Here is a 72089-nt window from a genome sequence, read left to right as displayed (position 1 = left end):
GAGTGTCACCTGACTGGCTGTTGTTGCGGGACAGGAGTGCGTCTCAGGTTCATTCCCCCCACACACACAAATTTTCCGATCGGTAACCTCCAGTCCAAACCTGCTTGTCTAACCTTTAACCGTCGCCCGTCCCGCCGTGGTCCGTGGGTTCGGCTGTTTGAGTGATTGGTATCGAGCGTTGTCGGTGCAGCTGAAGTGAGCGTCCCGGTAAAGTCTGTGAAGGTCCTGCCATTTGATACAGGCCCTGATTAGGATCTGGAGTGCTGTCAGCTGAGGGCGTGCGAGTTCCTGGGGAGTCAAACATGCACAATGCACGCACACACACACACACACATTTACTGTTCATGGTGACCTTCAAGCCGTGCACGACACTGAATGAAATTAAATATTCTTTTCTCTCGCACACACTCTCACACACTCTCACTTTCCATCTCTCTCTCTTTTCACTTCTCTTTGTCAGATTGCAAGTAGGGATTCACAGATTTATTGGTGGGATATCGGTATCGCTACGTTGACTGCCACCACCTTGTCGGCCAGTGACATCACATACACCGATAGCAGTGGTCGATATTTATCCCTCGATTTTTGTCGAGGGGGTGGAGGCTGATGGTGTCCCATCGCTGGAAAAAAAATGTGTTTGGGATGGACAAACATCTTTCACAGGATGCCTCTGGGACAAAAGGGGGATTTTCAGGGATTTTATCATCATTATTATTATTATTATGCCTGTCACAAACTGGATCAACTGCACATCTACAGTGACTCCCAGCAGTGTGCTGATGACAATGGGGCGGCTTTTCTCTGTGTTTGTCAGTAATCACTGCCCGTCCTCTTAGTTGACTGAGGAGCAGGACTTGTGGAAAAAATAAAATGGTACTGACCGTTGCCTCAATCAAGCGAGAAAAACATGTTTCATCATTTAGAGAGAATAAATGGAGGCGCTGTCGCAGGTCAAAAGGGACACACAAACAGACCGCCCACGTCAGGGAGTTGCATCTTGCATCTCAACAGGGATCGGGATCAATATCGGATCAATATGAGGAACCAGTGCTCTCTTTTTGTACACTGCAAAAACTCAAAATCTTACCAAGATTATTTGTCTTATTTCAAGTCAAAAATGTCTTATTCCTAGTCAAAATATCTCATTACACTTAAAATAAGACATGATCACCTCAAAAGTAACTTGTTTTTAGACAATTGTCTCTTGTTTCAAGTGAAAATTTGCTTGTTTCATTGGCAAAATTTGTTTCTTGTTTCTAGCTAATTTTCACTTGTTTCAAGTGAATTTTCACTTGAAACAAGTTGAAACAAGTGAAAATTGTCTAAAAACAATTTACTTCTGAGGTGATCATGTCTTATTAAGTGTAATGAGATATTTTGACTAGAAATAAGACAAATATTATTGGTAAGATTTTGGGTTTTTGCAGTGTAGTGTTTAACATTGTCTCTGTGAAATCACTTTGTATAAATTTAATCTTTGGGAAAACAAGCCAGTACAGTTATGGGTTATTAGTCAGAACCTATGAAGAAGATGTGTCGCATGATATATTGTCATTTATTCACCTGATGCTTCTTTTTGCTAATAAATGTGTTTAAAATCGATTGCTAAATGTGGTCCTCCTGTGTTTTTTTTTTTTTTCTGTTTTTATTGTCTGTTTTATTTAAGTTAAATTGATCACTGGGCTTTCTGACGCATTCTTGTGGTGACATGTTGAAGTGAGGGTCTGTGGCTCTGTGTGTCCCCTCCAGCCTACCGTACGGATGACTCCCAGCCCTGGGTGCTGCCGGTGGTGAAGAAGGTGGAGCGGCTGATCGTGGAGGACAGCAGCCTGAACCACGAGTACCTGCCCATCCTGGGTCTGCCCGAGTTTCGCTCGGCCGCCTCCAAGGTCGCCCTGGGAGAGGACAGTGCCGCCATCAAGGACAACAGGGTGGGACGAACACACACACACACACACACACAGATAGCACTCGTTGCATTCACGTAAAGGGATGGAGGTAACAGTCATTTTAATTTTAAGTTAATCTTTTGATTAGTTTAATGGATTATTCAAATAATTATGAAATAATGACTATTATTAATCATTTTGTTTAACAAGTGTCCAAAATAATGATAAATGACCCTCACCAAAGTCTGAAGTGTTGGTATTTTGATATGATAAATCAGTAAAACAGATTCTCGATTATCAGAATTATCAGTTAATTTTTTGTTGATTGACTAATTCAGTTATTCGAGTGAAGCTGTTATAGGTGAATGCTTGTATGTACATTTTAAAATACCTGGATAACATAAAACTCAGTCATGTGATCTTGTTACTAGAGGTGAGGGGAGAAAAATCAATACAGCAGTAGTATCACAGTTTTTGTGCTTGACAATCCCATTGTGCTGCAGTAAACATGATTAGAGTGACATGAACGGATTGAAAACTTTATCTTCACTTTATTTTCCTTTGGGGAGATAATTTGCAGTTGGAAAAAAGGTAATAAATCTTAATATATTGTAATACGCAGCATATCGCAAAATGTTTAAAATCACAATGCTGTCTTACAGTCACTTAGGTATTGTGATAATGTTGTATTGTGGAGTCTCTGGTGATTCATACATTTACATTAGCTGAAAGCTTATAAAAATGCTGTTTTTATTCCATTTTAAATCCCTGTAAGAAGGTAATATCACATTCTGAGGAGTTATAGTTCAGTTCAGTTCAGTTTATTTATTTACAAATCATTTGAGATACAAATACCAGTTATAGTCAGTGTTTAAGTTTTGTAAAATGGGACTCCCCAGAAGCTATCTGTAGCTTATAAACAGGGGCCCAAAACATAAAAAAAACAAACAAAAAAAAAAACGCAACAACCATACATTACATAACAAAACAGTTCCTTATATAACCTACTCTAAAAACTAAGATCCCCTCGGATTCCCTAGATACAGAGATATTCACATAAAATCAGCACATCAGTTATACATGAGAAATACATACATACATATATTCATTCAAGTGAGCGGTTCATAATTTAGATCATAATTTAGAGTTTTTTAACAGTTTCATAATACATATAATTAAACATAATTACATAGCAGCTTTTGTTTTAACCTCTTTTTACAGGTTATACTAAAACTTGTACATTTCAGTTTCCTTTTCTTTCCCTTTAAAAGTTGTTTTCCCCTTGTGTTGTGAGTCATTCATTCACTTATAACATTATCAGTTACGTATTCCTGACTGGGCTCATCTTGAACATGTTTGCTCCTCTGCTCATCCTGTTGCCTCCCTCTCATGTTGGTCGCCCGCTTTTTCCCCCTCGTCTCCCTCTCCTCGTCCAGGTGGGCGGAGTCCAGGCTCTGGGTGGGACGGGTGCACTGAGGATCGGGGCGGAGTTCCTGCGGCGCTGGTACAACGGCGTCAACAACACGGCCACGCCCGTCTACGTGTCAGCGCCCACCTGGGGTCAGTAGACCGCAATAATGCTACATGCTTAGAAAGACCGTCCCGTATCTGGAGGGTCACAAGTACCAAGTTCGGCACCAAGTCAATGCCAGTAGTCCAAAAACACAGCAGACATGCAATTGAAATTGAAATGTTTGAGAGATTTTAGTAAAGGGGTGTATGTTGAGGTACACTGCAAAAACTCAAACTCTTACCAAGATTATTTGTCTTATTTCAAGTCAAAAATGTCTTATTCCTAGTCAAAATATCTCATTACACTTAAAATAAGACATGATCACCTCAGAAGTAACTTGTTTTTAGACATTTGTCTCTTGTTTCAAGTGAAAATTTAATTGAAACAAGTGAAAATTTGCTTGTTTCATTGGCAAAATTTGTTTCTTGTTTCTAGCTAATTTTCACTTATTTCAAGTGAATTTTCACTTTTTCCACTGGCAAATTTTGCCAATGAAACAAGCAAATTTATCACTTGTTTCAAGTGAATTTTCACTTGAAACAGGTGAAAATTGTCTAAAAACAATTTACTTCTGAGGTGATCATGTCTTATTTTAAGTGTAATGAGATATTTTGACTAGAAATAAGAAATTTTTGACTTGAAATAAGACAAATAATCTTGGTAAGATTTTGCGTTTTTGCAGTGTAAATGGGATTTTTCTTGTTCTTTTTGTTCTTTTTTTCGTGGTATCAAATCGGGAATCGAGAATCGTGGAAATTCACTGGTGTTGGTATCGACTGTTGAATTTCTGGGATCGTGACCGCCGTAGCTGTCCCTCAGGGAGAAATGCTAAGAAACAACTTTGGCAGCACTTTATTTGAGTAGCCCAGAGCTGTAGGGATGTGCATTTTCGGTCACGAGTCGACTCATTACCCGATGCACACGCAAGACAACTCTACAATGAAAGTGCTGCCTAAACGAAACACAAAAAAAGCAAGAGCTGACGCGATTGTCCGTCTGCTTTGTGTTTACCGTCCTGTTCTTCCACTGCTGCTGAGCACTGCAGTCCGGGTTTATTGCGTCGGACTCCAAATCTACAAACTCTGATCACAGACGGAAATAAAAACTCAAGTGCAGGTGTTGCACAGGTGTTCCTGTACAGATGTCTGGTTTTTTCCTCCCAGAGCATCACAGGCAGAGTCCGCACACTGAAAAATAAAATGCTCCAAAGATTTTATATAAATCTGGTCCAGATTTCATACAGATCTTCATCAGGATGGGACCAGAAGTGTGAACAGATTTATATTAGATATTATATTTTCTCAGATATTATGTTTCTCTTGTTTTATTTTTCTCTTTTTTTTGTAGCTATTACCTTACCCATCTGGCACCTTGGCATGTAATTTTGGATGAGAATGCCTTTTTTAATCCTTTTACAGTGTCAGATGAGCTTAACCCCACTGTAAGACGATGTTTCCTGCCTATTAACGCTCACTGGAAACAGCCACCTTTTTTTTTTTTTCTCTCTCTCAAAGATTTTGCTCTTACGTACACATATGATACACCAGAACATGCGGCTCATTGTGGAGAGGTGTGCTTTTTACTTTACTTAAGAATCTGCCGCACAGATTTTTTGCAATTACAGTTAGAAAACGTGTGACACACAACCAGAGCAGCCCGGCAACCGCCGAGAGACACAAGCAGTGCCCTGTTAGTCACCCACAATACTCTAGCAACCGCCTAGCAACACATGTTGTAGTTTCTGGCATTAATCGGCATTGAACTGTCCAAACAAAGTGTGACAACAACCTTCTATTTATACTCAATTTAGTGCTTTAAATGTCTTAAAATTCCTCTGGACTTCTGCAGCTGCTTGCAGCACATTATTGCTTCTGTTAAATGGGGGCAAACACTGAAGTATGAGTCAGTCTGTTAACACACACACCTTTATTTTTCCACCTTTTTGTGACACACACTGATGAATTGCGATGAATTGTTAAGGCTGAGACCTGGGTTCCCGGAGCGTCCTGGGTTCAGATCCAACCTCAGGCCATTTGCTGTGAGTCATCTCCTCTTTCTGCAGGTGCCTTTCCTGTCTCACTGCTGCGACTGTCAAATAAAGCAGAAGTGCCCATGAAATAATCTTTAAAAACAAAACAAAATAAACTCGCCACTCACCTCACCATAAAGCTGCTTAAGCCATACTTATCTTGGTTTGGCTCTGTAACACAGTCTTATTGAATGCTCCTAAAAATGAACCCCCCATGTCAGTGCTGCCTTCAGGATGAATAGGACAGTAAGAACAGCAGGGTTACAGTCAGTTCCATGGTTGACCTGAGGTTTTAAAGACTTCCTCTGTGTTTCTGTTCCCAGAGAACCACAATGCTGTGTTCGCTGACGCTGGCTTCAAAGACATCCGGCCTTACCACTACTGGGACGCCGCCAAGAGAGGCCTGGACCTCAGCGGCTTCCTGGACGACCTGGAGGTACGAAGGGAAGGAGGGAGGAGTGTAAAGCTGCATGAACTGTTTAATTTAGGTTCAACTAATTCTGTTGGGCAATTTTTGTGTTTTTGGAGATGTTATTCTGTATCTTTCAACTTGACCACTTGCATGCTAGGAGGATTTGGTGTCACCCAGTTATATTTCCATCAAGGTGGAGAAGCCTCTCAAACAGCATTTAGTGAAACGATGCATTAAAACCCCAGATTAATGAAATTATATCAGGGTTTGGAGACAGATTGACCACTAGAACTAATCGTTGGTCGGAAATCTCTGGAACACATTACCATCCTTGAATACAGAATTATTTTACAAAAGACGTAATCGAGTAAAAATGAGTAAATAATATGTACAATTCAAATTGAAAACAGAACTTTAGGAAGGGAAACTTTCAACTGTTACAATTTTTTTTATAAATAATATAAAATAACAATCTGGTCCACTTCACCAACAAATGTGCGGATTGTGAATGTTGTGTTTGGTCACAGTTGTGTGTGTTAGGAACTGGTGGAAAGAGTGAAATTGAAAGCGTCAAAAGCCAAGAAAGGAGATGGAGAGAAAAGACAAACGGGAAACTAAGAAGGGACTGAAAGGGACAAGCGTAGAGGGATTAGAATTAGAAAAGATTATTGGGATAGGGATTTGAAAACAGTGGTTTCATGTGGTTTGTTCCTGCCTTTCCTCTTCCTCCTCCTCCTCCTCCTCCTCTTCCTCTCTCAGAAAGCTCCAGAACATTCCATCTTCGTCCTGCACGCCTGCGCCCACAACCCCACCGGCACCGACCCCAGCCAGGACGAGTGGAAGAAGATCGCCGAAATCATGAAGGTGAAAGACTCTCGCTTGTTGTGGTGCAGAGTTCATATCCCATCCAGACTCTGGTGCTTCAGTGCAGTGATACACACATTCAACACACCCTCTGTATTGTCTACATCACGTTCAACATAACTGCTGTCCTCACCTTTCGCTTATTATTATTATTTCTCCCTGACATGCCGTATGTTTCTCTCTCTCTTCTCTCCAGAGGAGGAACCTGTTTGTGTTCTTTGACTCCGCCTACCAGGGCTTCGCCTCGGGCAGCCTGGAAAAAGACGCCTGGGCCATCCGCTTCTTCGTCTCTGAGGGCTTCGAGCTCCTTGTCGCCCAGTCCTTCTCCAAGAACTTTGGCCTTTACAGTGAGTCGACACAGCGTCTCCTTTGGATGCAAGATGGGATTATAGCTCAGGAGATAATAATAATAATAATAATAATAATAATAATGATAAAACTTTATTTGTATAGCACCTTTCATACAAGAATTGCAGCTCAAAGTGCTTCACAATAAAAAGAAGAACATTTGAAAATACATTAAATAAAAAACATTAAAAAGAATAAAACACAGCACAGGGTGGAATTAAAAAGAAAAGGCTAAAAATTGAAATAAAATTTGAAATAAAACAAAAGATGCAAATAAAACAATGAAAGACAACAATGTGGAATAAAATAGGATAAATGTGAGATGTCCTGCAGCATTTACATCAAGACTTCAGGCGTTTGCCAGACTTCGTAAAACAGTCAGTTTCTAAAAGTGGTGTGTGATTATCTCCATGTCAGCATTTTGTAATTAGTTGTTACTCTCGTTTTACCAGGTAAACCAAAGTTTAACGAGCAAGGTGTGTTTTGAGATGAGTGGAAGCGATGTGTTGGCACCTGTCACACAGATGAGACTCACTTTGATCAGGGCTTGTGATTGGTGAGATAGTCACATCACTTTCTGAGATGAACGTTTTCAGGGAGCCATTAATTTTGAAAATGACTGAAGTCGTGTATCTGAAGAGTGAGTTCTCACACTCCCGTTCCCTCCGGTATCATCCTCACTGAAGGACTACAGATGGAAATTAGCTGTGCACTCATATTTTTATTCTTTTGAATAGCTAATGAAAGTGCACACTGTCCTTTATAAATTGAATAAAATAAATAAATAAATAAATGTGTTCATTAATGGTGCTTTAGACAAAAAAATAAGCTCCACTGTATGTTAACATGTAATTCTTAATAACAAAAACAATAATACCAATAGTTTATTTATACAGCACCTTTCATTCGGGGGAGTGCCTTGAAGTGCTTTACAATAAAGTGAAAAAACAAAAGAGTAAAATTAAATAGGCAATTTAAAACAAATTCAAATACGGCGCGATATAACCAGGCAATCAAATGAAAAAAACAAAAAAACAACTTAGGCAGCAAAAAACAAATGTCAAAAATGGAGATTAAACAAAGTGAGATGTGGAAACAAAGGAAGACATAAAAATGTGAAACTAAGGAGCACATAAAAACAATTTAATATGTAAAAGATCAGAATAAAACAATAAAACCAGGGAGGCTTGACATTTAGTTCAAAGCAGCGTTGAATTTAAAAAAAAAAAAAAAAAAGTTTTCAGTTGTGGTTTAAAAATGTTCTCAGAGCCTGCATCTCTCACAGCCTTGGGTAGGAAACACAATAATCCCTCCACGCTCCCTCTCTCTCTCTCTCTCTCTCTCTCCCTCTCTCTCTCTCTCTCTCTCTCTCTCTCTGTGTCACTCAGATGAGAGAGTGGGTAACCTGACGGTGGTCGCCCGGGACAACGAGAACCTGACCCGCATCCTGTCCCAGATGGAGAAGATCGTCAGGACGACCTGGTCCAACCCGCCGTCGCAGGGAGCTCGCATCGTCGGCAAGACCCTCAACTGCCCCGAGCTCTTCGCAGAATGGTGCGTCCAAACAACATCTCAGAGGCTTTAGACACTCATTTTTTAAATTCTAACACAAATCACTGAGGCTCGCTGTAGCCAACCTGCCGAGGCATCATTACCAGACCACTTTTATCTGCTAACCAGCACTGAGGGGAAGCAGCTGCACCGCCTGTGCCGCGTCACAGGTGAAGTGAATTGTGGTCGTTGTTGATCACTAACTTGCTCTCAGTGCCGGAAAATATTAAATATTGGTTTTGTGAAAGCTTTTAAGGGAGCCCTACTACTCAAGCCCCCTTGAGGGTTTTTTGGGGTTTCCCTGGCATGACTCAGTCATTTTTTTCTTTTCTTTTCTTTGTTAATCTAATGTGTTACATATACATTTGTTTTTGTTGTGTTTATATGTATTTTTAATATGTGCCTAATAAAAATAGAAAAATAGAATAGAAATACACCAAAAAAATGCCAGATTTTAATAACGGTTTCCTGAATCACAGCATCACATCTCACATAAATGTAAACCAAAATTCTATGTGCTGGTTTTAATTAACCTGTATAACCTGTGTGGGTCGTCCAAATGTTAAAATGATAGGGGTAACACTGGCACACGTGTTGATTTACAGATTGACTGTAGTTGTCAGTTCATATAATCCTGTACATTTACAATACCCCTGATTATGCTGAACGTGGTGAATGTATGATCCAGTGAGTGAATCACTCCGCTGCTTTGTTCTGCTGCAGACGTATTGCAGGGCTGTGCTTTATGTGTTTTATGTGCTGCATTTATTCAGCGTTGTATTGGTTATGCATGCATTAAGCAAATGTTTTACTCAGCTGGCTCTCCATATTTCATGGTGAAGCAATTCCATCAGTGATTAAAGGTTCCAGTGAAACCAAATGAAGGTGAAATATTGCTCTGTAATAATACTCTGTAATATTGTAATATTGTTGTAGAGCTCTGCACACACTTCACAGCAACAGAAATGCATGAGTGTGATAGCGGTGGTCTTGTTTTCCTTCTCTGTGGATTTATAAGGTGGCTGTTTCCACGTTTGTAATAAATGTTGATATTCAGGCCCCCCGGTCCGTCCAGAGCAGTGCTCTCCCAGCTTTTCACAGCTTCCTATAAAATATTTAAGCACCTCTTGATGTTTGGATGTTCTCAAAGTCTGCAAAAGCACGAGCTTGTTTTAGCTCAGCTGAGTCACATCTCAAGTTTTTCTCTTTGCTTCCCCTTTTCTCGCCTACTCTCTCCCCATTTCTCCTTTTTTTTTCTCCTGATTTTGCTCTCTTCATCTTTTGTTTTCGTTCCACTTTTTCCACTCTTTTCTCTGCTCGTTTCCTCTCACTTGTTTTGAACTCCTCATCTCTTATATCCTCCTCGTCTTTCTCTGTGTAGGAAGGACAACGTGAAGACCATGGCTGACCGCGTCCTGCTGATGAGGGACCAGCTGAAGGCCAAGCTGCAGGCTCTGGGCACCCCGGGCACCTGGGACCACATCACCCAGCAGATCGGCATGTTCAGCTTCACCGGCCTCAACCGTGAGTGGACAGCACACACACACACACACACACGCACACACACATGAGAGAGCAGAGTGATAACTGAGCACAAACTTGGGTTGCCTCTGCTAGACATTGAATTCCTAGCACAACCCTGACCTTTCTGGTTATCATCTTTATTATTATTGTTAAACAGGGGATTGCAAATAAACTATCAAATATCACTTTCAGAATTTGCAGAATTGATCCTAAATGGGGGGAAAATAACATGAAGATGTGTGTATGCATCCAGCTGGAGGGTTAGAGCCTAGAAACCTGAGATGGAGCGAAACAAAGTGCTGTAATTGGAATGCGCTTAACCTCTGAGCGTTTGGTAAGCTGATTAGGTTGATTATGTAACTGGAATTTAACTTAATGTACAGCAAAATGGATGATGTAAATATTGGTTTCCATTGTTTGAGCAAATGAGTAGAAAGGCATTCAGTAAGCTTGGGTTTTGTTTAGAAAACTGAGCAGGTCTTAGCTGTTTATCGCCGGAGAGAAAGTGTTGTGGAGCCAGTGGGGTCACTGCAATCACTGAAGGGCGGGAGGAATCAGAAAGAAAATGCTCAGATGATAACAGCACCCGCCTCCTCAGTGATCATGGTGATCATGCTGAAGCTGTAGGCAAAATAAAATAAAAATGATAATAATTCACAGCCTCTTTGGCCTTATTCAGCTTGGTTTTAGAGTCTGTCTCGGTGATGCATTCAGTTGACAGCTGAGACAGATCACCGTTTTTTCCTGGCATCATCAAGGATCTCAAATGCATCTCCAGTGCCTTGTGATCAGATTCATGATTCACCTGAAATCCAACAGAATTACCTCCCATCCCCTCTGTTCTCTCACTGTTATATTAAAGCCATCACCATCTTCCCAGTATTCCCCGACTGCCCTGTTCATCATATCCGGCTGATTCACAAAGCATTTGTGCCCAGCCACTTTATTTAGGGGTTTACCTGACGAAGTCGCCACTATAGCAAAAACAAACTTCATTCAGATTTGCATTTCACATAGTGAGGGGCGATATGGACTAAAAATTTTATCACGATAATTTCTGGCATTTATTGCGATAACGATAAAAGTGACGATAAAAAATATAAAACAATTCAACTCCATCTTTTTGACTACAAATCTATCACCGCATTCAGTCTTGAGAACCCCACAAATACTGCTCAAAAATAATACTTACTGTAGTCAAATACGCTACTAAACTATACCAATTAAGTTTAAGTAGTACACCTGTACTGCATCCTTTGTAATCACCGCTTTTTTGCAAACTTTGCATATGACAGATGTTTGCTCCACGTCAGACTTACTGTAGCCAAACCAGTTCCAGATAATCGAGCTGGAGCCTCGTTTAGCAATGAGCTCTTCGCTATCAGCCCCGCCTTCCGCCATGCTTGTTATTGTGCTACACGTGTGAGCTGCCGGCTGCCAGCGGCGAGTGCGTTGCGCACGTAATTACATCATCAACAGGAGTTTATTGTTATTATCGCGAGATGACATATTCTTACCGTGGGGAATTTTTTTGACGATATATCGCAAACGATAACATATCGCCCATCCCTAATTTCACACCAGCAATCCGCTCTGTGAAATGGTCTGTCCTTTCACAAAGCGACTCGGCCGTTTTCTGACGTTTGGGCATCAGGATGCAGTGATATTCAGACTCTGTTGATCAGATCACAACGTGTCACGTCTCTTTCGGCTCGGCTTTACAAACAAGCCTTCAGAACGTTCACACACAAACTTTTTTAAAACACGCAGCTTCTTCTAAAGTGACCTTCCTTGTGTTTTTTTTTTTTTTTTTTTTTTTTTTGATTTGTCCCACAGCCAAGCAGGTGGAGTTCATGATCAAAGAGAAGCACGTGTACCTGATGGCCAGCGGGCGCATCAACATGTGCGGCCTGACCACCAAGAACATCGACTACGTCGCCCAGTCCATCCACGAAGCCGTCACCAAGGTCCAGTAAGAGGGCCTCCTCCCTCTCTGCCGGCTTCCTGCTTCCTGTCTCAAACAGGAAGTTCTGTCTTATGTGTGCCCCGTTCCGCCCCTGCTCTTGTTTGTGTGTTGATAACGCGCCGCATCCTCTCCTCTGATTGGTTAAACTACAGTCGAGTCTTTGCAGGTTAACCAGTGGGAGGACAGTGGAGATGCGCGATGACGGAGGTGCAATGATTTTAGAAAGACACTTTCGCACACACAGCCGTCTCTCCTCATAGGCAGTGCGCTTTACACCCACAGTACGTAACATGTAGTATTTAACAAGTCCTCTGAAAATTACAGCACAAGTCTTATATTCAGGTTATCTTCCTTTTTAGGTTGTTGTGACATTTATAATCAACCACAAAGCTGCTTTCAAAATCATTTCTGGTCACAAAATTTCCCTTGCCTTTCGTTTTTTTTTTTCCGAGTTGGTCAGCGGCGTGTGTGCCTGTAACAGTTTCAAATCATGTTTTTTTTTTTTCCCCATGTCTTCAGAGCACTTAGTGGGGGGTTGAATGTTCTCTCATGATGGATCTGTCCTATTGAACAAAATGGCAGTGCAGCTGAAAAGGTGTAAATAGATGTATTCACTTTAGAGATCACGCTTGCTGCACCGCTGTTTCTCTTCAGCTCCCGGTCCAAGAGACACTGGAGAAAAGATCAAGTTTTCTTTTTTTTTTTTTTTTCAGCTGTCAAAGTCAGGGTTTGTCTTGGAGTTTGTTCATTCGGTCATACGGTTCAACGCTGGAAGAATCATTTCTGTTACTGTACACAACATAACTGACTTCATGTCGCCTTTTATTTATTGTTTTAAAGCCTTGTCCACATTAGTTGTTGGGATCAAACAACAACTAACGAAGACATCCTTGTGGTTTTAACGTGTCTGGAGAAGGGCATTATGGGTTCAACGGTTGTCTCCGTCATGTGACTGGGCTTGAAGGGTCACCTCGAGGTTCTGCATGTGCCCGGAGGTTAAATGTCTTTGTGTCTTCTGTCTTGCCTTTGTCGATGAAGCAAACCCCGATGTTCCCTTACCCACCGGACAATGTGTTAAAGGTCACTTCTGTTTGCCAACAGTGAACAAAATCACAGCTCTCTCTGGTGTTAGTGGTGTTTATTTTTTTTCTTTCCACCCTGCAGTGCCCATTATTATGTTACTGAAAGTCTGTGCACTTGGCTGTCGTATTGAACTGCTCCGGTCGGACCTCCGAGCCCGACGGGTTTCGCCGCAGAGCCAAACTCCATTATGCGGCAATGTGTCTGTGGAATATAAAAGTATGTGTATTCATACTGAAACTATAAATAAATTATAAACCACGGTAACCAAATCTCTGCTTTTTGTGTCTCACTGCTTCCTCGGTGTAATGTCTGGCACAGATGCATGAACGTTACACGCTCATGAGAAAACGAGAAATTACATATTGCAAGTTGATATGCCCTTGTAATATTTGGGATATAACAATTGAAGCTTTTTCCACTGCTACACTCCATACAAGCAAATACACACCAGCGTTTTAACCAAAGGACTGACTAGTAAATGGGAAAATTAAAAGAAAAAGGAGGCTGGTTTAAAAAAAAAAACAAAAAAAAAAAACATTTAAGTACAGATTGCATCACTTCTTTATTTATTTTACAAATCATCAGTAATCACATTTTTTTTGCACACTGGTGTCCCGTTAGAAAAAAAGCCTACCAGATTTGAAAAGGGAAGTTTCCACTAAGCACCAATCTGGGATTATATTCCCTACGCTCAGCTGGTAGCAGGGGTAATGTTACAGGAAGCTCGAGCTCAAGGACCTCAGGACGTTTCCTGATGTTTGCGTGACGTGCAGCTGCAGGACGTGATCAGCCGCCGGGCCGTGCCCGCCCGCACATCTGCAACCTGACCAACGAAAACCCCCGGGTCACAGTCCACGTTATCGCCCGGTTTTATCAACATGACCTCAAAGGATCGACGTGATTGGCTGCGGCCTGCTCCAGTGCAGCAAAGTGACTCAGCAGGTTTAATGTATTGCACTCTGGGGAGAGAGAGACTGAGAGAGAGAGAAAGAGAGAGAGAGAGAGAGATTTCCCCTCCCTGTTACATGAGCCAATGGGCCGAGTTAGAGAGCACCCCTCCCACTTGTTCATCCCCTGCTAATGTTCGACCGATATGGATTTTTGAGGGCTGATAATTAATTCTAAAATTAATTATCTTTCAGTGTTAAAAAAATTACATCCACTTTGTGTTTTCCACCAGACTTTTATTCGTTAAAGGATGGAAAACCCCCCTGAAACGGTCCAGTCATAATCAAAACTGTTTGTGGTGAGTTATTTATGGGTAAGAGAAACTCTGGGGTAACATCAGGCCTTTGAATTAAAAATTAACCCACAAAAAAAAAATAAAAAAATAAAATAAAATAAACAATTTACAACAATTAATGCTTAAAATGTGCAAGGGAAAGCAAAAGTCATTGCACGTTTTTCAGTCTTTCTATGAGGAAGCCTCCGTCCTGTAAGCGATGGATGGTTGATGTTTTAATCAAAGGCAGCCTTCAACCCTCTATCCACTGCTCCCTCCCTCCCTGCCTCTCCTGTCCTCTCCCATCCTTCGCTACATCCCTCTCTCTCCTCCTCCTCCTCCTCCTCCTGTGGTGCAGTGGCACAAATCTGAACGTGCAGAGCGAGCCACGCCCGGCCGGCGCTCGTCCCCTCGGCACCGTGTGGAGAGGTGCTGTGCAGTGCAGGTTCAGAGTGTAGCTCAGAAACAAACAACCAAATCCCTGCATCCAGTGGCATCTGCCATCAAAATTTACACACCTGTTCATACGGGATTAGGACATTGACAGGATTATCTGGTCAGTGTGATGAATTTATTCAGATGTAAGTCACCACTTTATTAGCTTAGAGGGAGCATTTCATCCTGAACACTCCACTGATGTGATTTTTTTTCTTCTTTTTCAAAAACTAGACTAAAAATATATTATATTGCTCTATTATCATGACAAAAGCAACAACATCAAATTTGGCTGAAACAAACCCCAACCCACGTCCACATCAGCTCTAAGGAGGGTCTAAGGACAGAGGATGTTGTATTTTCCTGTAAAGCCCTTTGAGACAAATTTGTAATTTGTGATTCTGGGCTATATAAATAAATAAAATTGAATTGAATTGAATTGAAATTGAATTAAACATCTGTAAAAGTGACACACTGTTTTGATGATTTGGCTCCAAAGTCAGTGATGGAATCATATTGTGATAAAAAAAAAAATAAATAAATAAAAAAAAAAGGCTGCTAACCTCTGATTTCCAAAAGGTGATCATCACAAAACTAAAGTCTCTAATGTAAAATCTCAAGAAACTATTTTTTTTTTTCCCCAAATAGCAGTGCTTAATTTTCTTGGGATAAAAATGTTTTCATTTATCTGATACAAACATTATTATGGATACTTTTAATCATATCAGAAAGTGATCAGTATACAGAGAAGACTCTTGGATTTACCGTAACCTTAATGAGGATAACTCTAAATTACTAACTATGGGTGGACGATCAGATAGAAATTAGTTATAGATTGTGCTAGATAGGACAGAGCAATATGTGCTAGAAAGTTTAGATAATTGTGCAAAAACTACTGGAAAGTCTGTTTACTTTTGTGTGAGAAGCGATTTAAATCTGTCACTATCAGCCTTATCCTTATAATACCATCCATCTGATGGCCAACTGAAGTTAAACACGAAGCTATTTGATATCTGTCGGGTCAAATCGGGTCCAGTTTACATTTTAAAATGCATAATTCATGCGTTCGTGATGATCTGGACAGGCTTCGGCTGTTGGTCAACTTTGCAGCGAGCACATATTCCCAGATGATTAATGGCATTACACCGTGTGCAGCAGCGGGAGGCAGCCATGAGCCGTGAAAACACCACGTCTGCAGGTTTTCATTCAAACACAAACACCACAGGAGCTGATTTCACCAGTGAGCTCCCTGTCAAATCAGTGAAATCAGTGAAATCAGGTTTCAGCACGAAGGCCTGCTCCTGATCCCCTGCTTCAAATCACAATCATGACCGTCTCATAAATGTTTTTCAATATTGCTCTCGTACAGAAAATGGGTGCTGGAGCTTTATTCAAGTGAGACTTGGAAAGAAAAGAAGTAGAAAATAAAAAAAAAAACACTTCCCACTCCAACCTTCGCTTAACAAAAACACCTCACCAGCCATTTTCAGGGTCTTTTGTTGGCAATTTAAAGTGGAAATCTGATAAATGTTGGTGTTAAATCATGCTGGAGGAGACGGCGTCGCAGCGGAGGCGGTGAGTTTGCATCCAAAGTGTAAAACCTATAAACTCTGTCCCGCCCTCACAGCCTCCATATTCATAATTAATTCATGCAGCCAGGAGGCCTGTTTCATCCCAGCTTAAACAAAGAGACAATATAGTTCAAAGAATAGCATTCATTTATATTTTATACACTTTCATCAAGGCTTCGCAGCTGCATCACAAATCGCCATCATGGAGGCGAAGTGCAAATTAAGATTAGATAATCTGGAGCTAGAGCACGTGGAACAGAAAAGGAGACAGCTGGAAAAATTTGCTGAAATATTGTTGTGGTGTTGTGCTGTCAATATGTCAGTAAAAGTGCGTAGGCTGACACAAAACATTATGTTATGGTTGCTGGCAGCCGTGACTCCAAAGCACTCGACCTGAACAAACTGTTAGGTTGATAACCGGCTAATAGGCTAATTTTAAGAAAGCGATCAATGCTAATGTTTACATGCGACCAATAAAACGCTAACATTTGTTTCTACTAATTACATTAGCTGGTGTGCAAATCAGATGTGTTTACATGAAGACATGGATCAGTGAGAAGCAGCACAAGAGTAAAACATTAATTAATAACATGAAGATAACAAGATGTTCACAGCCTCTGCTGCCCAAGATAAGGACCCTGATATGGCAACTTTATCACCACTTTAAAGGAATACGCCAATGTTTTTGGGGAAAAAACACCCTTTTCACGACTTCCCCAGCCTGAGATAAGATGTTTGATACCGTTTTCTCCTCTGTACATCCAGTAGTTCAGTTCCTATGGGTAGCATTTTGTGTTAGCTTAGCATAAAGACTTGAAGTCTATGGGAGTCGTTAGCCTAGCTCCGTCAAAATTACAAAAATAAACCTTACAGCACATCTGAAGCTGTTTTATTTACACAGTGGATCATGTGGATTTGAAATACACATCTTGGAGTTTTAAAAAAAACAAAAAAAAACAATATTGAGAGTCATTTTTGGAGAAGTTAATTAAATAAATAAATGTGTTGAACGGTTACAGTTCCACCATCAATTTCTCCTAAAACTATTTTTTTTTTTTAAATCCCAAGATGTATACATTACTATTATGATTCACTGTGTAAATAAAACAGCTTAAGTGTTGCTGTAAGGTTTATTTTCTTCACTTTGACAGAGCTAGGCTAACGACTCCCATAGACTTCAACTCTTTATGCTAAGCTAACATGAAATGCTACCCATAGGAACTGAACCACAGGGCGTACAGAGGAAAAAATGGTATCAAACATCTAGTCTCAGCCTGGCGAAGTCAATAAAGGGGTATTTCAACCCAAAACGCTGGAGTATTGCTTTAAAGGATGCAAATATTCCTGAAGGAGGTGGCCTTGAATGTGTGACAATCTACATTTTGGTGAGAAATTGGGTGTTTACTGCCAGGTGGAAACAAACCCAGTGACATTAGATTTTGAAACAACGTGGACACAAAATGCATGTTAAAGGTTATAACAACTAAACATCACTCCACAAAAAAAGCGTCCAAATAAGTTGTAGTGCAGACTGATGAACAGATATCTACTGTGAGTGTCCCGGTGTAATATGACAGTCGAATGATATCAGGTAAGAATGAGCATGAAGACTCATACTGCTGTTTTCTAACCCATTTCCTGCACAGCACATGACTTACATTACCACTGACCATGTGTCACAGCATAACATACTTATCATTATTATTATTGTTATTATTTAGCTCTTTTAAATCTGGCTCAGTTCCTCTTTCTTTAAAATTCACACATTCAGACAATAAACATACCTTAAAATTACAATCTTCTGATTTACCTTTATGCATTTAAGGTTTAAAGTCATGGATGTTTGAGTTTAGTACAAAAAAAACAAACAAACAATCTTTTCTTCCGGGACTATTTTCTGGCGGAGAGGTAAATTCTGTTGTGTGGTGGGTTTCCAGGTGTAACAAAAGAGGACTGTTGCATTCACCTGCGATTTATAAATCTGAAAATACTTAATATAAAAGCAACAAGAAGTCTGTTGTGCATCGTCTAGTCTCAATAAAGATATAGACTTCACCTGTTTATTGTAATTATTCCTGCATGGGCTCTCTCTTTTTTAGTCTCAAACTTAAATATGGATATCTATTTTCCATTTACAATATTTATATTTTCTTGGTGTAATCTCTTGGTGTTTTTCCCCTGTATTGTCATGTCACATATTCTCTAGGTCTGTAGCTCTGGATACGCAGGTTCGCAGGTTCTGACAAAAACTTTTGAAAATTGAATTCAGGTCAGGTTATTTTAGTGCAACAGGATGGATCTACTGTCTGTTCTGGGCAACTTTGTGTGTACTGCTGGAGTTTACGTGATGACACTGAAGGCAACATGCAGGCTGTTTCAGGCGGTAAATTTAACCTGCTGATGGAGGACAAGAAAAAACTCTGGCTTGGACTGAGTTCAGACAAAAATATGCAGCCCGATCCGCACTGTAGTTCTCCAGTGGAGGTTCACGTGCCCCTAGGGGTACATTTGAGTACTGCAGGGGGGTATGTGAAATTTAAAAAAAAATGTAGTCTAAAAAAATATTAGCCATGCATAATTCCTAAACTAAGTAGCCTATGCTATAATAAGTTGTTATATTCCTTATATTCCTGAAGGTGTCAGATGTGTGTGTTTGTGCTTTAAATCTGCTGCCGTGGTCATCGAGCGAGGACGTTCGTTCGCTCTGACCGGGAAGACAAGCGATACAGCTGAAAACAAGGATAAAGAAAAGAAAAAGAAGCAAAAACAGCTGAAAAAAAAATCTCCTCAGTGTCAAGTGGTTGTTTCACACACTAATGGAGCCTGGTTGGACTTCTCTATACAGCCTTTTTGGTTTGTTTTGCTCTGGTCAGGGGATACATGGCTGAAAAAAAAATATATATTTCAAAGGGAGTACATCACTGAAAAACGTTTGGGAGCCACTGCTCTAGGTCATATGATGGCCTCCTGTTGGTTGATGTCGGCTTTTCTTATGATTTAGCCACTACAATAACGGCTTTTTAATATTTCCTCCCTCGTTAAAGTCAGTGCAGGTATAAAGTAGGCTATCATTATCACGTTAATGAAGAAGCACAACGTCCCTTTTCATCGATTCCTTATTGCAAGCATGTTCTCGGTTGATTTTCACATTGTACTGATGTGATGACTGCCTCATCGGGAGGAAAATGACATTTTTGGGATGCGGTCAGTGGTAATGTAAAGGGAAAGCAGCAGTACGGTACATAACACTGTTCATATCAAGAGCTTGCAGACGTTGCAGCAAACAGGCGGGGTTCGCTTCGGTGGGGATTTCTCTGGCGCAGTCGTGAGCGATATGAAAAAATAGCGACATCTTTGGTGTCCTGTGACTGAGTCTTCATCAAACACCTGTTCCTTCAGCTCCACGGGAGAGGTGAGCGCACGTGAGGAGGGTGTGCAGTGTAGAAAAACTCCTATAACTTATTCCACAAACCCGTTACATTCGCAGTCATTCTTTTTTTTTTTATTAGAAGGGCGTCGTCGTAAAAACACCTCCGAGGCTCCACCTTCTCAGATAAAACTCTGATAGTTTGACGTTTTAGCCAACCAGCACATCGTCTTTCCAGTCTAAAGAATCGTCCGCTGACGGTGTGTTAGTCTGTTCTCTGCCTTCCTTGTCTGTATCAAACACACACACACACACAAACACGCCGCTAGGTTTTCACCAGCGGCTGTTCTGAATTGTCCTCCGGAGTTTTCTCTCCCTCGCGAGACTTTTTCCTCTTCTTGTGGCCTGAGGGGACAAAGAGACCAATCAGAAACCAGAAGCAGGCAAATTAAAATCACTGGAGTAATGAATCAAAATATTCTTGAAATGGCATTACGGCTACGTGCAATGTCCAGATTGCAATGTGTGTGACAAATTACCTGCACAAATGAAAGATTGTGGTGCTACACAAATGCCTTGGCTTACAAATTATACTCTCCACACGTTAATAAAAATGTTTATTAATATGATAGATATGGTTTATCATAGCGCACTGATGTTTATGACTGGCTGGAAAGCTGTCATGCACGACTGTACTCTTTATGCCTTCGTAATCTAATGGAGGCTTTCACATTCACTCATTCACTCAAAGGATAAATTATTAAATTATTTTGCTTCATTCAAAGATGGAGTGCCTTACTTTTCTCCGTATTTCTCTGCATCACATAAAGGTTAATAACAAGCAAACGACATACCGAGTGTTTTACAGAACAACATAAAGATCAAGGCATAACAGAGAGAAACAAAGTTGTTTTTTTTTTTTTAAAAAAAAGGGGAAACTGATTTGAAAAATGAGCATCAGGAATAAAACATGAATAAAACATCATGCAGGTTTCAGTGCATTTTAAGAAATAAACCGAAAGATGATGGGGGATCAGACAAACTGAGTTCCACAGGCAGAGAGGGGAAGAAAGGAAGGCCTGCAGGGGAAGCCTCGAGCATGCCAAGGGTGTGTGTGTGTGTGTGTGTGTGTGTGTGTGTGTATGTGTGGATAGAGTGGATGTGGATGTATATTTGCATATTCGTGTGTGAATGTGGTTGTGAATGAAAACCAAGCAGGTTTTTGGCAGAGAGAGAGAGAGAGGACAGAAAGGGTTCAGTGAATGAGTGGTTGCTGGGTTACTCTTCCTTCAGCAGCTAGACGCACACACACACACACACACACACACACACACAGGGCTTCACACATGCTTTTTGATCAGTGTATGTGTGTGAATGTGTGTGTGTGAGAGAGAGAGAGAGAGAGACTAACTGAGTTTAAGCAGGAGTTTCTTGCCCAGTGTGTCCTCTGAGCCGCTGAGCGACATGGTGCTGATGAAGGGAGATGTGTCCGTTTCTATGGGAACAGAGGCTGTGTCTGAGCGAGCGAGGGAGAGAGAGAGAGAGAGAGATTTTCATGAACCTGTCATGTAAAGACAAGTAGAAGTCAGCGCACATTAAAGGCCTTCAAAGCTACAAGGTAAGCTTTGAATGAGAAGTCCACGTGTCTTATCGGCCGAAAACACAAAGCGGGGCAGCAGCAGGAAAAGAAAAGGAAAAGAAGAGCGCTCCATCCCCACTAACTGCAAGGCTGTGAATTCTTCCTGTTTGTTCAAATAAAGCTCTGGTGTCGGGTGCGATTCCTTCTCCACCCGCAGGAATTAAAATTTAACAGCAAAGTGGATCTTAAACAGCAGCAAGAGTGCACTCTGTCCACAGAGAGCACTCTGCATGTCGACGCATCCCATTATCAACTTTAACAGACGAACCGCATCCATGTGCTTGGAGAAATGAATCATTCTGAGTTTAAATGCTTCGAATCAATTCACAATTCACACCTTTTTCGTTATTTGCAACTTTTTTTTAAGGAAAATAAATAATGTCCAAGTAAATCTGTTGTTTGATTAAAGTAATAATAATAATAATAATAATACATTTTATTTGTTATGGTGCCTTTCATGGCACTCAAGGTCGCCTTACAGTAAAAATAAATACAAAATACAGCAACAACAGAAAAAAACACCGCATAAAAACATCACAGAAAACAAAGCATAAGAAAAACATCATAGAAAATAGCATAAAAAAAATCATAGAAAAATACTTAATTAGACATTGTGACACCAACCCCACAATATAAACTACACCAACTATTAATTCACACTTACAGACCCATGTTTGATCACTACCACTGATAATAAAGGATTCTGTAGTGGAAGTAGCCTGTTGGTCATATTTTTTACATTATCTTAAAAAAAAATAAAAAATTCACACTCACATATACAAAAGTCTCACACTATTCCACAGAATCATTGTTTGAATGAATAATAATAATAATAATAAAAAAAAAAAACACTCTTAATTTGAATCGACAACTAGTGAATTGGGAATTGGATTTAATCTATTTTTTTTGCCAAAGATTTACACCTTTAACAGTAATCGCTACAACACAGGGAGCGGTGCATTGTGGGTATTATCGGTGCAGTTTGAATGGATGTTTTTAACCAGTCAGCAAACCAGTCGGCCTACCGGTGTTTCCGTCACTCTCCGAGCGGTCCTCCCTGATGTAGGGGATCTCATCCATCCTGAGGAACACCGAGTCACTGGGACTCTTCTGGCCGTCCGACTTACTGCCTGCACACACACACACACACACACACACACACACACACACACACACACACACACACACACACACACACCAACCAGAGTAAAACAGAGTATGAATGTACCTTCCACTAACCACACTCAAACCCTAACCCTGAAATCTCAACATTACAAGCTTATGTTAAACTGAACTTACCTGAACCCAAACCCTCCTACCTTTACCTGAAAACTAATCCCAAACCTAATCCCAGTGTTAACCCTAATCCCAAAACCAAACCTGTAACAAAGACCATGTAGAAGTGAAGACCAAATGGCCTTAGGAAATCAAACACACACACATAAATGCAAAAAATGTCACTACTCACTAAAAAACAAAGTCTCCCTCCACTTTCCTCACGTTGAACTTCTTGTCCTCTCTTTGGTGTTGCCTCACTCTGTCATTAATCTGCCTGGCTGAGGTGACTGAACTCTGTTTGTCCTGCTGTGCATCCCTTAATGTCTGAAAAACCCATTTCAGGAAATCAGGATTGTTTAATGGCCTCTGATTGGTCGGAGGCAATTTCGGACTTAATTATAAATCAAGTGAAATGTCATACAATAGAGATAGGAATGGTTTTATTACTAGAAGGAAATAGAGATCCAGTACTGACACTGACTATAATAATAATAATAATAATAATAAAAAATGCATTAGTAATGGTACAAGTAATAGAAATAGTTAAGGTGAAATGGAAGTACTCATACAGTAATATTCGCAGTACAGTGCTAAAGAGTAATAGCACTACTGATATAAAAAGCAATAGTAGATGTAATAACAATGGAAATATACAGTGGTAATGGTGATAGTGAATCAATAGTCATATAGATAGTACTAGCAACGGTAAAACTAATATGAACATGGACAAACACCAACAGTATTAGTAACAGTAGTGTTATGAGTGGTAGTCATGGAAACAGAAATAGCAACAAGGTAACAGAATCTGAAATGTTTTCCTCTTAATACTCTACCTTTTATTCTGGGATTTCATTCACATGAATACATGTCATCTCTTTTAACATTGTGCACTCTTGACCATTCCTTTACTTTATATCTAATTTTGGAGTTTTTATTTATTTATTTATTTAGTGAGTGAGTGAGTGTGACTGAGTTAGTTAGTTAGTCAGTTCATTTATTTTCTCATTTTTCTTACTTTACTCATTTTATTACTACTTTTCTTTTGCTGTTTTGAGTTTTATCTATTTCTTATTGGTCGCAATCCTAGCATTTCCTCAGTTCCTGTTTGTTTGTTTGTTTTGGGGGGGGGGGGGGGGGGGGGGGGGGGGGGATGGAAATAGTAATAGCATTTGTAATAGAAATCATGATGCACTGGTTATAGTACAGAGATGGAAACAAGCCCATTGTCTTTATTCTTCTCAGACAAAAAAAAAACTTTCTTGGAAAAAAAACCTCAGGAACTGTCTCAGAATCAGTTTCATGATTTGGTCAGACGTTTCCTTGCAGTCCAGTAAACTTACGGACGATGCGGTTCTTCTCGTTGAGCAGCGACGTGCTGTGCGGGACGCTGGCCTGCTGGGCCCGGCTGCGGGCCGAGCCGGGCCGGCCGGGCTCCCTGGGGGGCATCAGGGTGGCGGTGTGCTCCGGGATGGGCGGCTCCGGGGTCGGGGTGTTGCCCTCGGTGGGGCGGCCATCGGCGTCAGGTGTCTGCGGCGAGCTGTCCATCCTGGTGGCCGTCAGGGCGTTTTGGTAGTGGCTGCGCGTGATCTGACACACAGAGGCAGAGGATTGTGGGTAACATAAAATGCGTACACTCTGCTGAAAGCTACAATAAGCTTTAGACTCAGCGTTGGATATGTAATTCAGTAGCGAGTCGGGACAGCCATGAGCTCAAACATTAAATTATATGGTAACACTTTACAATAAGAGTACAACAATTAACGTTAGTTAACGTTAGTTAATACCGTAATGGTTAATTAACTGTTAGTTAATAATTATTATGGCATTTACTAATGTTGATAATATCTACAATAACCCTTAAATAACATATAAATTAATACCTTAGAATGAACAGCATTAGTAAATGATTCTTAGACACATTAGTTAACGGTTAGTTAACTGTTACTTAATGTTTATTACCTGTTACTTCATGTTTATTACGGCATTAACTAACGTTAATTGTTGTACTCTTATTGTAAAGTGTTACCAATTATATTCTTGTTCCACGTTTTTGTTGATTGACTCTCAGCGGTCCACATCTCAAAGATCACATCACTGATTTAATTATTGTAGTAAAAAGTAAAAGTGTAAAACAAAGAAGGGCTCCCAAATTGGTCTAAATGTCAAGTAAAATAATGAGATGAGTGAAATCACTTGTAAAGCAGAAAGTAAGAAAATGTATTTTACCTTAAAATTTCAAAATAAATGCACGACTTAAACACACTGACCACCAGTGTTCCAAGGTTTTCTGGTGACATTTTTTGTGATGTCTTACTTTCTGCATGACAAGAGCGTTCAATCCATCATTTCACCCCAGTGATGTAATACTACAGGAGAAAAAAAATTGACTTAAATGAACCTAAAAGCGCTTGTGAATACGTTACTGAAAATTTTCAAAAGGTGGGGAAGGATTTTGTATTTTTCTGAAACAGGAAATTCGTCTTTGAAAGCTAGAAATCTCAACATTTGGTGGAGGAATCAATGAGTTATTAGAAATGATCAACAACTCCATCAAGCCACCACATAATCAGTATATGCTGATGACTCTGTGCTGAGGGTCGAGGTCCTCATGGTCCTTCCAAACTCTAGCACCTGAGACCCGAACCGATACCTGTACAGGTTCAGATCTACGTTTTATACAGCCAATCAGGGTCACGTCGGGTCCCATTCGACTGCTGTGGGTCCTGGGACGGTTTAACATTATGTGTAATACCCAAGTGAATCCGAGAAGACCTGAAGAAATCGTTCTTATAGCTCAAAGGGGCAAACAGTCAACGTTATCTTTAATGTGCTGGATGCAACAAAACTGACAGGCTGATTCCAGACGAGTCGCATTTGTCATCCGTCACCGTGACAGCGAGAGGACCTTTAAGCTGAAAGTGGATTAGCCATGCTGTTTCAAGCAGCGGGAGAGGAATAACAGAAAACCTGCATGTCTTTTCCCAACTTCCCTGGCCAGGAGGATGGATTGTGTGTATCACGGCCAGGCTCAAGGGAGAAAACTCCTACTGTTACGTGAGGTAAGATATTAGCAATCAGCAATCATCTGAGAAATTGCATCCAGCTGGGTTTGGGTCTCACATTGCTATAATAATTGGTTCCAGGTTGTGCATTTCTGTGTCTTTTTCGGTTTAGGCATGGATTTCTGCTAAAAATCGTATTTATTGCCCCTTTGAGTGTTTGAGCAACACTCTTCAGATGGCGTGCCGCCCTCGCTGGGGGCTGATGCGGCACGTGGGTGTTACCTTGATGACCTGCAGGTGTGTGAGCTGTCTGACGGAGTAGTCGGGCAGGTAGATGCTCCCCCCTCCGTTGAGCTGGCCCATGCTTCCCCCGTACAGCATGGAGTCGCTGCGGTCCAAGCCGCTGCTGCGGGAAGGCGATCTGTACACTGGGACACAGCGTGGCATTTAAATGGGATTTGTGATATGAAACTGTGAAAATGTCATGATGGAGTATTTCTGTGGACTCCTGATCTGCTTTCCTGCCCATGACTCATGTGCACTTAGCGAGCGATACCTCTGAGTTCACGTTTTAAACCAAACCCTGAAACATCTCCCACAGATGAATCATTGCAATCATAAAATGAATGACAAAGGAGTGAAGACAGCTCCGCCACGGTCAAAGCTGGAAGCTGCAGCCCTGTGTGTGTTAGGCCACACCCATTTGTCGTCCCGGGACACGCCCCTTTTCCTCCAGTAAGCGTGGACAGGTGACGAACATACACCAAGGTTTCTGCTCAGCCGTGCTACCATGCATTCCATTTATATACTTCAGTTCCATCTGTATATTTCATATTCATTATTCATTACCATCTGTATATTTCACATCTCATATCTCTTTTTCTTAGGTTAGCCCTTATTGTATATTTTTAGTTTTGAGCCTTTATAGTCTTTATTGTATATATTTAGCTTTTATTCTATTTTATTTAACTTTATTATATGTTTCTACTGTTGCTGCTGGAACACCACCAGAATTTCCCTGGTTGGGATCAATAAAGTATATCTATCTATCTATCTATCTATCTATCTATACACCCTAGTCTGATATCACTGAGTTTTTCGGTAACACTTTACAATAAGAGTACAACAATTAACATTAGTTTATGCCGTAATAAACATGAAGTAACAGGTAATAAACATTAAGTAACAGTTAACTAACCGTTAACTAATGTGTCTAAGAATCATGTACTAATGCTGTTCATGCTAAGGTATTAATTTATATGTTATTTAAGGGTTATTGTAGATATTATTAACATTAGTAAATGCCATAATAATCATTAACTAACAGTTAATTAACCATTATGGCATTAACTAACGTTAACTAACGTTAATTGTTGTACTCTTATTGTAAAGTGTTACCAGTTTTTCAAATATCAATGTTTTATTCATTTATTTATGTAATTATTTATTTGAATTTTATTCGACAAGGACGATGAAATTTCACAAAGCTCCGATACAGAGCATGAAACTGATGCTGCACATCATTTTCAAGGCTTTTACATTTACAGCATAATCATAAGTATACTGATTTCATAATCATAACACCACAATACCCTACAGATATGGAAATGTCTGTGGATAACACTCACAATGTAAGACGCCTCATGGTCTTATAGGCTATAAATATAAAAAACCTGACAATAATATTCTTTTTTTTTCTTTAAGTGAACTTGAAATAGCCGTCGCTTCATCTCATGGTGTCACTTGTAATCTGATTAACGAGCCGACCTATCAGATGAGGCCATGAGAGGCCAAGTTATTGGTGGGAATCGCATTAATTCAAATAATGTAAAGGCTTTCATCCGACTATCACAGGACCCGTGGATTTGTGTGCGTTTACAGCGAACGTACGCAGTGATCCTGGCATGTGTTCACATCCGCCCCCGCACACAAGCATACATAATGTGCTTAAGCCTGCAGTTCACCCACACACACACACACACAGATACTTACTCACGAGCAATAATACGTTATGACATCTGCTGTCTCTTTATGTCTTCTTTCATTTGTTTTTGCTGATTTCTTGGAGTTGAATTGCTTTAATATCTCTTTTCTTTGTTTTTGTTTTTTTTTCATGTGCAGTGTTTCTGTAAAGCGCCTCGTGAGAACGTCATAAATAGTGAAACTGACTTGATTTGGGTTTGTGCATGCTTTTGTACTACATGCATCCTTATGTGCATGTGTGTGTGAGTATGTGTGTGTGCACACCAGGTATTACTAATGTTGTGGGGATGTAAATTTGTTATACAGTCATGTTATGGGGGCAAAAAGCACGTCCCCTTAGCAAAAACCATTAATTTTAGGGTGAAGACTTGATTTAAAGGTAAGTCAAGTTTAAGGTTAGGTTAAGGGACTTCTTGGTTAGGGTTAAGGTAAGGATAAGTCTCCAGGAAATGAATGTAGGTCAAGGTAATGTCCTCTGAAGTGATGGAAACATGACTCTGTGTGTGTGTATGTGTGTGTGTGTGTGTGTGTGTGTGTGTGTGTGTGTGTGTGTGTGTGTGTGTACCTGTTGGCATGATGGCAGGCACCCCGTAGTATGCAAACGCTCCATTCTCAAACTTCAGGGCCTCCTTACCAAACTCCACCTCAACTCGGCCCTGGAAACACACACACACACACACACACACACACACACACACACACACACACACGTAAAGTTTCCTTTCCTGCTGCCTATAATGCTCAGCTTGTCTTGTTGTCACAGTAACAGAGGTGTTCATTCACTTCTATGTTTGGCATTGAGCTCATAGTTAGTGCTGCTGTTGGACTGGACTGCATTTTACTGACAGCTGTTTCCACTATTCTGTCCCCCCCTCATTGTATACAAACAGAGAGGACAAAAAATAAGAAACACCTCTCAATATAATGCAGTCCAGTACAAGACCTCTGCAAAATACAACCTCAATGATAAACACAGAATTAAACTGACACTCTCCAAACATTTTCTGAACATGATAAACTTTGTTAAAAGGTAGAATTTATGGCTGAACTGTTGACCTGAGCTGCATTAGACTGGACAGGTGGAGCTGATAAAGTGAGCACTGAGTGTGTGTGTGTGTGTGATTTGTATCTTACATCAGATACATATCTGCTGCCTGATGATGTGACGGCTTTTTAATGCGCCACTTCAGATGACCCCCGGCAATTTTGCATAATGCGCCTTTAAGGGGACAATGCACCTGACCACTGCATTCTCTTTCTTAAAACATTGGTGACGACATTGACACGCACAAAATATTCAGTTTGTTGCCCTTATGAAAAAAAAAAAAAAAACCAATATTCCTACAAAACTATTTACACGGCTAATAAAGATAAATATTTCACTAGTTCCATTTACATGCAGTCGTGCAGACTCTGCATATTTGCATGTATGTCCATGCAAATTTCATTTTTTTTTTTTTTTTTTTTTTTTTTTATGTTTCAGATTTTTTAAAATCCAGCCGCATTGCACCCAGATCGAAACTGAAACTCTGCACAGAAACCACGAGGATCCAAATTTCTTGAACCTCCAGGCTGGGGGAGCTTCACTGCACTGATTCTACTAAATAAAAGCCAATAGAACCAAGAATGTAGAGGCTTGTTTTGCATCAAGATTACAGATACATAACAAGAAGTGTGGTTTTTTGTCAACCACGACCCAACACTCTGGCCTGCAGGTGGCGCTAGATGAGACCACCAAAGCTGACAAGTATCATCCTTCAGCCATCATTAAAGGGTTTGGGACATAAAGTTGAGTGTTTTGTGTTTTCAGGCTGACAGCTGTGCAGCGGTGCCGTACCTGCAGCACCAGGATGAAATAGTCCACGGGTTTGTTGCGCTGGAACAGGAAGTGCTGCGGCGCTCGCTTGTTCTTCTCATCGAACTTGAGCTCCTGGACCACGCTGGGATGTTTGATCAGCCTCAGCAGGATCTTCTCGGACAGGTGGGCCGGCTTGAACGGCTCCACCTCTGACAGCAGGAGGAAGACATTTTGATTAATCAACATTTAATTTAGTCGATAAAGAGACATGAACGATGAAGCTGAACTGATCCGAGTCCAAAGTGATGGGGAAACAGAGTAAGCTATTTCATTTGATAATGATATGAAAAGTAATATGATCTTAGCATTATCTTAGTGAAGCTAGAAACAGCGAATGTTTGGCATTTTTATTTGATAAAAGACTAAAACAATTAATTATCAAAATGATCATCAATGGTTTACTTTAACCTTAATCTAATCCTATACTGGGCCTTTAACTTTGAAACCCAGGAGCCCACAGGAAGGCTTTTATTTTGCTATCTTTTTAATACTATTATTATTTTATTTACTGTTGTTGTTGTTGTTATTACTTATGCAATACATTACAATACTTTGTTTTTAAACCCACAAAATTCTCTATATTTCTTTTCAAAAATAGTTTTAAAAAACAATTTGACCGATGACGGTGCAGTGCATGTCCAAAAAATATAAATGACTAAATAAATAAATACATAAAAGCACTAGCCCTAAAATAACATATATGTATGTAAAATAAACAAATAAATTAAACAAAAATATGCTTTTTTTTCCAAGTCAAAAGTATTATTTTTTTAAGTAAAAAAATTAATAACACAATAAAAACAAATTTCAAAATTACAGAAAATGTTTAAACACTGGTAGGCGGTTTAAAAATGTTGAGTTTTTGGTCAAAAATTCATTGGCCAATGTGTCAGTTTGGATTTAATATTTACAAAAGAAATAAAATTAATTTGATTCAGGGTTCAAAGTGTGACAGAGGGAGGATTTTCCTCAGACCTCTCTTCTTACATCTCTGGTTTGTTTGCTCTACATACAGCGCATATGCAATTTCAAATATCCAGTCACACACACACACACACACACACACACACACACACACACACCCCTGCGTGCTGATTGGCTCGTACCTGTGGACAGGAAGCGATGCGTGGCCAGCAGCAGCTGAGGAGAAATCTTCACTTTCATCTCGTTCTCTGACAGCTTGAAGATGGAGAAGTCCTGCTGCTTCCGCTCGTGATGGGAAACCCGCCGCTTCGTACGGTTATCAGCTGACAAAACACACACACACACACACACACACACACACAGACAAAGTGAGGGTGTCTGAGTCACACAGCTCCTAAAAAAGATCATTAGCTGAAGCCCTAAAGAAAAATCTCGACGCTGAGTTGATGACAGAACAAAATCTGTGTAATTACAAAAACAAAAGTACATTCATGTTTGTGTTTCAGTTTTGAGTGTGTGTGTGTTTGTGTGTGTGTGTGTGTGTGTGTGTGTGTGTGTGTGTGTGTGTGAGTGTGCGTACTGTAGAGGTCGGTCTCGTCCAGGATCTCTGACTTGATGATCTCCTCGATGACGTCCTCCAGGGTGACGATGCCCATCACCTCGTAGAACGGGTCGCCCTCGCCCTCGTTGTTCACCCGCTGCACGATGGCGAGGTGGGACTTCCCTGCACACGAGGGGCGACACGGAGCTCAACATTTTACCCAGCATGCATTTATGGTGCCGCGAACCATATGCGAACCTCTATTTATCTACTCTAATGGTTCATTTGGATGAAGGCAGTTGTAATATCACACGACAAGGTGGCAGATTCACATTAGTACCATATTTTCTCATTTGAACTATTCTTTATTATGAAATGCAAAGTCTCATTGGTTCTGAACCAATCAGAGGAATATTTAAACACAAATAATACGTCACTTAACCCTTTGAAACCCAGGAACCCGTGCACAGGCTTTTAGAGGCTTTTAATTGGTCATTTAATTGTAATTTCACTTTAAATATATAGTATAATAATTCTAAATATAGTTTTCTTAGTTGTTTTTGTTTTTTTTTGCTAATTTTTGTCATTTTCTATTAATTTTTTTGGCTTGTTTTCTATTTTCTGGTGATTTTTTTTTTTTTAATTTAGTATTTTTGCGGGGTAATATTTTGATTAGGCTATTTGTAGGTATTTCCCCATTGTGGGATAAATAAAGACATATCTTATAGGTAACTGGTAGTTGTTGTTTTTTTTTTAAAAGGGTATAATTTTCTGATCATTCACAAACAAGTTTTTTGTTCTCTCTTTTTTACATTGTGTGTTAATTTTATGGCAATTTTTTTGTTTGGTAATTTGATGGTAATTTTGTTGTATTTTCATGTTAATTATGTAATGTTTTTGAAGGAATCATGTGAATTTAGTCAGGTTTCAAAGGGTTAAACACTTGAATTCGTCATAAATGGAGCTTAATAAATACGTGGCATAATTGAACTGAGAAACGATAAATGATAAGTTGCTTTCATTCACACGACACCCAGCTCAGGGGACACAGGTGTGTTTGGTGTAAGACTCCTCTCAGAGCTCAGCGAGGTCGTGACAGACACGGAAGACTTTCAACATTTTCACCGCAGCTTTAATTCCCTGTGGAACCATTTTTCATCACAGAAAGACCCTGAAAAAGGAAAGTAAGGCATTAAAATACATTACAAGTGTGATCCAGGCCCTGGAGAGCCGCTGCACTCGATGGGAGGCACTTGATTAATCCAACGAGGAGTTCAACGAGGCGACGCGTGTAATTAGAAAAATCCTCTTTGCGCTGTAGAAATCTTATCACATCTTCTTTTTTTTCTCGGTTAAATAATGAACCGGTTTCAGCCCCGTGGCCTCGGCTAATGACAAAATAGTGAAATAACCTGGAAAATGGCGGGGGGAGAAATAGAGCGGCTGGCTGGCGCCACACTTCGCTGCAACGCGGGGTCACCAGCAGCAATTACTCCATTTATGAGTCACGGGCCAGAAAAAGCCTGAGGACCACTGACTTAGAAAATGAGCTGGCGGCTTGCCAGGGTGGCACGGTGTTCCCATGCTTTCCGCCTAAATGCATGCTGGGATAGGCTCCAGCGCCCCTGTGAACCTGAATAGAAACAAGCGGGTGCAGAAAATGCACAGTTGGACAGATGGAGCGTGGAAGTGGAAGGTCGCAGGTTCAAATCCTGCAACATGAACGTGTCAGGCATTTAGATGACGTTTCCATCCAGGGAAGAGCTTACACTGAACACCTCAGTAGGATAAGTTGTAATTCCTAGATTACTGCAAGAACTGCAAGCCACCAGTGGGAAGCATGGACTCAGAGTTAAAGTGCAAACTGATGATATCCAAGCGATCCCAGAAAAGTCATGTAACTGAAGTTAAAGGCAATGAAAATAAGAACTAAGAGGATTTTGGAGGCTGTCCTCCGGCAAAAAAAATGACTCAGGTCGTTTGAACAGCAGCTTATTACGACTTGTAGTTACGTTTTAAAGTTAAGCGCCCTCTAGTGGTCTCGTAAAGAACAACACTGTCTGTGTAAGGAGGCCGGTGGGCTGACGGACGGTCAGTGAACACACCTCTCACTCAGCCGAGTCGAGATTAGGGGTGTCGAGATATACCGGTTTGACGGTAATCGCGGTACAGCTGTCCCTCGCAATAACGCGATTCACCTTTCGCGGCCTTGCAATTTCGCGGGTTTTTTTAGTGCAATTTTGCATGTTTTTTTTTTTTTTTTTTACTGGACTTATTTTTCTACGAAGGTTTGAACTTTGAGAGTGTTTAAACAAGAGAGAAAAGAGAGAAAATGTTAATGCCTGTCTGAGAAAAATGTATAAAGTGTGTAGTGAGGGGTTTTACAGCCTTAAAACATCTAGAATAATTGTAAAAAATAAAGCTGACTACTTCGCGGATTTCGCCTATTGCGGGTTATTTTTAGAATGTAACTCCCGCGATTAACGAGGGACGACTGTATTTAAAACATGAAAATAGTGATATCGTGCAAATCATCCAACCATGATACACCGTGGAATAACAGTTGGTTCAGTTTTTTCTCTTTTGTGTTCTCCGGTTCATTTACTCTCGTTCCCTCGCCTCACACAACGTTCCCGCCTCCTCCCTCGCGCAGTAAACAAAAGTGTTGCGAGCCCTTTTTTTTCCCTTGTCGCAGACGCGGAACTCATATGGGGCGCATTCAAATTCAGCGAACACAGCGAAGGTTCACAACGATTGTAAACACAGAAGTAAACAGTACAACCAACCTACTCACTCATCTTCACATTCATCACCCTAAACACGGTAGAACGAGTAAGTTGTTGGCAGGCAGAGCCTAAACTAACGAAACATGTTTGTTGAAATGTGTTTAATTCAGTTACAGTGAGACACCCTCAACTTTTGTTGACTGATTTCTTGTGAAGACACAGCCACTGAACCTCATTAATGGAACTGCTGAGTCCAAAATTGCTAAGAAATGTTTGACTAAATTAAGTTTAAGATATATTTTGCGTTGTTGCATTTTCCTTGAATAATATCGTGATATTTTTTGCCATGATAATCATATTGTGGAAAATTAATAGCGTGACAGCCCTACTCGACATCTAATCCAAGTTAGAGCAGCGTTTGTGTTTCCCTCAGCCAAGTCATTAAAACCGCCTACTAATTTCCTATTCACACTATGGGCCCTATCTTGCGCCACACTCCCTAAACCCGCTATTTGCGGATTTAGGATTTAGGAAGAGGCGTTCCCCCGTAAAAGTTGCTATCTTGTGCACCTCCCGCTATCCGCAAAACACCTGCGCTACCCGCTATATTATGGATAGGCGTGTTTTGGGCGTTACGCCAGTTAAACCAATCAGTGTGCCAGGTGCCATTGCCTTTAAGGGCAGGATGCGCTATCCTAAATCCTAAATCCTAAACCCGCGATGGAGAGAGGGAGGTAGATTTTCTCAGGGCTTCTACTGAGGCTAAAGCAAGTTGGCTTTATATACATATTATATATTATATTATAGGCGAGTTAATTCGGGAGTTGGAGCCACATGTGTCCAAGTGGACGTGTCACAAGGTTGTACTGATTGAGTAAAATCCCCGGGTCACACACCACACACAAGAGGCAGAGGTGGAACTATGTGTAAACTAATTCATTGACAAGGTAGATTGGGCAAATAAAATATTAAAAATAAAAATATAGCACAGCTGCTGGCTTATGATAAAACAATAAAACGTGCTGGCGTAAGTGTCCAATTAAAACAGTCTTTCCTCTAAACAGTCTGTATGAGTAATATACTCAGTCCATTCCGGCGGCGTCCCGGTATCAGTCCGACCGTGTGCGTGGCGAGGCTCCGTCGGGGCACGCATTGAAGCCGCCTGGGCGCGCTCTCCTAACAGCCCAAACTTTAGGGAAAGTGTGTGCGCAAGATAGCAACTTTAGGGATAGCGCATGAAACACGCCCACGGACACACCTCCAGGCGCAAATGACGAGTCGGCATAAGGATAGCGGGTAGCGGGTGGCGCAAGATACCGTTTAGGGATAGCGGAAGCTCCTAAATCCGCAATTTGCGGGTAGCGGGTAGTGGCAGCGGATAGCGGGTGGCACAAGATAGGGCCCTGAGTGTGACGTCAAACTGAGTGTGTAGTGCGTTCCAACTGCATATATAGGATGTGGATTTTGTGCACGCGAGGTCCTGTGGGTCGTATTAAAGGGAACTGTCTGGTCGTATGAAATGGATGGGAATGGTGGCATTTTAAGTATTATTATTATTGTTAGTTTTTTTTTTTTTTTTTTTTTTTTTTTTTAGCAAATTGCTATACAGTATGTGATAAATGTGTGTGTGTCAGAGCTGTACAGTGATTTTAATGGTGGCCCACAAGGTCAATGCAAATGCCACAACACATGCGATAACACTGAATAGTCCAAATAAAGTGAGCCTCGACTACTGCTGCTACTCTTACTACTACTTCTACCATAAAAAGTGGTTAAAAAGTGCTTCACAAAACAAACAAACAAACAAACAAACAGTTAATAAATCAAGCAATAAAAGATGACAAATGAAAAAAAAATCACTGCAGAATAAGACAAACTGAAACACACAGTTTAAACAAGGGGATAGATTGATCGATTCTGGATTTTTTCTTTTTCTTTTAATGTATTATGTTGCGCTCACATGTGAGGTGCAGTTGACCTTGCAGGCCACCGTACCAAAGCTCCAGCGGTCAAAGATCTATTTCACTACAAGGAGGAGACAAAATGGCAAAATGAGATCCTGCAAATCGATCAGTTATTTGCCTCTAATCTCTAAAATATATACACTGCACATCCTGTTGCCGCACTGCAGCAGGGATACATACTGTACACTGACTCTTTGCATTTCCACAATGCTTGGAAAAAAAAAAAAAACAAAAAAAACAACAACAACTCAAAATGAAATCAGGTTTCCCAGCACACACGCTCATCTCTCCAGCGCACAGTCAGATTGGATCTGAGAGCCACAGTTTCCCTCTCGGCTGTGACTCACAGCATCAGAGCGGGACTGCGGCGCTGCACTCTGATGCTTTCTAAACGCAGCAGCAGGAGGCAAGCGGCCCGGGGGGCGGGCGGCTCCAGAAGGCGGGCGGCTCCAGGAGGCGAGCGGCTCCAGGAGGCGGGCGGCCCGGGGGGCGGGCGGCTCCAGAAGGCGGGCGGCTCCAGGAGGCGAGCGGCCCGGGGGGCGGGCGGCCCGGGGGGCGGGCGGCTCCAGGAGGCAAGCGGCCCGGGGGGCGGGCGGCTCCAGAAGGCGGGCGGCTCCAGGAGGCGAGCGGCTCCAGGAGGCGAGCGGCTCCAGGAGGCGGGCGGCCCGGGGGGCGGGCGGCCCGGGAGGCGAGCGGCGGCGTTACAGAGATGCACTCGTCTCCACAAAGCGACATGCTGCATTTACTCCGAGGGTTTTTTCTGGAGGCCAAAACGGAGAATAAGCCCTGACTGCAGTCCGCAGATCGAGGAGTGGCTCAACGTGGGTGGAGCTAAACGTTTGACTCCGCCCACTTGCTCAATAGCAAGCAGCTGGAAGAGGTTGCTAACCCTAACCCTAACCCTGTTTTTATATTATTTTATGTTTTACCTTATTCTTATTTATGAAGTATTTATACTGTTTTGTTTGCATATATGTTTGTGCGGATTTTATGGGTTGTTTTTAGCACTGACCTTGTGGAGCACTTACCTTTTTACAGCACTTATTTATCTCGGACCGGCCCCCCCCTCTCTCTATCCCCTCTTCTTTCATGGACCTACATAGATAACCTTTTAATTCAGGACCTACAAGCCACCCACAGATGTGTTTCTGAAGGCCCTCTGGAGCAGGAGGCCCTTGGTAAAAAATAAATACTCCTGCCTCTGGATCTGCTCATTGGTCCAATTTCCTTTACATTATATTATATTATATTTTATATTATTTCATGGGGCTTTTAAGGACCACTTTTTATTTTAATTTCTTAGAATTATTTTAAGACCCCTGAGAGCCCGTGCCCCCCGGAGAGTCCTTTTCCAGGACACTGCGTCCTTCACTTAACCTAACCCTAACCTTAACCCTAACCAGATGGCGCCTGGGCGGAGTCAAATGTTTAGCTCCGCCCACATTTAGCCCAACCCCGATCTGCGGACTGCAGTCAGGTGCAGTCGAAAACGGAGGCGGTTTTAAAGATAAATGGAATAATGAATAATCCACGCACCGCTCGCTGCAAAGCTCCCACCAGCAGGAGGAGATCTGACACAAGAGGGAAAACAAACAGGCCACAGTGCAAAATAAATAAATAAATAAATAAACAAATAAATAAATAAATAAATAAATAAATCTCCATCTGAACAAGTCTTTCTGTCTTGTGTTGAGTCGTAAAAATGTGTTTTTTTCTGCCCGTGGGAGGAAATAATCCCACTTGTTTACAATGCAGTCCAACTTGTTTCAGGGATTTTTTTTTTTCTTTTTTTTTTTTTTCAGGCGAGTCAGGATCAGGAACATGACACTCGATGCAAGAAAATTCTGGGAACGAGTTGATCAGCGTTGGAAAACAAGTGGGATTATCTCATCCCGAGAGCAGATGGAAGAAAAATAAGACGTCAGCGCTGCAGATCAGACTAAATCAGCTGAGGTTTTTTTTACAGCGTCTTCACTAAATGCAAGTTTGACACCAAGATTGAGAAGCAAATGTACCTGTGTGTGTGTGTGTGTGTGTGTGTGTGTGTGTGTGTGTGTGTGTCCCAATATGCCCCTGACTGACTAACTTACTGGGTGAGAGAGAGAGAGAGAGAGAGAGAGAGAGAGAGAGAGAGAGAGAGCCTGCACTGCAGTCACCAGCAGTTGTACATTGCATCATCTAGCCGTTACATAATTCACAGCCCGTTTAGCTCGTGTACAGTTAGATAGTGCATATGTGTACACATAAACACACACACACACACACACACACACTCACTCACTCACACACACACACACACACACACACACACACACACACACACACACAGAGGGAGAGAGGGAAAAAAAACAGTGAATCCTTGTCTGTAGCGTTCACTCCTCCTCACCAGTTTGGTTCAGATTCAACTTTCCTCTCTCTCTCTCTCTCTCTCTCTCTCTCTCTCTCTCTCCTCCTACCCCCTCTGCCTGCCAAATACTACCTCAGAGACACTGCCACACACCACACACACACACACACACACAAAGACTCACAAACAAACAAATACACAGTCCTGGCAGGGATGCAGATGGCTAAATGTGCTGGCCGTCCATACAGAGCAGAGAGAGAGAGAGAGAGAGAGAGAGAGAGAGAGAGAGAGAGAGAGAGAGAGAGAGAGAGAGAGAGAGAGAGAGAGAGAGAGAGAGAGAGAGAGAGAGAGAGAGAGAGAGAGAGAGAGAGAGAGAGAGAGAGAGAGAGAGAGAGAGAGGGAGCTTTCACATGGCCGCTGTTAAACACTGTCAGCTTCAAGAAACACACTCTCTGCGCCTCTTTCCCTCCCTAAGACGCTAAAACCAAGAATTCACACTATTTTTTATCTGCATTTGCCCACGATGACAACTTCATTTTGCTTTCCACAGATCTCAGGTTATTCACCTGTGTGTCTGTGAAACGGTGCCGTTTTCCCAAAGATAAGAGAAAGAGATTACGCTCCCTTGTAATGTGCAACAATGAATCCCTCAGTCAGTGTGGGTGGTGCGTGTTGATTTGCGGAATAAATGTTTTTGCATTTGAAGGAAGCCGTTGCGTCGTGCAGCTTTAAAAGCAATAAATCCTTGAAAGTGCTGACCGGCGGGGCGTGTCTCCGAGGCCGGGGGGGGGGAGCCGCACACGACCTAGAAATGATGCTCTGTTTCTGCTCGGGCTTGGAAAAGGAGTGAGCTCAGCACTGCAGAAAAAAACCGAGAGGCTTCCATAAATCAATGTGCCGTGATGGCATCTCCAACGCAGGCCGGATCAACACGCGAGGGACACACAGCATCTTCCTCCTTCCTCTTGATTTCTACACAAAAACCACGAGCTTGCAAAGAGTCAGCAGCCTCATAGTCCAGTAGTTTTAGGCCAAAATTGGGGTCAACCTAGGACAAACTGCAAGAGAAGCAAACTCAACTGATTCTGTATCCTCAGTTTGTCCTGAGTGAGGGAAAAAAGTCCCAAGAAATCCCATTGGTGGAAAGTTTTGAAAATCACCTATTTATGACCATATAATACCAAAAAACACTGTTTTTAACACACAGGGGAAAGGGGTTCAAAAGGTTACTATATACATAGTAACCTTTTAATTCAAGGTTACTATGTATATAGTAACCTTTTTATTCACTGTTTAAATGTCTCTTCTGTCATTTATTCCCTATATTCCTTATTAGCGCATATCAAATCAGATAATGTGTGATATGCATGTGTAAACTGAATAATTCAAAGAACTTGTAATTGACTTTTTTCTTGTCTTTGTGTGTGTAATCAACTTGTGAATTTTTATAGTGATATCTGAAAGTAAAATTTTGAACCCCTTTCCCCTGTGTGTTAAAAACAGTGTTTTTTGGTAATATGTGGTCATAAATAGGTGATTTTCAAAACTTTCCACCAATGGGATTCCTTGGGACTTTTTTTTCCCCTCACTCAGGACAAACTGAGGATACAAATCAGTTGAGTTTTTTTCTCTTGCAATTTGTCCTAGGTTTTTTCATAAAATGACTGGACTATGAACTTCAGCCCAGCTTTTAACTTATTTGGCTGCTGCTTCCGTCAGCAGACTGTAAAAATCAGAACAAAACAGAAGCAAAGAGAGGCCGGCGGTGCTGCTCAGTCATGTGCAGAGCACCGGGGGCACCTGGCAGGGCGACATCACCTGCACATGACACCTGAGATGAGCTCCACGCTGCCGTTTTGGAGGCCCTGCAGCCGAGGGGATCCTCCCGCAGCCACACTCTGATTTCATTTCTGTTGTAAACGTCATGAAATCCGGCCCGTGGGCTGTGGCGCTCAGACCGCTTCACATTCACAAAAACGCAGCGGCGGTAACTGGATCATCTGTCTGTGATTAGCTAAGTCGCCCAAACAGCGTTGTGAATTATTCATTCAATCACTGCCTGGCATCTCAATCCACTGACACGCATTTCATTACGTTGCGCTGCAGCATCGCATTGTTCGGCTGTCTGCGTCTTGTCTGCTGCATTGATTAGAATTAGGAGAGCATCCGCTGTGATTAATCTTAAGGTTGGGATTGCATTAGATTAGGCCTGTTACATTATATCCTCTTAGTTGTATTAGATTATGTTATATACAGATACATTTTAACACTCGTTTCAGTGCAGAACAGGTGAAATGTCTCTCTTTCTTATATCTGATGTGCTGCTTTTTCCTGCTTTTTGATCATAATAACTTTAGCTTTGTTTTTTTTTTTAAGTGAATAAGATTATGAGGTTAACTGTAAATCTTATTACGCTGAATTCATTTGTTCTATCTGTGATGCCGAGGCTTTTTCCTCTGCTGCATTCACTGTACCGTCACTTTGGAGCGAACCTGCGACCCTCCGATTCAGCTAAATGCCTGTAAACGAATGTAAAAAGAGAAGTAACCTCCGAGCTAAAAGGCTGGCACTTTATCTGCTGATCCCTACAACAGAGACGAGACACGGCCCGCTCGCTCGCTGCAAAGCTGCTGCGGACGGTGCCGTGCGGTTTGGACTCACCCGGAGTGTGTGTGTGTGTGTGTGTGTGTTCACTGTAAGTCACTCAGGGTAAGAGCTAAGCGGTAACATGAACACAAAGGGCAGATGGTGGGGAGACAGAAACTGTGAAAGTACAGTACACTGAATATTTTATACCCTGCCTCCTGGCAGACTGGATGGGGACAAGTGCAGTGAGGGAACGAGGGAGCGAGGGAGGGAGGGATGGAGGTGGAGAAGAGGACGGTTATGGCCAGCAGAGGCCCTCTCCTGCAGCCGTCCACTGTAACTCTATCCTGTTAATTGAGGCTTTGCTGCTGCATCACGAATCTCTCAGAAACCACGGCTGGCGCCACCGGTGGAGAACTGGCTGCGTGTAAATAATCTCAAGCTCTTGCCACAGATTTTCAGTGATGAACGGATGAAGATATGTTTTTTTTTTGTTTGTTTTCTTGCCACATTAATGCTGGAGCGCCCTGATATCTCATATGGTAAAGCGTATACCACGTATCAGTGCATGTCATCCCCTCTCCCTCCCCTGTGCCTTTCCTGTCTCTCTCTACTGTCACTGAAAAAAAAAGAAAAAAACACATTACAGCTCCACCTCTTTTATTTTTCAACTATATATCACTGTATCTGCTGTTTCATACTGTGTCATAATGCCAATTGAGTGTAATTATTTTGTTCTAGGTCTGTTTTCCTGTTAGTTGTATCCATTAAAGTCGGTCTGCGTTGTTGTTTTTGTGTTGAAAATGGAGCAATTTTAAAAAGGCTCACTGGGATTGGACTTCCTACACATAAATACATTCATATATATTATATATGTTCTCTTTGTTTGTTTTTTTTTCTTTTAACTGTAAATGTGAATGTAAAAATCTAAAATCTAGGAATCGCATCTAAATCTGGCTCTTCCACGGTGCTCTGCCTCTCAAATGTCAAACCTCCCTCTCAGCTGGAGCTTTTTGACAGCATGCGGCAGGTTTTTGTCCAGGGACTGTCCATAACAGGCACCGTTCATCTTCCTGTCACAAGACGGGCCGTCCACCGCCCCACAGGACCTCCAGCCTCGCTGCCAGAGGATGTACACCATCACATTACAGCAGCGGCGAGCGGTGACGTTTTTGTGTAGTCGTGCCGTGGTCCCAATTTCATGCGAGCACCTGCGAGGGCGTGAGCTCGAAAATTTTTGGGCATTTATTTATTAATAAAAACGCATAATATGGTTTTTAACTATATCAACTTGACAACTCGATTCTGATAGACACGCGTGCACATTTTGCCCCAATGTTACCAACAACAATGTGTTGCAATTTACGGTGTAAATGAAAGCGGAAATTATTAGAACGGACAGATGATGCAGTAATAACCAGTTACAGAGTCGAGCAAATGACACATGAACATACTCACAGTGTTACGCACAAACATGCCCAGTTGCCCATCAGGCTACGCACCAAAGTGATAAACGTCAGAGAACACCTCTTTTTCATAACACCTGCAACAGCCTAAATCGATGAAACATGCCAGGTTACTCAAATGAAGTTGTATTTTCACCCATTTTGATTGGCACGATGCAGATGAAAGAACAAACTAATGTTAATGTTCCCGTACTAGCTAGCCAGCGAACGACGTTAACGGTAGCTAGCTGTCAAGTGAATGACTTGCAGTTGCTGCTGAACATTTCAAGCGAGCTGCTCCGTAGCTACTCGTGTTGCGCATGCGTCTTCTGAAAAGCTGATTGGCAGACAGCTTATTTTCCATTCAAAACGCCACGTACAGGAAACACCAGCTACAAAACTACTGTAAACACTCGTATCACAGAGCGCATGGGCGTCAAGCTGTCAACTTTCCAGCATTTCACTAGCAAATTGAGATAGATACGTGTATATAGGCAGCGGTTTGCAACCAAAATGATAGAAATAAGGTATATTATAAAAGGACACAGTAGGAGACCAACATTTTAAAGATTTTAATTGAAGGGCTTGGGCATGCGCTGCATTTATAGCTTATTATGACCGCTCGCCCCTGCATTACAGTGATAGTCCTGTTTCTCACCCATGTAGTCATGTTTGCTGCTTCATATGAGCGTAACACATGTTTGACCTGTCAACTCTTTCCCTCTACTTATTTGTACTTTTTGTATATCGTTGTATATTGTATACAGGTTGTTCATTGTATATAGGAATGTCATATATTCTTTCTATTTTATCTTTATTTTTATTTATTTATTTATTTATTTATTTGTTATTACTATCGTTATTATTATTATTTTTTATTTTTTATTTTTATTTTTTACTTGCACAGTGCTGGAGTTGTCGCAATTACATTTCACTGCTGCTGTAGTACCTGTACATTCATGCATGTGACGAATAAATCTTGAATCTTGAATCTGTCATGAGAAAAATCACTTCTCCGGGACTGATCATCTCCAAAATGAACGAGCACAGACGAGCTGATGTTGAGCGGCGACCCAAAGCTGAAAAAATGTTTTGAAGCATTCACAACAGCACGTTTGTTTAGGATTCATTATCGATGCTCTTTGCCAGCCCTGTTGCTTGCTAACTGGTGGAACCACTTTATGTCTGTATCACGACGCAACAGCTTCACCATGCCAGGTGTGTTAGCGAACACACAGCGCTGATGGGAGGATCTGTTAAACAAAGCAAATAGCACCATATGGGCAACAACCTGAACCATCACTTTGAAGCCGTCTGCATGGCCAGCTCTGCCAGGAGGGAGGCATCTAAACCAACCCCAATATTGGTATCGATGCATCCAGGGGTATTGATCCCAGGTTAAAATGGACTTTGGGAATCCAATACCAAAAGGGTGTGTCGGAAATAAAAACAACCTGCCTTGATTTTCTCCATTTTTGGCACACGGAAGCCTGTGTTTCTTCAATGCTGGGAAAGATAGTAAATCATCATAGCATTTTCATTTTTTCTTTTGGTTTAATGATGCTTTTATTATTGGCCCGAGCCTACACTGTTCGGTGCGAGTCAGTGATGGTATTGATGCCCGGTCGATAACTTAAAGAACTGAATGAGACGGGCCGAGGGAGAGCGCGCGCGAGAGGGCGAGTCCTCGTTTTTAATCCTCTGCTCAGTGTGGATTATCAGCTCCAGATCCCAGTGAGCCGCAGACGCACCATGACAGTGTTTGTTTTCATCCCACGGCTCCGACAGCATCTGGCATTTGGCAGGGACATGAAAAAAAATGAAGAAAAAAAAAATCACTGTTGTCACACAAAAACCTTGTAAGACCAATTTTGGTCTGTTTCCTGCTTCAGATAAGGGACCGTATGGGAACGCTCTGCTCAGTTAAATCCCATTGGATCATTTTTTTGTGCAGAGTTAATTTCCTACAAATTTATGATCCTACATTAAAGTGAAAACACAATATCAGCATAGTCTGCACTCCAGTAACTTTGTACAACTACCAGTTCTCAATTCTCACACTGAGATGGGTTAAAAAAAAAAATGTTAATAGTGTCGGTCTGTGCAACGTACAGCCAGCAAAATGATCTAAAAATGTCAACCGTCATCCCACTGCGGCAGCCCAAAGCCTGTGTCAAAGATTTGGTTGCTTTGTCAGTCGGACCCTGCTCTTGCTTTTTGTGAGCTGCTTCTCTCTTTAAAGCACTTTGGTTGATTTTATAATGTATTTACACTGCACAAATCTCCATCTTTACAAGTCATTATCTCTCATATTGAGGCTTAAAAGCTTGTTTTGCTTAAATCATGTGGAAAAAGTCTGCCAGAGGGTTTTTTTTTTTCGTGTAATTGTATCTCTGTGTTGTACCGCTCTCAGTTCCAATCCCTCTCCAAACCCCCCCTCCTCCTTCACAAATGAGATTCTGACTCTCAATTGGATTTCCTGCTTTTAATAAAAAGGTTAAATGAATGAATAAATGAATGAAAAACAAACGAGCCGAGCTGAAAATGAAGCTGCTTTCAGCGGAAACCTGAAAACGCAGAGACAAAATGAGAACGTGTGTCCCAGTAAATGCACATAAATGTCGCCGGTGACCGAAGCCGCCCTGCTCAAGGTGTCCTTCCCTGCTCCCCCTCTCTGCCCGTCCTCACCACAAACCCAGTAGAAAAAAAAAAAGAAGAAACAAACAAAACGCTGACTCGGCACTCTCCCTAGACACGCAGCAAGGCAGAGACAAGGAGCGAGATCTGTGATTGGCTGGCGAGAACCTCACCCATTTTAACACTTGATTAAACCAGGAATGTCAGCTGGAATGCATACAGTAGATTGGAAAAAAAAAACAAAAAAACTCTTTTTTTATTTGACACTGCAGCACCACAATACCGCAGCTCTAAACCTTTTTTCTGCAGACCGTGCATGCTCTTTTTCAAGTTTGCCACGCTTCTCTTCCATAATGCCTTGCTCAGGGGCAGCAACAGTAGATACTGAAGGATTGGAGATTCACTTCACCCAGAATAATAACAGTAACGAGGGTAATTTATGGCTCAGTGTGCCTTCCACTACCATGGTAATGTGTATTGTCTGAAAACCTCTCTCCAAAATAGTATATTTACATAAGGACAAAAAACGGGGAAAAAAGCAGGGCAGGTCACTAACTATTTCCCAGGCTACCAGAAGAGCTGGCATAGCAACCATCAAGGAGGTCAGCCTGTGCATTATTGAGAGGCACAGCCTGACCTAACTGGGGGGATTTAAGCGATTCTCTAACAAGTGCAGCCTCTAAAACGCCACTTCACAATGTTAAAACCCAGCTTCAACAGGAAACGTATCCAAAAAGATGAAAATCTGGGATCTCTTTTTGCTCTCATCTTGCGTGTTTACATCCTAAACAGATTCGCATACAGGTCTGCAGACTCCACCAGCGCTGACCAACACACACAGAGACGAGCTTTTATTAAGTCTCTCCATCCCAAGAACCTAATAAAACGCGATTACCTGTGCTTTATGGGAATCATCAGCAAGGCTGGAAAGCATCTCTGAGCAATCAGATTTGTTGGTTTAAGTTATATGAAGTGCATCTCTGTGCAGATCTGGTCTGATCTCATGTCGCATTATTGTTTACTTGGGCATTATTATATTACACATCATTGCTGCAGGGGGAAAACCGTGCGCCTGCAAAATGTCAAGTTTTCAAGTTCTAAGAAATGCAGCCTTGGTTTTCAGCTTGGCTCTCCTGCATTTTTGTGTTTATTCTATGGGTTTTGATGGTTTCATCAGTTTTCTCAACTCATAAAGGAGCTTAATTGGAATTAGGAGGAATTAGGAGCCACTTCCATGTAGTTTAGTTGTCTGGGTGACTGTCCTTCAGCTGAAATGTCACAGGTTCGACCCCGGCAGCAGCAGTGACCTGTCTCAGTGTCCTTGGCCACAACACTGACTCCCTACCTGCTTAGGTTATACATAAATAAACAGTGCCAGCAAAATTCCTGGGAGGTTTTACAGTGAAGAACAGAAGCAGGAAACATCCACTCTCATCACTCTTTAGAGCCGGTTTCACCTTACAGCAAAACTCTGGAAATGAATTATGATAATGAAAGAGGAGATCAATAATGTCTGATGTGGTCATTATTATTAATATTACCAGTTCAATGGATATGGGATAATTTGTCAGGACTCATTATAATAAATACCCACAGCATGCCACTTCTCAATATGTGTTTGACCCAGGGGGTTAGTTAACCATGTGCCATCTGAAAAATAAGATTAACCATATTGATCCCTGAGGGAGGAGTGGGGCATTACAGCAGCAGAGAGCACAGCTGCATCAAAGATAGTATCTCCTGATTGAAAATGTTCAAATGTTTATCCATGATTGCTACTTTACAATAAACACAGGGATGGCAGTTTCTGATTAGCGATGAAGTTTAGAGATATATAAACTTTTTATATGATCATATTTGAAGGAGGCTACTGATTTGACAAAACAAACTGTATGCGAAAGTATATTCACTCGTCACACACCCAGGTACATGCACCCATCCACTGTGAGCAAGCCCTCCTCACCTTTCTTGAACTCCTCCAGCATGGCGTCCAGTTTGGTGTCGTTGAAAACGCAGTGCAGCGGGTGCTTGTAGAACTGGGTGATGGTCTTCAGCGGGGTGCAGTCGTCCGGATCCACAAACGCCAGATCCTTGACGAACAGGATGTCCACGATGTTGGACCGCTCGTTCTCGAACACCGGAATCCGCGTGTATCCGCTCTGCATGATCTCTGTCATGGTGTTGAAGTCCAGCACCGCGTCCGAGGCCAGCATGAAGCAGTCGGTCAGCGGCGTCAGCACGTCCTCCACCGTCTTGGTGCGCAGCTCCAGCGCTCCCTGGATGATGTTGAGCTCCTCTTTGACCAGGTCGTGGTACGGGTCGGTGACGCGCAGCATCTCCAGGAGCTTCTCCCTGGTGTAGAAGTTGGAGATCTCCTGGTGGAGGATGAGGTCCAGCAGTTTGCTGATGGGGTAGGAGATGGGGAAAGAGAGCACCATCAGCAGCCGCGTTAACCAGATGGTTTTGGAGGCGATGGCCAGGCCGTGGCGCGACGCCACCGAGTGCGGAAGGATCTCCCCGATGAAGAAGATGCCGAAGGCGCAGATGACCGTAGAGAGCCAGGTCATGCCCAGAATCTGGCACACCCACACGGCCAGCGAGGCGTTGATCAGCGCGTTCCCCAGGAGCAAAGTGCAGAGGACATAGTTACCGTGCCGACGCACAGACTCGATTTTCCGCGCGTAGTTCTGCTCCTTGTCCGTGCCGCTGTTCTGGAGGACCTGCAGCTCCACCGGGTCCAGCGCCAGCAGGCTCAGGTTCAGCCCGCTGAACAGAGCCGACAGGCCGAGTAACAAGACGGACACCAGAACCTGCAGCCAGAGGTCCGGGACTGCTGAGCGCTCCACCACGGCCACCCAGAAATCCCGGGTCCGGTAGTGTTCCCATTTGGATCCGTCGAAAGCGCACATGGAGTAGTATTTGATCTTCTCTCCCCTCCGCAGGTCCTTGGCCAGCAGTTCCACCAGCACCGAGTTTTGGCTGGACGCCGACTTGAAAGAGCCTAAAACCTCGATATCGGACGTCCTGGCGTTCTTGTCCATGCACAGGTTCCGCTTCGGGTGAACTTGTCCCTCTCTCCCGGGAGTTGGCTCCTCGATGAAGGCGATCCAGGGCGCTGCGTTGTTGGCCCGACTCCCCGCGGTGCGGTTGAGCCTCTGCGGGGAGGTGGAGTAGTAGACCCGCAGCATGAAGCGGGTGCCCTCGGTGGCTTTCAGCACCCCGTCCTCCACGGACAGCTCCGCGCCGGTCTCCTCCGGTCGAAAGCCGAGCAGACCGAGAGCCGGGGCGGGGAAGAGGGAGCAGGCGGAGAGGGAGAGGAGCAGCAGGCGGGGTGGAGACAGCGGAGCCCAGTGGGAGAGGACGGCTCCGGTTCGGGACCGGGCGGCCGCATCGTCCGCAGCCATGATGCGGTGTGAGGCGCTCGCTCAGTCCAGAGATCCCGCGTCACGTGTCTCTGGGCGGTTCCGGTCCATGTGGTACCGGAGAGGGAGGGACCAGCAGTTGTCCGTCGCCGGCTGTGATGATGATGTTATTCTGCCTTACCGAGGGAGAGATGCGCACTCCGCCGTACCGTGACGTCGCTTTCTAATAATAGCAACCATGCAGCTCCCTCTCCTTACCGCGAAAAATCACTGTAATAATCACTGTATTACTCCCAGAATAATCCTGCAGAGGCTTAAAGTGTATTTATGGTAGTCAGTATTGGATTTGTAGTCACCTCATATTACTTCATGGTGTCTTTTTTATTGCTGGTTGTATCACAATAATAATCTCATAATAATCCAGTAGTGTGGCACTGCAACCCAGGGAAGGGTTTTTAATTCAGCTGCCTTACTGTAGGACACTGTGGGACATCATCATCACACTGTAAACTCCAAATTGAATACCACTGATATGATCAAAGTAGCCTGATGATAAGGATGACACTAAGTTATTATATAGGAGCCTGTCATCCCCTATGAACAATTTTTGGTAAGGTCAAATAATAGTTGAAATTACAATTGTGCAGGCTATAGTAATATTTTCTGCTGGGGTTTCTATCCCAAATAAAATATTCCTCCTCCTCAGAGTTGAGATCTTAATACGGATGACTAAACCTGCTAACCTGCTGGCCTACATACAGTAGCAGCCAAGCTAATCCCTCCTGCGGCTCTGATCTGTTATTCTCAAAACAATATGGGAACAGTGTTTCCTCCGCACTGAGTCTGACCTTGAGCATCAGAGGGGATTGGGAAGACTCTCTCTCTCTCTCTCTCTCTCTCTCTCTCTCTCTCTCTCTCTCTCTCTCAGCAGTCCACAAGTTTCTCCTCCTGGCTTGCAGCCAGGATGGGAATGGAGACATGATGCTGCCTGCAGGCTGTGCTCAGATTCCTCCCCACTAACACAGAGCAGCAAAGAAAAGAAGCGCACAGGGAAATGCCCTAAATGTCGACTAAATGCAGAGGTGAACACTTTGAATGGAGCGTTGGCCTCACGCTGTCACCGTATTAATGCCTGCAGGTGACAGTGTTGCTGAAAAGCTGCAGTACATAAAGCTTTGTCAAAACAACATGTGGAAGCTGAACTACTGGGGAAAGGGGAAGTGACCAAGACACAATGGAAACAGCCACTCAATATAACAACTATTAGTTATGCTAGCATGTATTTTAACCCTAGACATTAAAGGAAAAGACAGCATGAAGTGTTTACTGAGGTGACAGTTAATCATCTGTCAAAGGCAACATGGACAATATTGCACAGTCAGCACTTTATCTGTGAGTTGATGATGGTGTGTGTTTGTATGGCATTCTGTTACTTTAGTTTATTTATTTATTTTATCTTGTTTTTAATCTTAATATTTTAGATTTTTAACTTATTTTACTGACTTTTTAATGCAGAAACGTTTTTTCAAAACAGTTTTTCGTTTTTCTCGGTGTATGCAGGTACTCAGTGAAAATGACAATAAATAAATCTTGAATCTTGAATACTGAATGTCTTGAATCTTGAATCTTGGCCCACCACGAGCTGGCAGACCAGCTTCCGTGCTCCCTGGAACAGATTCTCCAAGTTTCCGGACGTCTACTGGAGGGATGGAGCTCCACTCTTCTGAAAGATATTCCTTCATTTGGTGTTTTGATGATGATGGTGGAGAGCACTGCCTGAGATGCCGCTCCAAAATCTCCCAGAGGTGTTCAATTAGGTTGAGATGTGGTGAATGTGAAGGCCATAGCATCATGATTTACACCATTTTCATCCTCATCAAACCATCCAGTCTTGCAAAATATCCTGTACACAGAGAGGGATGCTGCATGAGGACATATCTTTTGGAAAATGCAGCTCCATCCCTGCAGGGGAGTTTCAGAGGAGGAGAATCTCAGCCGAGGAGCTTTGAAGCTGCTCTGCTGGCTCATGTTAGTGCAACACCTTCCTAAGACACTTTATCTTTTTCCTTTGTCAGCTGTCTGTATATCTGATACTTCAAATGCCTAATTTTAGAACAAAACCCTTTTTGTTCTGTAGGTCTGCTTCACCGCTGTAGGTTCATGTGCCAGGCATGACTTGAAAGTTATCTGACATGTCTACAAACACCACAGTAATTCTTTTTGCAAATGGTCTCTTTGAAATAAGGATCAAGATGAGCAGGTGTTCTTCATGTTCCCGATAACACAGCTAACCTTGGAGAATTAATTTCTCATCAAAAAAATCATATTCAAGTTGTTCTTGGTTTGTTCTCTAACCATCCAGTCTCTGATCAACAGCAGCATCATATTCAGCTTATATTACCAAACTCATGAATATTCATTAGAAAACTGTGTACTAGCTTCAAACATTTTTTTTTATTGGCTCCCGACCTTCAGATGCAACAGACTGTCACACTGCCATTTCATCAACAAACCAAAAGCTGTTTGCTGTTGACTTTTTATTTTGCAACTCTACAAGAAACTGAGAAATGACAGCTCTGAGAAGTCTGAAAAAATCTTTCTTTTGCAGATCATACAGTAAAACTGATCTATCTGTCTAGCCATAGGTTAGTTAGATAGATAGGTCTGTAAGTATTTGGACAGTGACACAATATTCATCATTTTGCCCTTGTGCAGCACCACAGTGGAATTGAAATGGAGTAATCAAGACGTGACTGAAGTGAAGACTTTCACCTTTAATTTAAGGGGTTGAACAAAAATATGGCATTAACTTTTTAGGAATTACAGTGAGTTTTATAGACTGTCACCCCATTTTCAGAGGCTCAAAAGTTAATGGACACTTGACTAAAAAGCAGTTTCATGGCCAGGTGTGCCCTGTTAGATAGATAGATAGATAGATAGATAGGTAGATAGATAGACAGATAGACAGACAGACAGACAGACAGACAGACAGACAGACAGATAGATAGATAGATAGATAGATAGATAGCAAATAGATGTTGTTGCCGTGCAGCCTGTAATGTAAAATAAATGTAATTACACATGAATCCACATGAGGGCAGTACTGTATTGGCTATTAAAGGCTGTCATAGCTTCCAGCATACCTGACATCATCACATAATATAACAATAATAAATCTATCTATCTGCCTGTCTGTCTGCCTGTGTGTCTGTCTGTCAGGCTTTCGGTACATCTTAATGCATGTCAGTCATTTCTAATTGCATGAGTTTCCACCTTAATTAAATATCTGTCTAATCAATGTCACTCTGTCTCGCTGGCTAAATGAGTTACCAAACCACCCAAATATGCGGTGTACTTCACTGTACTTCAGTCAGAGGACCAAGGACACTGCTGTCCAACTTTATTGTCTCGTTAAAATAAAGGAGGCAAGCAGTGGGTCCTGTAACACACTGAACGTCCTCAGTCAGAAACCTGCTGAAATGATGACACTGAAACTCCTATCAGCCGAGTCTCTATGGGTCTCTGGTTAAAAATGAACGCATATTATTTATGCTGATACTGTCGCTGCTACTTAGCACACACGTGTTTATCACGGCAGGCAGATCTGTGGTGACTGTAACACTGCATTCCAATTAGATGCCATCCACATGTCCCCATATAGACACTGCATTTGTCAGTGCCGACAGGCTGTTTTGTCAGAAAATGATCATATTTAACTAAATAGGTCACATTCTATTAAATCTATCATAAGTCTAGCTGTTCACTAATACACATAAAAAGTATGAGCGTGATTTATACTACAGTTCGTTTCAACATTGAGTCAGTATGTACTGGAAATGGCCTGGTGGTCCAGCAATAAACACCCATAAAAACATCTGACTCATGAACTGGTCTAAACATTTGTGCAATTATATATATTGTGTTACAAAACTAAAATAGAAGTGCTACTAAAAAAAAAATCAGAAAATAGCCCACTGCTCTGAATACACACTATAAAAGTATAAACCATACAATACAAACTACTCTTTATATAGTAAAAAAAAAAATAAAAAAATCTTTTGTAACATTATTAAATACTGTAGTGGTGATGTGACTGCTATGAGGTGTGTTTTTTCATGGGTGCAAGTGACTGAGTCTTCTTCCTAATTATTATCATTTTCATATATAATTAGTTAGTGCTTATGTAGATGTTTCTTCTATCAAAAGTTGAATGATGTATATCAGTTACTCTCTGAGCTGTAGAGGAAAAGGTTCAAATATATATCTATATATATCTATATCTACACTCAGTATCCACTTTATCAGCCCCACCTGTACAGTCTAATGCAGTTCAGGTCAGCAGCTCTGCCATAAATTCTACCTTTTATCAAAGTTTATAATGTTCAGTTTGTGTTAACATTATGGAGAATGTGAACATTTAATTCTGTTTACTACTGAGGTTGCAGTTTGCAGAGGTCTTGTACTGGACTACATTATATTGAGGTGTTTCTGATTTTTTGTCCTCCCTATGTATAAGCATGAGGGGGGACAGAATAGTGGAAACAGCTGTCAGTAAAATGCAGTCCAGTCCAACAGCAGCACTAACTATGATCTCAGTGCCAAACATAGAAGTGAATGAACACCTCTATTACTGTGACAACAAGACAAGCTGAGCATTATGGGCAGCAGAGAAAGAAACTTTATGGCTGAACAGTTGGGCTGGATTGTATTAGATTGTGAAGATGGACGTAAAAAAGTGACAACTAAGTGTGTATCTATATCTGTATCTGTAAGTGTTAATTCTGATCTCAGCCTCCCCTACCTGGGGCCTCCACTGACTCCCAGACATGCTCTTGGCCGATGAGCCCTACTGCGATAGTGGGCGGAGCTCCGGAAGTCCCTGCACATTGTCAACTATTCCACCACCTTTACTTTGCAACACCTTGTCTATCTGTCATTTCAAACACTATTTTGTCAACTCGTTAACATTTTGGCAATGCATGTACCGGGGTGAAATGTACAGGAAGAGACGCGCATTTTGACGGGCCATTTTTGCGCGCAGCCCGCCGAGCAGAGAGAAACGCGGCTGATATAACCGGGTCATTCGTGTCCTCACTAGGTTAACTTGAGCAAGAGTTGGAAGTTGCTGAAAACACAAATTTTGGTCAATATTTACAGAGAGAGGTTAGTGATTAACCGGCGGGCTTGCAGCAGCTGTGAGGTCTCCCTGCGCACCGGAGAACTCACTGCGCGTCCAACATGCTGAGCGTCCGGGCTTGGAGAGCTCTGGCTCCCCTGTACCAAGGAGGTCACCTCGCAGTGTGGAGACGAGCCCAAAGCCAGGCTGCGGCGTCAAGACTGGACCTCAGCGGCATCTACCCGCCCATCGCCACGCCGTTCACCGCAAAAGAAGAGGTGGACTATCAGAAACTAGAGGAAAACCTGCAGAAATATGCGCAGATCCCGTTTAAAGGTAACAGGCCTGAACTCGGTGCCTCCACAAAGTTTCACAGAACAGAAATCAAAATAAACTGTCTGTTTGCTGTTTTGCATGACATCTTGCAAGTCCTGAATAGTTTAGATCAGAGAGTGGTTCCTAAAGTTGGGTCCGGGGACCTCCAGGAGTCCAGGAGAGGGGGGTCCCAGCAAAGGAATAGTTGAATTCAAGAATTAGTTTATTTCTAAGGATTTGAACAATGAGAGATCCAGTGAGAAGGACTGTTTTGATCTTACTTGTCCCTACTCCCATGCATTGCAGTAAACATTTTTATAATTTTAAGCAGGCCTGTCCACAAATAAAAATCCTCTCAAATTAACTACCAGGACAAAGGCTGATCAGTCGCTGTTTGGGGGATCCTTGATTTGAGAAACTCAGATCTACTGACGCTCTCCGTTCTCCTGTCAGTGACACTCATGATCCAAAAAGTTATTAAATCACTTTTAGGTGAATGGTTGATGGGGTTTGATGGGGTGTGTGTGTGGGGGGGGTGCTTGTGGTTGTGAGATGAACCCTGTCTCTCTCTCCCTCTCAGTGTCACATGGAGGCCAGTCAGGCAGCTCATTAGCTCAGGGATCTGGTCCAGAGGACAAAGTTCACTACCAGGCAAAAAACGCAGACTTCCTTCCTCCCAGGCACAGTTCTGTCCAGCAGGTCGACAGTGTTTTGGTGGGTGTCTGTCGCCCCCTGGTGAATTCTCACCATAACTGCAGCATAACCAGAGCATGGCCTCTGCAGAATGAGGCACCGTCCACCTTGAACATCCACCCAGTCAGCACACAACCACCATTATCACTACCACTACTATTACTATTACTGTTACTCTGACCAGTACTAATGATAAAAAACACAGTTATCATTACATTACTTGTTCTGTTGCACCTAATATCACTTTATTTGAACTGCTCGGTGTTAATATTCAACCAGTGTCAATATGGTATCAACTGATTATTAATCTACACTTAACCCTAACTGATACAGAATAGATCAATGAGTATTTGCATTGGACCGATCAATAGGAAGTGAAGCATCAACACTGACTTGACTGTGAAGCTCAACTGATGCACAGTTGGATATTAACACTGAATAGTCCAAATAAAGTGAGACTCTTTATGTTGCACCTTTCTCTACGGGGGTTAAAAAGTGCTTCACCAAACAAACAAACAAACTGTTAATAAATCAAACAATAATAGCCCAAACAAACAAACAAACAAACAAACAAACAAACAAACAGTTAATAAATCAAACAATAATAGCCCAAACAAAACAAAAAAAAAAAACACTTCAGAATAAGACAAATTGTGCCAGATAGAAGAGAGACACAGCTTTTAAACAAGGGGGTAGATAGATATTAGCACTACTCCTACTATTACATTAAAAACGATGGCAGAAATGTGAAGGACAATAATAAAATGGTGTTTTCTGCAGCTGGCCAGTGAGCTGCACCCATGAGTGCCTTGCTCAAGGGCACCACAGTGACAGCTACTGAGAGAGAGGGAAAAAATGCTGTTGGTGATGTTAACCATGGTTTTGTGTGTGTGTGTGTGTGTGTGTGTGTGTGTGTGTGTGTGTGTGTGTGTGTGTTCGTGCGCTGCAGGCCTGGTGGTGCAGGGCTCTAACGGTGAGTACCCCTTCCTGACGGAGGAGGAGCGAGTGGAGGTGGTGAGGAGGGTGAGACGTTCACTGCCCGCTGGGAAAGTGCTCATGGCTGGATCAGGCTGTGAATGTAAGTGTGTTTAAGTGTATGTGTGTGTGTGTGTGTGTGTGTGTGTGTGTGTGTGTGTGTGTGTGTAACCTCCAGATACCAGACATAAGTGTCAGACACTTTGGCTTTGAAATAGACTTGCAAGAATCTCCGAACAAAGACCCATCAGAAAAATATTTAACTGAAAATCTGAGAGTGAATCCATATTTTATTTGAAGGGGTTGCATTGTGATGTTGAAGATATCAGGAACAAATTATTGCTGGTCTGTTAATATTTGGCACAAACCAAAATTACAAACACATCGTCTTGTCTTATAGAAAAAAAAACAAAACAACAACAATATAAAACCTTATGTGCAGTATGATTTAAAAAAGAGAGCGAGGCATTGTTTATGTTGTGTTGTTTGTGACAAATTAAGGAATATATCTTCTAGTGAAATGTCTTCCGTCTTTCTTTTTCATTGCACGATCATGACAAACCTGTGTTTTGGGAGGGGAACCTTTTTTTGTGTCAGATTTTATTCATCAGTCTTCAGAGAGAAGACTTGTTGACTTGTCATAAATTAGCAGAATTTGTGCAATAATCTGTTGTTTTGAGATTAACTTTTGTTTCGCCGTTGCAGTTCTGTATTTGCTGTCTAATAATCTTAATTAATCTGCGCCTGAAAACACACCACAATCCTCAGTAAGTTCTTAATTTCATGTTGCAATCCTGTCAGATAATTGGAAGAGAAAGGACTTTCCAAAATTAACATATATTTAAGGACTAATTAAGGGGCAGTTAAGGCTTGCATGGATTAAAAATGCCACAAAATGCACCTAAAAAGTTCCATTAATGCAATTTTAATGGTTCTTTTACTTAATTCCCAAAACAGTAAATCAAAAATTATCAATTCCTCCTCGGTTTTTACCTTAATTTGATTCATTTTATAACATTATTCCCTGAAACGTAAAACATAAAAACCTGAATTTACACCTTAAATGGAAGATTTTCAGCACAAAATGCAATTTTTATTATCTCCAAAATGATGTATTATTTCTTTTTTTTGTCTGGATCCAGACATTATGATTATTTTCAGGTGCCACAATTAAGGGATCTTGTTTTGTAGTACGACGAATGTAATATCGCTACGACCATCACGGTTGCCGCTGCTTTTGAAGTTGAGGGTTCCAAATAGCAAATAAACAAGTTATTAATTCTCTAATGAGTTTAGCTTCATGTCAGTAATTGTGTTCGACGGCGCAGGTTTCAGCTGGCAGATGTCTCGTCGAGCAGGTAAACAGACTCCAACATGGTAATTGCTGTCAGCCTGTCATTAATAAATAAAAAAAAAACTCATTAGGAGACCTATCAAAACACATAAGGAGTCATCAGCTACTTCAGGAACTTTGACTGTGAAACGGAGGGACTTTTGAGGATGAAATCATCGAGTTAAATACCGAGCGATGAACTTTATAAAAACGGATGATCTTGCGTTGTGGAGTTAATGTAGCTTCGCCAAACGCCAGAGGAAATGAAGTTTTTATCACAGTTAGGAATTAGTTTGTTGAGACTCCACCTGGATCTGTGCTGAACTTTTATCGATCCAATTATCGAGGGGAAACCCGGTTGTCACAACACAGCGGGATTGAGTTGCAGGTTAGACTGTGGAGTTTCAAAGGTAACAAAAGGGATAAAAAAACAAACAAAAAAACCCATCTCATTTTAGTTTTTCTAAGACGACGTGGATATAAAACCGTCTCTTGGATTGATATTGCACACACTGACGGATGGACAGAATTACGAGGTTTTCCAGGTTTGCAGTGCAGCAAACATGCATCATTAACTCGCCATGTGTTTCTAATATGGATTTTTAGTGGCCTTGGTTTTAAGCCTATTTGGAGCTTATGGTGTCATTCATTTTTATGGACTGATAATTGAAATCAAATAGGGCCTGTAACGTTTTTTATTGGCTTGTAGGGCCGTTCACTTTCGCGGCTTCACAGTTAATTAACACCCCGAGTGAGCGAGGAGGGGAGTTAATTCGGCAAGCTAACAAGCCCTACCTTCCTCCTCCTTCTCCTGCACGTGCTGAGAAATCTCCAGGGCTTTTACTTTGTAAATGATTTTCTAGATATTTACTGAATGCATATTCCAGACACACAGGAGTATTTGGACTGCTCAGTGCTGATATTTGCTCTCGTTGCAAGAGAACATCAGATAAATGCGTGAAAATTAAAATGTAAATGCTCCTCTACACGGAGGAGTGGCCGTGAGTGAAATCAGAATTCAAATCCAGAGTTTATCTTTCTGTCTTTTTTCCTCTTGTTTTTTTTTTTTATCTTCACTGTTTTATATTCAAACTGTATTTCCCTGCCCCACTGATCCTCTCTGTCCTTCCTCTCCTCTCCTCTTTTAAATGTGCCGTGGGTATAAAATAGTTCCCAAGGTTTTCTTTAGTGTGAATGCAGCCAAATATGTGTGTGTGTGTGTGTGTGTGTGTGTGTGTGTGTGATCGAGTGCAGTGTAGAAATAGAATATAGGAATATAGGACTTAGAAGGACACAACAACACATGTAAGTAAACATATGGCCACACACTCCTCCATTACACACGTGGTGTATTAAGAGGTGTGTGTGTTTGTGCTCATGTCGTGTACAAATACACAAAACTGATCTGAATAAGTAAACCGCCCATATTCCTATTATCTGTATATTAATATGACATAAAAGAACATTTTAAGCACCAACAGCAAAACTAATATCACACACACCTGAATGACGTTATCATCATAATTATCAGAAGGGGAAATAAAGGGAAAAGCTCTTTGTAAAGGTTAGGAAAGCGTTAAGTTTAAAAAAAAAAAAAAAAAAAAAAGGGAAATGGTTAAGGTTAGGAAACTTAATGCAGTGTTTGCTAACATATGTTAACGTTAAGTAGCTAACGTTCGCTAACATTAAATACGTAACAACGAACACAAAATTGACTCTGGAGTCCGTGTGTCCACTTAAACTTAATCAGCTTTAGCCACTTTTATTAGTTTTGGTTAGTTAGGAAAAGGTGATGGCTAAAGTTAGAAAAGTTAACACAGTGTTCGCTAACGGCATCGAGCTAAAAACAAACAGGTTCTTGGTTCCGCGTGTCCACTCAAATGTTCGCTTTAGCCACTTTCATTAGCTTTTATTACTATTGTGAAAGGGTCTTTGTTAAGGTTAAGGAAGGATTTGTTGTGATGGTTAAGGTTAGGAAAAGGTAATGTCTAACGTTAGCAAACTTAACGCAACGTTTGCTAACGTTATGTAGCTAATGTTAACGAAACGTTAGCTACTTAACTAAAAACCAACACAAAATCGATCCCTGGTCTCTGGAGTGGAGGTCCATATGTCCACTCACTTGTTAGTTTAAGCCACTTTCTTTAGCATTTGTTAAGAATTGGTTAGGGCTAGGAAAAGGTGTTTGTTAAGGTTAGGAAAAGGTAACGGTATAAGGTCAGGTTTAGCACAGCGTTCGTTAACAGTAGCGAGCTAAAAACGAACACGGTTCTTGCTTCAGTCGGGATTCGATCCTTGATCTGTGTGTCCACTCAAACGTTAGCGATAGATAGATAGATAGATAGATAGATAGATAGATAGATAGATAGATACTTTATTCATCCCGAAGGAAATTCACAGTTTTCAGCAGTATCCACAGAGTACAAGATTAAGTAAATCAAAAATAAAGAATAGTAAATCAAAAATAAAGAATAAAAGATGACCCTCGAGATCTAAAGATCTAAGTACCCAATGTGCAAAAAAAAAACAATGTGCAAAAAACCAATAAAACCAGTGTGCATCGATGTATACAATGTGCATAGATGAGGGCAATGTGCAAATTTACAGTATAAAGCCACTTTCATTAGCTTTAACTAGCATTAGGAAAGGCTCTTTGTGAAGGTTTGTCATGATGGTTAAGTTTATGATGATGGTTAACGGCTAAAGTTAGGAAAAGGTGCTGGCTGAGGTTAGCAGACTTAACATAACTTTCCCACTGTTCAAAAGGTTTAACGGTTAAACGTTAAAAACAAAGACGGTTCTTGCTTCAGTCGGGACTCGAGCCGCCGGTCTCCGGAGTTCGTTACGAGTGTTTCAGCACCAGATCCCGGTGTCACACGATGTCATTTGGAGTTGTGTTTTCCTCTTTCAAGTGCGAAAACGGTTTGATTGTGAATAAGGTTTTGATGTGTACATAATAGAGCGCCTATTAAAGCTCGAGGAAAGTAGATATGTTCATGAATGAGTTTTGCACTCGAGAATAAGGTCGGCTTAACCTAACCAACCTAACCCATCGCTTCGAGTGGCTCTTAGATTTTGCTAACCGGGAGAGGAATGTGCGGGTCGGAGCGAGGCCAAGGTGAAGTGAGCCGCAGAGAAAAGCCTTCGCTCGGCGCCGCAGACGAGGCACGGGAACGCTGTGAAGAGCCGTCACGCTCCTCTGTCAGCGCTGACCTGGGAAGACGTCTTTCAACATCACAAAGACCCCCGAAACTTCGCGCACACACACACACACACACACACACACACACACACACACACATCATCCCTGCGCTCTGTTCAGCCACCAGGGCCACAGTGAGCATGACGGAGAGGATGGCCGGAGCCGGAGCCGACGCCGTCCTGGTCGTAACGCCCTGCTTCTACAAGGGCAAGATGGACAGCCGCGCCCTGATCCAGCACTTTACCAAGGTCAGACTGAAGCTCACACACACACACACACACACACACACATAAAGGGTCTGTCTCATTTGCAAGGGAGGAAGCTTCGTAACCCTTAGGTCACATAGTCAGAGCCTATTTTGCTCAAAAGGTGAAAGGTCGTGAAAGGTGTGGTTAAGGCGAAACAAGTGGTATCAGGCAGTATTAGTAGCACAAACTCTGAAAAATATAAAACTTACTGATTTAGGTTATTTCTGGTACAGTGACTAGCGGCTGAGCTATGTTATAGTACAAGAAAAAAAAAAAACACATTTCCAGACAGTGAAGAAACAGTCCTTAACCAACCCAACTCAGTGCCTGTTGAGGAATTAAACCGAATTTAAAATAAACCATTCACGTCTCATATTTAAATTTAATCATCCTAATTTCCGAACTCCCTGAACAGGATGTAAGGGGTTCCCGGCATAGTCTTATGGGATGCCCAACGCAGCAAAGGTGTTTTTTTTTTTTTTTTTTTTTTTTTTTTTTTTTTTTTTTTTTTTATTTCTTCGAATCAAGAAGCCAAACTAGGACGTGCCTTAATGCGACTGTCCCGACTCTGAAAACGCTGCGCAGGAACCTCCCCTGCAAATGAGACAGCAACTGAAATGCAGATTATATGTTATTGAGACATTCTGGTTAGTCTCTAAAATAGGATTTGACAATACACAGCGTTTTAGAATATAGATCCATATCTATAGTCCACATAAGAACATCCACCTTTGTCAAATTTCATGACTGATTAGATTAAACACATTTTTTTGTACGGTGTGATGTGATTAGCTGTGCATGTGGAGAATAGCTGCTGGAGGGAGATAAAGCTTTACTTTATTAGACTATTATTAATGTTATTATTTTAAGTTATAGGCCTTCTGCAATAAGAAAAAATGCATTGTCACAATTTTCAGTAGATGATCAAACAGCTTAGACCTACATAAGCCTAAATTTATAGCACTTTTCCCTAGATACAATTGAGTTACTATAGGACTATTACAGAATATTACAGAATATTACAGACTATTACAGAATATTACAGACTATTACAGAATATTACAGGCGAAAGGCATAGTTGGTATAGTTTGCACGCTGCTCAGGCTCATGCATTCGGATTGGAAATCTCTTTCTTTCCATATGAATGCAATTCAAATTTTGGGATGGCAAACCCAGTTAAAAGTTTTATTTATTTTTTTTTAATTTAGTGTTATTCTTGAGTTCCAGCAAGATGAGAGAGTACAAGTAACTGCAAATAAGTTGTAGTTTTAGTGTCTGCATGTTCATCAGTAATCCATTCCAGCAGGGATCTAGATTACCGGGGGTCGTGGTTGTGGTTCTGACCCCATGGGCGTCTCTCTCTGCCGCCCCCTGCAGGTGGCGGACAGCAGCCCGGTGCCGGTGGTTCTGTACAGCGTGCCGGCCAACACGGGCCTGGAGCTGCCTCTGGACGCCGTGGCCCAGCTGGCCCAGCACCCCAACATCCTGGGCTTCAAAGACAGCGGAGGAGATGTAAGACGCCCACTCAGAATCTCTTACTTCTCCTCATACATTAACCAAAGTTGGAATTTGCATAGTGAAATAAACTGTGAGGCTGTTCCCACCTGGTGCTAATGTCCATCCTGAGGAATCTGAACACAAGCTGACACCTCTAGGCACAGGTGTAAACAGCAGCAGTGCGTCCTGAGTGATTGGATCTCAGGACGCATTCAGAGGTGGTTTGGGACGCTTGTGTCCACATTGCATTAGAGGTGTAAACAGACAAGTGTCCCAGGACGCATTGAAGGACCTGACGTCCTCTGTCTTGTCCAGCCCCACACCCACAACACCGGCCAGACTTGCCACTTTTCCAATAGAGAACACATCTCACCTGACTTGAGATGACCTGACAGCTGATGGATCAAATGCAAACTGAAGTGCAGGTCGGCTCTAAAGCAGCTGGTTAATGAATAAAAACACAAACTGTCTACCTGCAGGGTGGAAACTACAGGAGGGCCAGGAGGAGCTCAGTTCCCCTTAATAAGACATGAGCTCCCCTGAAGACACGATGCAAGAAATGTTGGGAGGTCTCTAAAATATGTATCGACAACATGCAGATTGTTTTCTTCCATATGAAGTTCAGAGGCAGTGGCAGTTCTCAAATTTCGACATACTCTTTCTAACCCTAGACACAACAGGAATACCACAGAGATATTACAGGTGGGCCCCGCCCCTTCCGGTGGACCCCCATGGGACCTTTCGGAGCGAAAAAAATGAATGGTGTTCAACAAACAGAAAATAATTATTTTCTGATCCCCCCGTTGTTATGCCTTGGATTACACAAATGTTGTTTATAGGCTTAAATGATCATTTTTCATGTCAAGAGTTTGACTGTTTATTGTGCCATTGTTCAGTTAAATGCTGTTGAGAAAACACAATTAGAAAGACTACATGCTGTGTCGCGTGTGTGACGTCACGTCCTCGCCCTTTCCCTCCCCTTCTTCTCCATCCAGATTCAAGTCAAGATGCTGGTGTGTTTTGTTCCCGATTATCCACATTCCAGCAGGAACGGCTGTAATTTCTATCATTTCCCGTCTGATAAGAGGACTAGGAATCGCTGGCTCCAGCTGACCAGTGCGGGTGGTGACGTGTATCATTCGCGTCGAGAGCAGCGAAGAAAAACCTAGTATTATCAAAATTCTTTGCGCTAAATTGTAGTCTTCTTTGCGTCAAAAAGTATCTTTAAATATCACAAACAACATTTGTGAAATCCGTGGCACAATTCAAACGGGACCAGAAAATAATTTTTATCTACCCGTTGAATCGCACTGATCATTTTTTGCTTTTGAGGACCCATGCACTGGAAGTGGAAGGGCGGGACTTCACCACTCTATAATTAAATAATCTGAGCCTGAACATGATCAGGTTGAGCTGTAAGAGATGTGAATTGCGTCCTCAGTGATTGACAGCCGCATTATAATGAGGCTGGAGTGAGCGAGGATGTCCCCTTTTGTTAAAGACCTGCTGTTTTGTTTTTATTTTTTGTGTGGAAGGAGGACTAGCTATTTTACCGTCTCTCTCTCTCTCTCTCTCTCTCTCTCTCTGTCTGAAATGATACGTGTTTATTTGCATATAGAGCAGGAAAGTGAGATCCAAACACAAGTGGGCAGGTGAGACGCATGTGGAGACGCAGGTTAATGCCAGGTGTGTACAGACAGACTGACAGCTGTCCACTTGTGTTCGGATTTCTCCGGATGGTTGTTAACACCGGGTGGGAACAGCCCCTTAGTTTTGTCAGTTTTGGAGACATCTGAGGTGCCGACATGATAAATCCTGTCGTATGTGGCAGAGAGACGACAGGACTTCTGACTTTACAACCAGAAAGGAAACAAGACTGAATTTTGTTTTGCTTTTGTGACTTTTATTGACTGACTTTGGCGATAAACAGGGAGTTGGCGTGACAACGTGCATCACTTGACACACAGGGTCTTACGCTTTAATGAGACTAAATGGAAACTAAACTGGTCATGAAAACGCATTTCAGTAAAGTAAAAGAAAAATAAAAACTAAACCTGATTAAAAAGAACCTCAATTTGCCTTTGCCAGTTGTCCTACTGTGAGTCGTGATTGGGAATATCATCTATCAATACATTATCAATACACTATACATATCAAAGACAAGTTTTCTGCCAGTATGTGCACAAAACAGATAAAAACAGATAGACAAAACAGATACTAACACTCCACAAAGGCGTGGCCACTACAAAACTAAAGCTTCAATTAAAACTCAACAAAAGCTATAATAAATGCTAAACAAAATTTTGTCATTTGTCAAATGTCATTTGAAAACCGAGATAAACTAAACTGAAACTGCAATCAAATTTCACCATCAAATAAAATAATGATTAATGAAAACTGTAAAACTTTAATAATCAGCAGGGTCAGGGGCGCAAATCCGACTCCACCACTGGGGGGGTCAAGTCCTCAATTTCTCTAAAGAGGGGGGTACACCAATATTAACCAATGTACAATATAAAATGCACACGCTGGAATAGTCGTACACTATACACCACACGTCACCAGTCTGCGCCCTCTGTGGCCGCTGTGCCTACATAAGCAGCCTATTAATTATTTTGGCAGGCTCCAGGGCAGGGATACTCAAATACCTGAACCTGGGGGCCACTTTAGGAAAATGGCAAGGGGCCAGGGGCCAGTTGACAAAATGACAACATTAATGATACTTGATTAGCCTACTTCTCTCTTTCATTTGTTTTATTTTCACAAAACGTATCAAAAGGCAAGTGCAATGATAGTCTTTTATGGTTTGGCTTTTCATTTCTATTATGTCCATGACACAGTTTGTAATCAAATGAATTTGCCACATTTTTCCACAATATTGAATAATTCTGTAAGTGCAATTTGCACATTCAACTGCACATGAGTAGCTTTCTGTCCATCTGTCTGCTGTCAGGTGGGTTAACACTGAAGATACCTGAGCACATCTCCTTCAGCTGCTTCACATGTATGACTTGGCCACATTCAACACAAATCATTTCTGAGTGAGGGCAGTTGTGCCTGTTTAGATGAGTTATTAATTATATACAAGCCCAAACAGAATCTGCAAACTTTTTTCTGGTTTTCTGTGGTGATTCAGGAGGAAAATCTGTGGGATTCTGTGGAGTGATTTTTTTTTTTTTCCATTTTAAGGTTTTAGACAGTTATCCAGTACTATAATCAATGTGTTTGGAGCAAAAATAAAACATTTTAACATGCGCGCGCGAGACACCATTGCACACTACGGAGTTTAACTTTGGGAGTCAGCTGTCAGCATGACAGAAACTAGATCAGCAGTGACGACAACACATTTCAAATGATTTCAGACTGTTAACCAGCTGGTAGGCAGTAGATGTTACTGACCCAAACCACGTCAAGTCAGAAAAGGGGTGTTTTGCCCAAAACGTTGGAGTATTCCTTTAAAAAGTACTGTTACGTTACAAAATAAGGTCAAAACTTAATAAAGGTAAGTCAGTAGATTACATTTGGGTTCCCCATTTCAAAAACAAGTCTTACCAATCCTGGCTTCAGCTGCCAGGTTTGTAGAAAATGCAATGCAAGACGGTTGCTCTGTTGTTCAAACCTGCAAATCTCATTTATTAGCTGTGAGCAGAGGCTGTTATAATTCACGTTAGACATTAGTTGGACATCAGAAAAATGAAAAAAAGGCCCTCTTGTTCTGCAGGATGGAGTCTACAGTACCTTTACACTTGTCAGGCAGCCACATTGGTGCAAAACCTTTGTGTGTCATGTGTCATATGTTACGTTTAATTATGTGACATAAAGGATAACACTTTTTGTACAAGACACCAAGAACAAAGTCACAACCTGCTTTGAAATGAATGTTTAAGTCTGATGACAAGCTGCACAGCAGGTCCAGAACAGGTCTAAGTAACACATCATTCATTAGGCCAATTAGGCTCGAACCACGTATGGTCACATTGTGTGTGTGTGTTTTTTTTTTTTTTTTTTCAATTAGCGTGCTGTCTGGCCTATCTCGTTGAGTTCTTGATGCGGCTGAAGCTCCTGGCTGAAGTGCCTGCAGCTGCTCGAAAATGTCACCATCGGCTGCGTCGCCTGGTGGAAAAGTGCCAGCGTTTCCTTCCCCGGTGTCTCTTTCTGAGTGTCGTAAATATAAAAGACTTTTACACTCTGGCTCTTAATTGGTGCTTCGCTTCACCCATTCCACCGCACGAGATCGAGAAGCAGAACGGTTACATTTTATTTATTCCATCACAGAGCCCACACAGTACTGTATTTTTGATATTTGGCAATAACAATACATTATCCGATTTGTGTCATGCATCAAAACAGATCCTCAAACTTGGTAATTAAATAGTTGTAAAGCAGCTCCATCTGCTCTGCTGTGATTCGCTGCCAGCTCTCTGACAAACTTAAACAATAACTAAATTCTCTGAATGATCGAGTGCTTTTCACTGCAATATGTGCTGCCTTTTTTTGTGTGATATCTGTGTCTCTGCTAATAATACCGACCAGCAGGGCCGGGTCTATGCAGGGGCAAGAGGGGGCCTGGCCCCCTCAAATAAATGTTGTGCCCCCTCAAACTAAATCCCCCAAAATATATTCAGTTAGACATGGTAAAAGGTGCTGGAGCACAATGCCCCCTCAACATTTGTGGCTGCCCCCTCATACATGCCTGGCTAGACCCGGCCCTGCCGACCAGCCAACGCGTCATCAGGCTCTACTTTGAAGCATAATCAGATACTGTGATACTGCGGCAGAGAACAGCAGCAGCCAGATGTGGCAGATGTGGGACTGGCGACTAGCGGTGGAAAACCGAACTGAAAAAAACAAAAAAAAAAAAAAAAAGACCCGTTCAATCCACAACTCACCCGACGAAGTGCAACGTTACACACACACACACACATCCATTGTATGAGAGCCGTCTAACCACCACACACTGAGCTGATGAATTTATGAATATATTGAAATTATTAATTATAATTATTAAGTTTTTTTCCCCCCAAAGTAGTGTTGTGACATATTAAGGAAATAAATAAAACTAAAAGTAAACAAACAGACAAAACAGAACAAAAAAGGGGTAAATAAAACAAAAATAAAATAATACACAACAGGGCATGTAATTTAAGACAATGAGCACGTTTACATGCACACCTTATTCCTGTATTAACCGGAATATTCGCAATATTCCGGTTGCGCACGTGTCATGTAAACACGCACCGAACCCGATTAAGGTCATATTCCGGTTGGAGAGAATTCCGAATTAGCCCCCTGGCATGTGCCTGTTCCAACCGGAATATTGGGGCATGTAACCACCTTAGTCGGAAAACTCCCCGAACCGGAATATTCAGTCAAGACTGCGCATGCTCGACTCACAAGGAATTCTGTGGCGTCTTTGTTGCTATGGTTACCTGCAAGCGGGGAAAACGGCATGGTGAACAGCAGCACGAGCCAGGAGACTGCAGTCTGCCTTCAGCTAATGAAAGACTTAAATATCATGGAGGATATCGATGGGAGAAAACACAGAAACAGCGACAGAAGAAGAAGAAAAAGAAGAAGACGACGAGGAAGAAGACTTCTTCGTCTGTATTTCCGGCAGACCAGACGCCTATACGCGTGCTGCTGCCCCCCGCGGCTGAGTGTCGCATTACATCAGAGAGTGGAATACGCCGAAACACGGGGGCATGCCAAGTAACATGTAAACGGAATATTCCAGTTGCCGCGGCGCAGTTACCTTAACCGGAATATTGAGCCGAACCGGAATATGGTGTGCATGTAAACGTACTCAATGAAATACACCGCTGCATCACAAGCAGACTGAATTTAAACAAACAAAAAGGAGGTGGGTGGTCAAGTGTGGGTCCAGTTTTATGTGTCTTTTAAATAGTCTGTGCAGCACTTTTGACTTTGAAGCATTTGTTGATTTCATGTTGTTAATCTTAAATGAATCCTCTGAATGGAAAAAATAGTTTGTGAATGAGACAATAAATTTAACTGAAACTGAAATCGTGACCCAAAAACCGCAGTACAAACCGAACCGTGCGTTTTCTTGAACCTGCTACCGGTGATGTAAGCGAAAAAACATTTGCAGATTAAAACAGGCACAGTCACAAGTTCGAATCCCACTCAGGCCCGCCGTCATCCACCTCGCTGTTTCCTTAACCTCTCTGCTGAACACACACACACACACAAAAAAAAAAAAAAACATCAAAAAATTAATATTTACAAAACAAGACGTGCCGCTCACCGTGTTGAGTGCCTTTGTACTCACTTTAGTTCTCACCGTGTTCTCGTACTTTAGATAATGTGCCGCCGCCGAAGCCCAGTTTCCCATCAGGGATCATTAAAGTGTCATATTTATCCTCCTGTCGCCACGGCGCCGCACTTCCAGCAGCTGTCCAAACACTCGGTGACGGTGCCCGACACATGAATCCAGAGGACATCATGTGAAGGCATCGTCTTTTCTGCCTGACTGATTTAAAGCCGCCTGTTCAATCCAAACGATTATCCTCCGTTACTGCAATAATTACAACGCCTACTGTTGTTTATCCCCGCAGACAGACTCAAACAGCCAAACAGCTCCTATTAACTCTATTTTTTTTTTTTATCACAAAAAAAAATGACATAATTGATTAAAATGAGTTTAATGAAGTTAAAGATGTTGCCTCTCGCTTTAATACTTTCTGGCAGATTAATAACAGATTTCTTAACATTTCAGCAAATTTCCTCAGACAGGCTGATCAAAGCTGAGCAGCCGGTGTGACGTGGAAAATTAAAGATTAAGAATTAAAGATTTTCCCATGTGTTACCCCAGGCGATCAGGTTGACGATAATGAGGCTAATAAGAAAGGCTAATAGTGAGTATTTTCTCTCACCAGGGTGGACAGTGGCCTCCGCATCGAGTTATGCGGCTAAAATATCAGACTTTGTCGAGCTATCAGGAGAGAGCAGCAGGAGCCGTTCTAATAACCTAATTGACTGACTGATCAATTACAGCGCCGCGTGTTTTGAAATGACTGATAGGAGGAGACTGACTGACACCCGGCGGCTAAAAATAGGCCCTTCCTCGGGAGCGGTGACGGAGATGGAAACCGGAGGCTGCAGGTTTTCCCTGCGGAGTTTCACCTTCATGTGGGAGATACTTGAGAAGGAGAGGAGGGAGGAAAAAAGGAGTCATCTTACGCCGCCTTTGAACGTTTCAACATTTCAGGTTTATTTGGATACGGCACCTCGTATCCGGATTGACAAAAGAGAGTGAAAAAAAAAAAAAAGAAAAAGGCAAAATAGTGAGCCTTTCAATTATTCATGAGCCTCTCCTATCCCATCTTCCTCTTTTGAAGTTGCCTCCTCTTTTTTGTTCTCACTTGGGATTTCTCTTCTCTCTCTCTCTCTCTGTTGCTGCCTCTCTCTCTCTCTCTCCTCCTCCTCCTCTTTGGGACGCCGAGCCCCCCCCCTCTTCTCCAAAACCTCAGCCGTGTGAAGATTCGACGCCCGCCTCAATTTGAGCGATTTGTTTACCTTGTGAGACGCCGGGTTTGCCGCTGTTTCCGTGACAGGCACCCCCGGGACGAAAATATCATAAAATATTAGTCCTGACAGTGATAACAATGAGACGTTCTTCTCTCTCTCTCTCTCTGTTTTTTTTTTTTAATCCATTCCTCAGATCACACGGATCGGCCTGATTGTTCACAAAACCAAAACGCAGGATTTCCAGGTGCTGGCCGGCTCGGCGGGGTTTCTCATGGCTGCCTATTGTGTCGGTAAGAACACAGAGCGGTAAGAGCGCCGTCACCCCCACAGCTTCATGGGCCTCAGGCGGTAATCGCACCCACACCCACTGTTTTCTCTGGTCTGAGCCACGGTGCATGAAGTTTACTGAGTTGTATTTTGGTATTTGGTTCACCGGGCTTCACACTGGTCAGTTAAACGCCCGAGGCTCGGCACCAGAAAACATGGAATAAGTCTGAAATTCAGAGATTAGGTCCACATGGTTCCCACCACCCGCCTTACTCCCTGTATGCTTTTTCCGACTTCCCCAGACTGAGATCAGATGTTTCCACCAGATGTTTGCTTTGCTTAAAGACTGAAATTTATGGATTTTAAATCTGTGGTTAGTCTTATTTATTGTTTGTATTGTAATATATTGGAAGCACATGTCTTGGAAAAGGGGAAAAAACCGGAGTCGTTTTAGGAGAAGCTGATTTGTAGCGGATCTTCCTGTTTTTTTCATTCTGATGGAGCCAGGCTAACGACTCCCATAGACTTCAAGTCTTTGTGCTAAGCTAACACCAAATGCTACCCAAAGGAACCGAACCACTGGACGCACGGAGGTGAAAATCGTGTCTGGAGGAGTTGGAAAAAGGGTATTTTGCCTAAAACTTTGCAGTAAGTAAGTAAGTAAACTTTAATATCCCTAAGGGGCCGTTCATTGTACAGCCAGCAGAGAATAAATAAATAGTAAAGACAGCAGTTCATACACAGAATATGCAACAAACAGATGCAGGCTACTGGTGTTTATCAGGGACAGATCACATCAAGCTGTTAGAGACAAATGCAGGCTTGTATCTCTTCGTCCTACACTTTGGTAAAATACCTGCGACTGGATGGCAGCCGTCTGTATGCAGACGGTGACTCTGGTCTTCCTCGTGACTCTGGCTCCACATCGGAGGGAGAGCTTTTCCAGATTTATCCCAGCAGTTCACAGCGCTGTTCAGTCTGCGCTTATTTTTCAAAGCGGGGGACTCAAACCAGGAAGTTAAAACAGACTCAACAAAACAAGAATAAAACATTTTCATAAGATGTATCTACATGAAAACTTCTCAACTTCAGATAAAGATGCATCCGCCGGTGGGTCTCAGCTGGGGGTGTACAGCCACTGCACTATTTGTATTCAGGTTCGGATTCGGGCTTTTAAAAAAAAAAAAACTTCAGATTCGTTATTTGGATTTGGGAAGAAATCTGAAGTGGGCGCACTAGAGACTTCCACCGAGCTCGCCGGCTCACTTCCGGTTTAGCTCTCGGCTAACTAGAACGGGAATAAAATAATTGATTCGTGCAGCTCTTCTAGACTTTCCAAACGTAATCGGACTGAATGGATCAAATTCTGCCAGTGAAACGAGTCGTGTCGCGGGGGCTGGGACACCGTTTTATAGCCGCTTCTTTTCCTGTTATTGTCTATGAGAAAAATACTTTTTGGGCCACGGTGCATCACGTGATGCTGCAATTCCACATTTGGCCACTATGTAAAATTAGCTTTAACGCGTGGCGCTGTTCCACGTTTTTTTGTTCTTTAGAAAAAAGCTCCCGAATTATGAGGAGGAACTTCGGACAGAAAAACTGTTTGGGATCAAAGCATTATTTGTGTACTTCCGAATATCGTATTCGGGTTCGGGTACACACTGGTCTCAGCACAACCCACAGCTGTGTGTCGGCATCAGAAGTCAGGCTGTCGTCTGGAGTTGTGCCCAGATATTTGCTCTGCCGCACAACTTCACCCGCCGGGCCGTGAATTAAAACAGGAGAGCTTGGTGGAGGCTTCTTCCTGAAATCAGCGATCAGGTCTTTCGTTTTAAAAAGTATTTATATTCAAGGACCAGCTCTCGCACCATGGGGCCGTGATCGGTGTCCTGGTCGTTACGTAGTGACACAGTCTGCCTTCATCCTGACTCCAGTGACGAGGTAAGAGTGTGTGGCGACCTTTCCTCCTGCCATGAGATTTTCACAGTTTACGAGAGTCAAAAAAAGTCGGTTTCCAGTATATCCCAAGGCCGCCGCAAATACTTGAATCTGATTGGCTGCTGGTGTCTGTTAGGACTGTACATCAGGACACCTTAAACATGTTAATCTACCTGTGCAAATCTTCTGTATCAGTGCATGTAATATAACAGGTAATGCTTTTATAAATGCATGTGTTTTTAAAATAATCTCTATAGCTGGATGCTGTAATCCTGCTGTGTGCCTCGGTCAGTCAAAAATAACATCTTTGTGTCTTTCAAAACAGTTTTTTTTTAAAACACTTTCTCTATTAGTTTTCCAAGAAACAAAAAAAAAAAACATAACTACACACAAACACACAGAGAGTAAAAAAATATAAAACATATATCTAAATAAATAACAAAATAAAATAAAATGAATGTAATACATAAAAAATTTAAAATGCATTAAAAATGAAATACATAGTAATAAAAATCAAAATGTTTCTCCTACGTCTAGTCATCATCCCATCATACAGTCAAGATTTCCAACCTACTTTTAGCAGAGTTAAAATCTCCAGATAATCTCCACCTTCACAAGTCTTACTCTGAGTACTTGCCAGATTTGCATGTTGAAGGTGATGGATAAGAGGAACCCATAACTTTTTAAATAACTCTTGTTTTCCTTTTATAGAACAAGGAATTTACATGCAGACATTTCTTTTAGCCATTTAATTGCTGGACAATGTTCATTTTTCCATGATAGTGCCATCATCTGCTTTGCTTGTAACAGACATACTTCTTTTGGATGAAGTCCTGATATAAAAAACTGAGGCTTCAAAGTTAATCATATTGATAATATCACTTTAAATATATATTTGGCCTCTTCCCAGAATTGTTTTATCTGACTACATTCCCAGATATGATGGAAAAA

General features: G+C 41.9%; 3 protein-coding genes across 5 annotated transcripts in view; 2 read left to right on the top strand and 1 right to left on the bottom strand.

Annotated features, from left to right (window-relative positions):
- The window catches only part of LOC115366043 (aspartate aminotransferase, cytoplasmic-like), a 15829-nt gene extending 2381 nt beyond the window's left edge, over positions 1–13448 (top strand). The window contains exons 2-9 of the mRNA XM_030061254.1: positions 1750–1931; positions 3326–3449; positions 5755–5867; positions 6603–6707; positions 6904–7054; positions 8444–8609; positions 9988–10130; positions 11967–13448. Coding sequence (XP_029917114.1) covers positions 1750–1931; positions 3326–3449; positions 5755–5867; positions 6603–6707; positions 6904–7054; positions 8444–8609; positions 9988–10130; positions 11967–12106 — 1124 coding nt within the window. The 3' untranslated portion in view covers positions 12107–13448. The remainder of the gene's footprint in view (positions 1–1749; positions 1932–3325; positions 3450–5754; positions 5868–6602; positions 6708–6903; positions 7055–8443; positions 8610–9987; positions 10131–11966) is intronic.
- A 6152-nt stretch (positions 13449–19600) lies between these two features.
- On the bottom strand, positions 19601–48206 carry LOC115365945 (metal transporter CNNM1-like). The gene is made up of 10 exons (XM_030061183.1): positions 46668–48206; positions 31039–31182; positions 30641–30781; positions 29514–29683; positions 28242–28332; positions 25976–26121; positions 24032–24278; positions 22439–22543; positions 21186–21290; positions 19601–20179 (listed from the first exon to the last, which is right to left on the bottom strand). The coding sequence occupies exons 1-10, from the start codon at positions 48106–48108 to the stop codon at positions 20100–20102; spliced, it is 2670 nt and encodes an 889-aa protein (XP_029917043.1). The 5' UTR covers positions 48109–48206; the 3' UTR covers positions 19601–20099.
- Positions 48207–52977: 4771 nt separating this feature from the next.
- hoga1 (4-hydroxy-2-oxoglutarate aldolase 1) overlaps positions 52978–72089 on the top strand; it is a 77370-nt gene continuing 58258 nt past the window's right edge. For all 3 annotated transcript variants that reach the window (XM_030061295.1, XM_030061287.1, XM_030061306.1), the window contains exons 1-5: positions 52978–53518; positions 55140–55268; positions 59821–59948; positions 61326–61460; positions 69127–69223. In XM_030061295.1, the coding sequence (XP_029917155.1) occupies positions 53305–53518; positions 55140–55268; positions 59821–59948; positions 61326–61460; positions 69127–69223 (703 nt within the window). In that variant the 5' untranslated portion in view covers positions 52978–53304. The remainder of the gene's footprint in view (positions 53519–55139; positions 55269–59820; positions 59949–61325; positions 61461–69126; positions 69224–72089) is intronic.

This window comes from Myripristis murdjan, chromosome 1 (assembly GCF_902150065.1).
Source record: "Myripristis murdjan chromosome 1, fMyrMur1.1, whole genome shotgun sequence".
Lineage (NCBI taxonomy): Eukaryota > Metazoa > Chordata > Actinopteri > Holocentriformes > Holocentridae > Myripristis > Myripristis murdjan.
The sequence above is the reverse complement of the archived record's forward strand: the minus strand, read 5'-3'. Positions and strand labels throughout refer to the sequence as shown.

Bases quoted from the DNA above. Each gene is read 5' to 3' on its own strand.
- LOC115365945 (XM_030061183.1), bottom strand. From the start codon at position 48,108: ATGGCTGCGGACGATGCGGCCGCCCGGTCCCGAACCGGAGCCGTCCTC. The intron at 30,782-31,038 runs GTACGCACACTC...GTGTTTTGTCAG, and splicing joins GGACGAGACCGACCTCTACA to CTGATAACCGTACGAAGCGG. The intron at 24,279-25,975 runs GTAACACCCACG...TCTGTGTGTCAG, and splicing joins CACACCTGCAGGTCATCAAG to ATCACGCGCAGCCACTACCA.